The 72089-nt window shown below is 37.0% G+C and overlaps 2 protein-coding genes and 1 pseudogene across 2 annotated transcripts; all 3 read right to left on the bottom strand.

Moving 5' to 3' along the window:
- Positions 1-5452: 5452 nt before the first annotated feature.
- LOC143850406 (uncharacterized) lies at positions 5453-8055 on the bottom strand. Its single transcript, XM_077359664.1, has 3 exons — positions 7368-8055; positions 5575-6110; positions 5453-5461 (listed from the first exon to the last, which is right to left on the bottom strand). Exons 1-3 carry the CDS (start codon positions 8053-8055, stop codon positions 5453-5455), a joined length of 1233 nt encoding a protein of 410 aa, XP_077215779.1.
- A 36369-nt stretch (positions 8056-44424) lies between these two features.
- Positions 44425-47752, bottom strand: LOC143851373 (uncharacterized). Its single transcript, XM_077360775.1, has 2 exons — positions 45332-47752; positions 44425-44693 (listed from the first exon to the last, which is right to left on the bottom strand). Exon 1 carries the CDS (start codon positions 47740-47742, stop codon positions 45349-45351), a length of 2394 nt encoding a protein of 797 aa, XP_077216890.1. The 5' UTR covers positions 47743-47752; the 3' UTR covers positions 44425-44693; positions 45332-45348.
- Positions 47753-47896: 144 nt separating this feature from the next.
- LOC143850405 (putative disease resistance protein RGA4 pseudogene) lies at positions 47897-49233 on the bottom strand (annotated as a pseudogene).
- Positions 49234-72089: the final 22856 nt, after the last annotated feature.

The raw sequence follows: 72089 nt of genomic DNA, 5'->3' as shown, positions 1-72089 counted from the left end.
TAATTCCTCCGACCTTTAGATCAAGTCCTCTTCACTAACCATCCTCTAATTCACCTCCCAATCCTCTAATTCACGCCATCCTTTTAGATCACAAACTTTTGGATCCGGGCAGGCATAAAGCACGATACCACTAGAAGGAAAAAGTGAATATTTGTGGCTCGAAGAGAAGTGTCTCTTGAGCAAAGCTAAGTCAGAACCACTCTTTTGAGTAGGTTTGTCTGAGCGAATCAAGAGCTCTTTCCCTTCAGGGGGAAGTTCAAGCTTTTCAAGGGCAAAAGTAAGAGAGAGATTGAAATCACCAAGAGTGGTGTTGCTACTGTTTGTGCAGCATCTTAGTGCAGACTGCAGGAAAAGCTCATTCACAAATTTCAACACTGTAAAAAATTGTTTAGTTTACAACACAAAACCCATTCTAATACTCAAGTAACCCTTGAACCTATTCTAATACTAATACTCAAGTAACCCGTGAACCTATTCTAATATAACTGTACAATCCTTCCTTCTTCTTTTTTTGAATGAGAACCCTACAATCCTTCTTAAGTGACTAACATAATGTAAACTACTTAAAATGATGGTCGCCACCACATATAACTTAAAAGATCACTTCAGTTATAAGGGGTTAACTTAAGTGGATGGTCCCTACAATCTTAAGTCATTACAAACGAAAAGTCAGCAACATGATGAAAATCCCAAAACCAACATGATGAAAAATCCAAAACCCATAGAACTAAAAGAAACACCTCCACCCCCATCCCCTTAAGAACAAAAAGGAAAAGAGAGAGATGTCAATGCTTCTTCTTCAAGGGGCTAACGATTGCATCAACACACAAAGATGCAACCAAAGGTTAGAGAACCAAAAGCAAGACTAATAGATTAACCTCAATGATTTGCTTAAAACTAACAAAGTGATGTCTTGGTAACTTCCGTAATTACAGACGCATTGAAGGGATTGCATGTTAACCAATCAAATATTAGGAACTGAGAATTTACAGAGCAAAAGATTCCAAAAGATAATAAGAAGTTTGGCCAATTCCAAAAATACTTATAATACCTTTTTCAGCAATAATAGGACTTTAGCGGACAGCCAGCATACGAAAAGCGAGAATGCACAAATAAATACGACAAATAGACAATGTACCTGATAAGTGGAAGGACCACAAAATGCATATCAAATAAGCTAATGCACCATATTTCGCCACTTGTCCTTCAAATCAATCTGTGCAATGTGAGCGCTCATTATCAAACTCACCTCCATCAAGAATACAAAAACAGCATAAGAGATTTTATTTTATTTTTTGAAATAGAACATCATAAGAGATTTTAAATGAGCATATGACATCATAATTACCGGTGTTCTCCCTTCGAAGTTTTCAGTATAGCGATTCAAAATGAATGCCCATCTCCCCGTGCCATGCCTTCATAGGAAAAAAGAAAACATGAGCGCGTACAAAGGTTAACCCTCATCAATCTATTCAAGAAAATGAGAAGACAAAGCAATAGATAGAGAACTCAAGATAATTGAACATATAGACACAATCAAATTTTTTTCTTTTTTTGGCAGGTAAGCTGGGATTGAACCACCGGCCTCAAAGTCAAAGAACAAAGCCTTACCCAATGAGCTAGAGGCCCAACCCGTCTTTTTGTATATTGTATTCTAATAATAGACACAATCATGTCAAGGTACGGATGGTAAACTTACAACATGACTTTATAATGGACACAAAAACTACAATTAACAATAATTATTAAAGAATAATCGAAAATAAACAGGAATTTTCGGATGCTATTTTTCCTAGCCCAAACAACTACCTACTTTTGGACAGCATCTCTTAAAGCCTCTTCTTCCTGTAAACTCCACCTCTTATTTTTTCTCCTATATCTCGTCCCACCTCGCTTATTCAAAGGCGATATTGCGTTGTTCTTTGGGCTAGGCAAACAAATTTCCCTCGAACGATTTAGTGAATTTTTTTACGAGGACTCAATCGAATCTTCATCCCACTGCATGGAGAAAAAACTACCAACTCAATTAACAAAAAATGTGTAACATAAGTCCATAACTTGAGATTTCAAATGTGCAAAAGTTGGAGTAGAACAAATGTGTTAAACATCAACCAGTGTTATTTTATCCTGATGATGAATAGGAATTACGAAAAATAAAAGAAGAGAAATCAAGAACATTATACAATGGCTTTTAATATAATGATATCTCATTGACACATCAATTTCAACAAGTATTATGTAATCTTTCTCACGTGGTTCTTCTCAACCTATTTACTAAGGTGTGGCTCTAAGCCACGTCATAGAAAAAAAAAAAAAAAAATACACTGGCACCCTATTGTTTTTCCCTCACTCTCCAACTTCCAATTTGTCATCTTAGGGGCCGTTTGGATACGCGGGTTTTAGAATCCAAGTTTTTAGTTTGAAAACAGTGTAAAAGAGGGTTCATGATCAAGCTGATGTATGCTCTCCCGACAGCGTTTCTTGGATTTTAAATGAGAAATTCGGGTTTTAAAAATCTCTCCTGCATCCTGAGATTTCTAAAACCTGGAAATATGGGAGGATCTACTACTCTCTTGCTGACAGAAAGAAGGGAGAGAGGTAAAAAACGACGGCCGGTCCACTTCTTCTCGTCTCTTAGCTACAATTTTGAAGTACTCCTGGATTCTAAAATCCGCGTATCCAAACGGCCCCTTAGTGTTTGTGTATGGGGAACGCTAGCATCATGGAAAAAAGGTTATCTTCCAATGGGAGAATAACATTGAGCAAAGCTCGGCTAATTCACAAATTTACTATATATTTTGAAGTCATTAAAGATACACGGAGTGGTATCATCAAGAATGAAAAGTTTACAACCGACTTTTAATGGGAAGGAGAGTGCAAACAGAAGCAGCAAGGAAGGCTTGGCATCAAAACAACATATTCTGAAACAAAATATAGGAGAGATAAAGGGGGAGAAAGTAGGTTGTGAAAAAGAAGAAATCGACATTTCTGAAAATGACAGCCTTGTCAGATATTTTTTATGAGTCCGATTATGATGAATATCCAAATGAAGAGATGCACCAACCAAAATTCTACAAGGATTTGATGTCTACGAGAATTATGGGGAGTATCTAGGTTTCTTTATAAGCTACAAGAAAAAGGAGGAACACCGTCGTAACTAAATAGTAATCATAAAACAAAGCCTATGGCTGGACATGTGTACATCAATTGTTTGATAAAATGCAAAACAGAGGCTTGGTTATTAGTGTGATATTGCTAATGCTCACATGAATCTTGATCCAGTTGAAAAGGCAGTACAACTGTTTGAGGAAACTCCTAAGCAAAAAAGTATTCATCTTAGATATAAAAGTCATAAAAATCAAGACGGCGTCTACTTCAAGTTTTTTTTTTTTTTTTGAACAAGTGAAATATATTAATAAAGCAAAACAATAATAGCAACACCAAGAAGGCCAACGGAAACTCATATGGGCCTCGGCTACGAAACCGACATAATTAACAAGGGAATCTGCACATCATTCCCTTTGAGTATTTGACTTTATGGAAGAATTTATTCAGTACATCTCTCCGAGCTCAAAGTCGAATTCTCTCTAATAGGGAGGGATTGATGCAGAGCAAATTCTACGCCAAGACTGGATCAAAGGACGATGGATGAAAAGGAAAGGTAAGTCCACGGTAGCGATCTGTTGAGGAAGTGGCCACTACCTTGGAGTGTTGTTAAGCATAAGTTCCAAGCTTAATTGATCTTATGGAGTACACCTAAGGTTTTTTTGTGGATTGAATCAGCTACAGAGACGTGATTTGGTCCGATATTGAGGTTTTGAGAGAGTGCTTGAAGTTCGGGGCAAGAAAGATGACTGAAAAAAAGAAAGAAATAAAGAACAAGGTAACGACAAAATATCCAAAGAGAACGATTAAAAACTAGGATTGAGGAGAATGGAGCAGGCGGCTGGTTCTGTTCAAGATGCACGTTCACAAACTATTTCTCAAGAAACAAATGTAAAAATCTGCTTAAAAATTGAGTACAGAAAGGGCAGAGAAATGATATTACAAATTAGGGCATCAGATTCACAAGGCAAAATCAAAGAGAACGTGAAGATTAGTGAGTAGGTACAGATAAGGAATTGATCAATATGGAACCCTTGTCTTAGTAAAAGAGGCGGGCCTTCCAACTTTTTTGAAATCTGTCATAGATGGGTTGTAAGCCATTTCTTCAAAAGCTTCTCTATTCCTTTAATGCTGACCCATACTCATTACTGTGGTTCAAAACAGTGTTTCAAAACGCAGATGTCGGTCAAAACCGGTCCGAAGAAAATTCTAGTCAACTCGGAACAACACAGTCGAGTATTCGGTTGATGCGGTCAAAAATCGGGGAGAGTCAAAGGAGTTTTTATTGACATACATGTGACATGCATGGGGCCTAGAGCCACCTTTCCTTTTTTTTCTTTATTATGTGCATGCATTTAAATCACATCATAGTATTGTTTATGAGTGCAAGGTATTTATTGTTAATATATAAATTTACAGTTATAAGGCTTAAATAACATATTATATATCTAATACGTAAAGATCAAAATAGCCTAAGGGCTTGGTTAGAAACTTACCGACTTCTTCAAAAGCTTAAGCTGTTGCAGAAGGGCAGTATTTAATCTTTTATACTGTAACACTCCCCGTCACATGTGGCTCAATTGGCAAACACGTGGCACATGTGGTCCCACCTTGGGCCGACCATTGCATGTGGATTTTTTTTTTTACATCGGGGAGGTTTGAACTCGAGACCTTGGCTCTGATACCATGTCTCCAAAAGCTTAACACTCCCCCTCACATGTGCCCCACTTGGCAAACACGTGGCACAAGTAGTCCCACCTTAGGCCGACCATTGCATGTAGATTTTTTTATTTTTTTTTACATCGGGGAGGTTTGAAATCGAGACCTTTGGCTCTAATACCATGTTAGAAACTTACTGAATTCTCCAAAAGCTTAAGCTGTTGGAGAAGGGCACTATTTAATCTTTTATACTTTAACAGGCTTAATAGAGAGAGATTTACATTTATATGGTTTTGAATCTTTTGAATAGCTAAGAACCTAACAGAGATAGACTCACATTTATAGAATTTTAAATAGCCTAGATGATTAATAGAGAGAGATTTGCATATCTAGGGTTTTAAATAACCTAGGGGCTTGATAGAGAGATACAAAACAGCCTAAATTTTCATTTATTTTATTTGCATTTGGTATTAGAGATAGGGATTGTTCATGGCAACCCAAACATTCTAGTCATAATTGGTATAGGGATGGATATAGATAGATAAATGGCTTCAAAAGTTTCTAAATGGCGCGGGGAGATGGGCATGGAAACCCATGTTTTCCTCTTATGTATACTGTCTAATATAGATGAAGGCCTGAGAAGGCCATATTCCAACAAAAAAAATTATGATCAGCAGGAATATGAATTTCAAGTCCCCTGCATATTTAAATGACATTTACAAAGCAGCAATATCTAATCGATAAGCTTAAAAACAGTGCAAACAGAAAAGAAATGACGAATAACAAATCAAAGGACAATGCAATCATTACCTCATAAGTATAGGCAGTCCTATTCCGAACCATAAATCCAGGCCACGATGTTCCATCCTGTCTGTCAATCTGGTTTGCTGTATTAGTTTCCCCGACATGAGTAGCTTCAACACCCTTATCAACAGAAGAATTGCACACATCTACATCTACCAGATTATGATTTTCTTCAGGACCTTCCTGATTTATTTGTTCAGTTGGCATATTTACTAATATTCTTTCAGCCATTTTCAAAGAATCCGGAAGAGGATCTTCCACAACTGTTTGCAGATTTATACAGCTGGATTTAAGGTCCTTTCGTACCTTATTTACATCGGGTGTAGACAGGCCATCATATTTATTCCCCATTACACAGCTATCCAGATTCACAACGGGAGAAATGCCCACTTCTTTTGACATTGCAATCTCTCTTTCCTCAGTAGAATTTATGTCTTGAATGGGTAAATCTTTCTCTCTAGGCTTCTCTCTTTCCTCAGTAGAAGTTATTTCTTCAATGGGTACATCTTTCTCTCTAGGCTGTGAACTCCCTTTACATTTATCTAGAAAATGTACGTCAAAAGAAAACTTTCTCAGATTGATTGTGGAATTCAGAAAGATAAAATAACAAACAAGCATAGTGTATTAGCACCAAAACAATGAAACAAAACATGAAGAATATAAAATTACCTTAGTCACACTCATAAGTTACAATCATGCAATTGCTTAATTTTTTATTTCAAAATGAAGATTGATAAGAAAACTTGCCAGGACAAAAAAATAACAAAAACAGATAACTGTTGTGTGCCTAGACGGTCCCACTTAGAGTAGAATAAATTAATTTATATTTTTAATAGCTTGTGGAAATCTCTGCCTAGTTGTTTGGTATGGATAAGAGTCTTAGAGATAAGGGTTATCTAGATTTTCTTGGAAAGAAGTCATAGAGGAAGTGGTCAAGTAGGCTCTCTATTTATCAATAACATGCAAGCAGTATTTTCCGAATTAATGAATAATTCCAAACTCAAAACTGTGTTTCTACGCATAGAACCTTGACTCGAAGTGGGTCCAGAGGTTGATCTTCCCACTAAGAAGATCAATCATGTTGCGAACTGATTCAAGTTTGTAACCGATAAATGTTAGAGTATATGCTTCAGTTACAAAGTAGTTATCAGATAGTTATTTATGTCAAGGTCGTGGGTGTTAGTTTTGATTATGTGTCATGGTAGTGGGTAAATGAGTTGATGATTTGGCACTCTTTTTGTGATAGTATTTTAAGTTCTTGTATTTCAATGAAAATGTAGAGAATTTGCAACCAAAGCTGCAGCTTATGTTTCAGGAGAGTTATGGTTCCTCTCCAAAATTGAACCCGTTAGGAGATCCAGTTGCCAGGAGAGTTATGGTTCCTCTCGAATTGAACCGTTAGGAGGTCCGGTTGTCTCGAATCAACCTATCTACCCCCTCTCTTTTTTTTGTCTTTTCCTTTGTTTATTTGTGTTATGGCCTTATGGCCAATTAAGCACGTAACAGTCAGAATATCCAACCAGCACAAAATGACAATTAAACAGGATGATTTAGAAAAAGCAATTTTAAGTTAGAAAACATTAATTGTTTTTATAATTGCACTAATTCATATTGAATTTTAGTGTTTAAACAGATGTAAAAGGTTATTATAGTTCCCAAAAAGCTCTTGGAAGCCAATTAAAGAAGAGAAGACAAGCTGAGTTTGTGCAATTATTAAAACATGGTAGTGCCAGTATCAGTATCCTTGAGAAAAAGCAATTCCAGTTTAGAAAACTAAAATTAAACATCAGACAACCAACCTATCGGTGCTGGTTCAAGCACAGTTTCCTTCTCCATCTCAACAGGGGGATCCAATTCCATGCCACAGACACCATCCCCTAACTCAATTACGCTAACATTTCCATCCAAAATCCAAGCATTTTCCTCCTTAGTACAAACCATTTCCGCCGCAAATTCCAAAAAAGAAGGACCCAATTCTCCCACTGCTTCCTCCAAAAAAACCCAAACACATTCCAAAGCATCCTTTCGCGTATCCTTCATCAAAAAATTATCACGAACACTCTCATTCCCAATCGCCTCTATTATCTCATCCCTCGATTCCCTCAACCATTCCGAACCCAAACCAAAACTCTCCATGTCAAAAACCCTAATTTTCCAAATTCTCTCAACAGAATTAACACAATTCTCCCGGAAAAACTTCGCTGCGCATTCCACTGCCACTGCGCAATATGCAGCCTTCATCGATTCCGAAACCCTAATTCCGATTCCACGGTCGATCCATTCGATTGATTCCAAGGAATCGAGAACTTTCTCTGTGATTGAACATTTCAAAAGTAATGTACAGATTCTTCTCAAGAGTATTGTTTTCTTTAGACGGAGATCTTGTCTGCAAGTGGGGAGAATTGAGATGAGTCTGTTGAGTACCCAGTCTTCGATTGGTTGGCGAAGGAGGAATTCGAGAATCCATGAGCCTTTGTGGATGTCCATTAGGGTTTGTAGAGATGAAACCCTAACATGTAGTATTGAGGATTTTTAGGGTTTTGACGTTGGAACAGAGAGGGGGGGTTTAAGAAGCGCGAAGAGGGGTGAAAATCTCCCGCCTGTTTGTTTCGATGGAGCCTCAAATTGCACGTGTGAGAAAAGGCACAAGGGCAAGTGATCCAAACCGTTCATCTTACGGCGTATTGGAAGATCATCCCTGGTCCCGTACCAAGAAAAACATTTTTAAATTTTTTCATGGGAAATTTTTTCTTTCAATGATTTAGAAGGAAATTAGATGATTATGGTTAATTTAGAGGGATATTAAGGTCCCTCTAACTGAAAATTGAATAGGGTTGGTTTATTTTATCTTTTTTACACGTGTACAAAAGTAGGAAATTTTAGAAATATTTTTCCTTTCCAAACTTCTTCCAAAAAATTCTTGCAATCCAATGAGGACCTTGTTTTGATTGCAGGAATCAAGGTTGGAATTGGCACCCCATTCCTATTCTACCCGGCATTTGATTTAAAAACCTGAACAAAAAACCAAGGGGCAAAAATGACATTAAGGGGGAATTAAATGGGGGAATGCTTTGAATCTGTTTCCTGTCCCAAGAGATTATATTCTCAATCCGGCCCAATTGGATTGAAATTTGTATTTAAATTTTTTATTCTATTTTTTCATTTCATTTTCGGGTGAATTTGGATAGGAATCAAAATATGATGCTAATTTTGATTCCTCATTCCAGTCATCCAAACACTCCCTAAGGACGTGTTCGACAAGGCAATAAAAAAATCTTGTGAATCTCATTCCGTCCACAGAGTTGATTTCCTTTTTTTCTCTTTTTTTTTCTGTCGACAAAATAATGAAATTTTTTAGAGCTAGTCAGAACCACTTCGAAGATTCTCATTAATCTATTTCCACCTGATTTTTCGGGAGAGAATGGGAAGTGTTACCGAACACGCCCGAGGAACCCCTCATGGTAAAATTATCCAAGCGCAAATGACTCTTACAAGGGGATTCCCTCTCTTCTTTACATCTTATGTGACGAAGCGTTATCTTCTCAATTATCTAAGCTAGCAGAGTTGGAGAAGGTAAAACCAGTTTAATTCTCAAGAGGTAGCCCAAAAATCCCACTTCTCAGGTTCGCATACGATAATGGCAAGTCTCCTTAAAAACATGTGTGGAATTGAAATAAATTCTCACTTGAATATAATCTCCAGGTCAATCAAGATGACTGATGAGGGTGGGATTCGATCATCCAAGATCGCAACACGTGGCACAAGATCGAGAAATATCCGAAGGTGGCAAGAAAATATGTACTCCACCAGTTCATAGGAGATTTCGCAAGAGACAAATCTCAATATTGTCACCACCTGAGGGACTCCACCATATCCTAACAAACAAAAGCTCTGTCGTATCCCAGAAATCTTGCTATAAATGTACACGGTTGTTAGAGTCAGTGCCTGAAAAGCCAGTACGTTGTCATTTAAGTATTTATAAAGGTTTCATTCCATGACATATATTGGCTATTATCTAATCGAATATGTGTGATGTGCGTATTATTTGACACATATTAATCCCTAGGTAGCAATGTAGGAATACCATGCTCAAGGATTCATATATCCTAAGGAGCAAGGAGACATGGTATCCCGATTCCTTGTAGACCTTAAAAGTTCATGGTTATAGTCGAGACTATTCTTCCGTTAGGGAGAGTGCCCCAAGACATTGTCAGTGACATAGACTTAACATTTTTAGTCACTGTTCGTGAACTTTAGTTACACATATATAATACATGTTTTGAGAGGGAAAGACATTGAACTCTCCCATCTCTTTCCTCCCCATCTCTTCTCTCTTCTCTTTCTTTCACTCACAGATGTTAGGATATCACTAATAATATTTCTGTTGGATATATTTTTTGAATGATGCATCTTTGTTGGATATTGTTTTTGAAATCGTGAATAATGTTGAGATCTTACATTCTAGGAGATTGGTTCTTATGATGGGGATTCTAATTGAACATAGAAAATTAAGAACAGCTAATTTTATAAAATCGACTGAGCTGTAGCCCGAAGAGGGTTTCCTCGTGATGAAAATAATGAAAAGTAAACCTCTTAGTGCTTCAAATGTATTACTAAACTACTGATAAAAAAATGTATTACTAAACTGCTATCATGGGAACTGTTAAGTTCTTACGTGATGATGAGGTAGAGAAAAAAAGAAGATATGGAGAATGGCGTGAGACAGAGTTAGAGTTTTCTTCCACACAATTTCATATTTATATGATGCATATATTACAAAGACAAAAATATCCTTTAATAGAAACCATATATTCTTTTTTTGTATCATCTAGTCAACTATTGAATCAGTATCAATGCAAAGAAAAGGCACATGAACTGATTATGGCGATGAAATTAGAACTAAATCTCCGAAGAAATGGTTGTTTAATTCTCTGTGAGAAATAAAGAGAGAGACGACCGTTCAACTTGCAACAAAAGAGATGAAGGAAAGAGGAAAGAGGTTTGTTAGTTTAGGATCATCTACAATGAAAATAAGGGTGCATTCTTTAACATTTCTTGGGAATGAATGCTCGCATCTTTTGTTCCCTGGGAATAAAAATCGGAAAGAATGTCGTTCTGTAACTACATTAATATCCAATTAAAAAAAATCGTCCTTATTTTTTGGCATTATTTTTGGGAGCGATTTTTTCTCGCTTCAACGGATGTGGAGTGATTCCTCGGCACATTCATTCTCTCCTCTCACAACTCTCTTCACGTTTCTACGCCCATCATCGCCCAGACCGAATCTTTAGCTATTCCTCTCAATCTTCTCCCGTCTCAACAAATATCATTGTTCATAGGGCTTCATCTAAGAAAACCAGTGGTAGTGACTAACGGAGAGGAGCCGTGAGAGTGCTTAGAACGATTCCGTGACCAATCCAAAATTTATGTTCTTCATCTAAAACATTTTTTCTCCGCTGTGAATCTTTTCTTTAACATGTTTTTTGTTTATTACCTCAAGATGATGACCATCCGACCTAGGTCTCTTTGTTCCCTGTATTTTTTTTTTACATTTTTTTTTCTTCAAGAAGACAACCAGACTGTCTTCCATCTTCTCCCCACTATATTATTTGCACACCAAATGTTTGAGAATGTTACTGTTGTGTTTTTTACATTGTATTGGTTGATGTTTTTCTCTGAAAGTGTAACACTTGTAAATTGTTAATTTTTCCAGTGGTCTAACATTGCTAGATATCAAAGCAAATTCTAGATTTGTTCCTCTGTGTTATTCGTAGCCTGGTTGGAACTTGAACTGTTTGTTGGTTTATGACTTGAATTCATAATATAATGTTCCAATTTGTGTGTTTTTCCACTTGGTTTTGTTTTTTGGTTTCTTTGATCTTTTTGGTTTTCTTGTTCCTTGATGCTCTCTGCTGACCATTGCTTTGATTTATAATCTCTTTCCTGGGAAGTTAAGAAAAATCCAGAATTGTTTTATTATTTTAGTAAATTTTTTGGAGTTCTCTGTTGTGAAAAATCTGTCATAGGCATTTCGGTCACAAAATGGTGGCATGACCTGATCTGCAAATTTCTTTCAATTGTTTTCCAATTACGAGAATGTAATTTTATTCTAAAAATATTGAAAAAAAAATTCTCTGAAATGAGTTCAGAAACGTGATTCTGATTCAAGAAGCACTCCAAAGAATAAGGATTGATTCTGGCTTCCAGAATGAGAATAAGGAGAATCGTTAAAGAACACACCCTAAGTAAACAACGAGAAAAGAAAATTAAGTTTAAGAACATGGAAAATCTATTCTTTCTCTAACAAAAACTAATGATCTGTTTAAATTTCAGTATGATTATTAATTTAAGATGGTTTCTCTCCAAAGTAAACACAAATAGGTGTCATTATGTAAAAAATGATAGTTGAGGAGTTTTTCTAAGAAAAGATCTAAGTACATGTGAGAACCTAGGATTTTAATTGTCGTTTAGCATGCATTATTAATTATATATTTTCATACTTTTAGTTATATTACCATAACTATATTGTGTCACTTTTAATTAAAGTATAAATTATACTAATGAATTATAACTTTATGATGAAGTGACCTCCTTGTATAGCATACCGTATATCTATAAGATATAAAATATTATTGTGTATAAATTTTGTAACACTACATTGGATAGAGGATGATTAAGATTAAAAATGTTAGAACATCCTAGGACTCTTAATTAGACTCCATTTGGAATTATGTTAGACTTGGCTTTGATGGAGGTCAACAAGGCTAAAGACCCAACCTATTAACCTAGGATTAGAGGATGATTTAACCTTTAAATATAGTTAGGGATGTATTATTAAAGAGTTGTAAATTTTATTTGAAGAAAGGATAGAATAGACTTTTCATTTGAGGTGGCAAATTTGTAAAATTGTACGGAAAATGGAGGGCAAAAGTCTACTTAGAGGTTTTCTTGCCATATGTCCACATAACATGAAGGTAATCCTTTAATAGATAGGTGTCTTTGCCAAGATAGTCCCATCACACATTAGTGAAGTCAATCCCCAACACCTCACCATTATTAGTACTAATAATTAACAAGTTTATTACAACTAACTACTTCTAAAGCTAATGAAAATTGTAGAAACAATGAGAAGAGACTAGAAGGGAGTAGAACATGATAGAAACAGAAAGAAATTTCGTTCTAGAGCTTAGCTAAAGAGAAAACAAGAGACTAAAGGAAAAGAAAGAAAAGAAAGTGAGGAGAGAGAGAGAGAGAGAGAGAGAGAGAGAGAGAGAGAGAAGAGAAGAGAAAGGGAGAGGAATTTTCTTGAAATAAGCTAGGTTCCTAACTTCCTCTTAGCTTGGAGTGTATTTTTTATTTAAAGTGAAAACGTGGTATGATTTTGTTCTTAAAGTCCTATGGTTTTCCTTACTAGAAATCTAGTTTACAAAGATTCCTATTTTTACCCGTTTTTATTAAATACTGGAAAAATAGTTTTCGTTTGAATTTTACTTTGAAAATTTTAACAGAGAATCATATGTGATATTTAGAAATGTGGTAAAAATTTCAGAGTATTTGGATCACAGGATTTGTCTGTAGAATTTTTGTTGTAATCATCAGAATTCATTGAAATCTAATGCATGTAGTAATTCTATTATAGTTAATTCTATGGTTATCAAATTGAAATCATGTCTCTACAAGATTTTAGTACATGAAAATATCTTTGAAAGGTACAAATTTTATAAATTTTGGACACCATTTACTATAGTTTTGACTCAACTCAAGTTTAAGGACAGAATCTTAAATTTGGTCCGTATTGATTGAATTTCTGTTATTTTTGTGCAATTTGAATCCCAATTTTTTATCTGTTGATTAAAAATATGTAATCTACATGTTAAAATTTGAGTGCATTTGGACGTCTATATTTTTCTGAAAATTTTCTAATGTAGCGAATGGTCAGAAAATCCCTGTGTTGAGCTTGAATTTGACCTTTGTATAGTCTGCCCTTATTGCTACTTATGTAGTTACTATTTGAGAATGATGTCTTCATATATTTTAATGTACACTCAATTATCTTTCATATGGACCTGGTTTCATAATTTTTGAATGTCATTTGCTATATATTTGTTTAGGATCAAACTTAGTGATAAAAATCTTTTTTGTTATTCTCTCTTGAAATTGGAATGTATCAAATTAAAGTGACTTGGGTTGAAATGTTGAAATTTTGTTGTATAAATATTGATGTGTTTATTGGTGTGTTAGTTATATATATTGAAGTGTTGTACTCTTCTCAATCCTGGGGTTCTTTAGAACTTGATAGTGTGGTCGTAGATTGTAGAAATCTTGATTGCATGGAGTGTTGGCTGGCGGGTGCGTAGGAGCATATCAATATTGAAGTGTTTATTGGAGTGTTGGCTGGCGGGTGAGTAGGAGGATAGAAATATTGAAGTGCTTATTCTGAAGTGTTACAGGTTTATGTATGGAAAAAGGGGCTTTGCCTAATTGCTTGGAGTGTTGGCTAGCGGGTGTGTAGGAGGATAAAATATTGAAGTATTGTCAGGATAAATATGCAAGTGTTTAAACCCTTGAATTGTACTCGAAGTGTATTGTCTTATGACTCAAAAGTGAATCAATGACTATGATTGCTAAAGGAATTGCTTAACATGGTTCCACTCCTTGTCATTAATATCATATCGTACTTACCGACTAGTATCTTATCATTGAACTTTTGGATTGCTATATCATAGAATTCATACTTTTGATCGTGTAATATTGATTTTTTACTCAACCTCAAAGGTGTACTTCACTTTTTGAGTAAGTTGAGCATCTATTAAGCTGTGTCGCCCATCCCATGTCTTATGACTATTTTACAGGTCAGTGATACCGAGGAGCATCGAACGTGAGAGCTGGTTTTGGGAATTACAAGGACGCGTCAGGTTGTTTGTGTTTTCTTAGGATTTGTAGTTTTTTTGTAAAATCCTTATGTTGAAGGACTATTGCATAAAGTAAAAGAATGAAACTTTTGTGGGATGTAAAAGCTTGACTTGTATAATTCTTACTTGGACATGTTTTTGTATAAAAATGTGAAAAGTTTTAAGTTAGCTCCTTTTTGCTATCGTAAAGTGTATTTGATCTTTTAATTATCAAATTTTGTTAATGTACTTGTAATGACATTGGGGATGTCACAGTACAGGTGCCAATATGCAAAAATCCCTATTACAAATGTTTGTAGCCCATAAAGGATGATAATAGAATAAACCTACCGCTCCTTGTCTGAATCTAGCTTGTGGTTCTAATGTCACCAATGAATGGGAAAAGGTCATGGACAAATTCATTTATTTTCAAGAAATTTAACAACTGATATATGGAACACATAGAGAGGCATTGGTAACATTGCAATGTATTCAAGTTAAATTCTAAGTTCCACCTCCCAAGCACAAGTTTGAGATTTGGAGGATATGATACACTGTTGAACAGCATGTTTTCACTTTTCACAAACTACAGGTAATTCCAGCTGCCATAAGATTTCTAGAAGAACCAAAATAATATTAATGTCTTATTATCAGGTAAGGAAAAATCAACAATCCATATATTTAACTCATATTTGTCTATTGAGAGAGTAAAACAAAAGGTGGTGGTAGCTGCATTTGTTATTCTAGTGGCAAATTCACATTAAAACCTATTTAAATGCTTTGATTAAAGAAGAGATCTTCATAAGGGAAAAAATGGAAGTAATATCAATGTGAAACTCATAGATGAACACAATATCCATATGCTTATTTTATCATTCAAAATAAAATAAAACTCATATGCCTATTTCTCTAAACTTTTTAGTGAAACAAAATTCTTGGCCAAGAGGATGTCTTAATGATTTTTTTATTGATGCATAAGAAATGAAGCACTTCTTCCCTATCTTCAACTTACACAATTAGCAGCCTATCAAGAAAAAAAACTTACACAATTAGCAAACAACATTAAATATTTCCACTATTATAACCTTGGTTCTAGTTCCTTATAGGAACTAGAACCAAAGAGGCTTAATGGTTCTGCTAGATTGAAGAAAATTTTTATGCTAAATCTAGAGCTTTGCCAAAGAAGCTGTTCACTCTAAGAAGTCTTTACAAATACAAGGGTTTAATGGTGCTAGTTCTTCCATACTATTATGTTATGGGAGGATATGGTAGTAAAGTTTTTGAATACTTGTTGAATTAAGGCATGAAGTGGTTCCTAGACATAAAATATCAAGAGGAAGACTTACCATAAAGTTTTCGATACCGGGCTGCAAGAATTACCCATGAATATATTCAAGAAGTTGGTTAGTTAAGACATGAGGCTCCTAGCCTGAAAATATAGTGAAGACTAAGCCAGTACAGTCACCAATCACAAACATGATAGCACTTCAATGAGGTATATTAATCTATAACAATGGGATGTAGAGACTTAGTACATTAATCTATAACAATGAGATGTAGAGACTTAGTACATTACATAAATAAATAATCAAGTAATACTCAAATGCAAATTAAACAATCGAAGATTCAGCAAGTTCAAGAAATACAAAACATTTATATGACAAGATGTATGATAGTGATATACAAATGTAAAGCTCAACAGTCCCAAGGAATTGTTTAAACTTCCATACAAATTATGAAGAAAGGTGTGGTAGGAAACATGGATCCAGAAGCGACCCTTACTGATGAAACATTATGTTGTCATGTTGATGTCAGTAATAACTCCCAACCTCATCAAACAACTAAAACTTTCCATTCCTCATCATTCCTATCTACTTTGATGTATGCTAAATTTTCAAAACATTTTAAAACCAATTTTGATTATTTTTTTAAAAATGCTCAAATTAGTAAGTTTATGAACTGGCAATCATAAGCTTTTCCAGTTTGAAAGATTCCAAAAAGAAACTTTGGAGATAATAAATGCAATTGGGTTGAGTAGGGCTTCATGTTGATCTCCTTTTGAGTTAGAGGGATTTATAGTAGTTTCTAAACCAGTTCTTCAAGCCCTAAAGTTGCTAATAGTGTATGAACTACTTGCACAAAATCTCTATTCTTTCTAAATTGGGATTTTTACTTAATTGGGAAGTACTGTATGTATGATGAGATTCATAACTTGCAATAGGAGAAACAATCGTTGTTTGTTTTTCGGAAGTAGGAAGTCTAAGTTTAATCGTTTCAAGAGTTTAGAAATTGCTTTTCTCTTTTGAGTATTTTAGGCCAAAACAACTCTTAGTTACTAAACTTTAGAAATTTAGAGTACAAAGGAAGTGTGTTTTGGGTTTATTTAGAAAGCACTATTCGTCTAGGATTAGACAATTATAGCTTACACTTTAGAAGAAGCTTCTTGTGCCAAGATTTCACATATTTCACCGGTAGGGTTGAATGGAACAGTTCTTGATTACCTATTTTATTGAACATGTTTTCTTGCAGCTAAAAAATGCAGTTGATGATTCTGGGAATTTTTATTTTAAATTCCTGCATGAATTTCTATGATTTTGGGAATCAAATAAAGCAAACTTTCAAGTATCTACACAAGGGCTGAGATCAGTGAACAAATGTGGAAAGTGGGACGATCAGTCCCTTCCAATGTAGCTTGATTTTTATCTGTTGTCATGGAAGATAAATTCTGTTTTTGAATATGAAGTGATCATGTTATAATCTTCCTTCCAAAAGGAAAATTAGATAATTAGAACCCAAGGTTCTGATTCCAACAATACAAAAATAACAAACTGCCACAATGATATCCCTGTTGGGTAAGCTAGAAAGTCATATCCGTGAACAAAAATTTTGGGAATTTAAAGGTTAACGAAGGAAAACTTCTCTTATTAAAATTGTGTGGTCTCTGCTTCAAGAAACATTTTCTAGGCTGAATATGGAAGAACCATGATAAAAAGAAAAAAGAAAAATTCCCTCAGCTTCTACAAGATGATCAGTTTGGTTATTATCGGATGGGGTGGCAAATAGTTTAGGCTCAAGCAAAATTCAAAACAACTTGGCACATGATTTCACAAGCATATTAGTCATTGGACTGAATTCCCAAGATAGAACCATATTATGGATCCCAATATGAAATGCAGCGATTCCAACCAAGAGGCTTGAAAACATATTCAATATGTTGAAACTATCTAAAATGACTTAGAGTTTATATGAAACTACACAACATGTTGATCCTAACATAATATAATTTCTTAAATAGGCTTCTAGCTGTAAATGCTTTCAGAGAATAGATAAAAGGTTAACTTCTTGTTGTCTCTCATGTCGTATTGATTCTGATTCGGATTCTGTAAATTTTTTCTTACATGATGTTGAAAAGGCTTTTCCTAATTTTATCATATTTAGTCCAAAGTAGCAAGAATTTTGAATAATCTCAATGAATGGATAAAGGTATTCAAAAGGGATGGAGAAGTGGAAACATACGTAAAACGTAGGAATCATTCATTATTTGGTAGAGCTAAACTAAAGAGTATATGAGACTTTGTAATAAAATAGAGAAATTTGAGTTCAGTAAAAAATTGCAACTAAGAAAGAATCAAAGAAGCATTTTAAGTCAAAATGTGTGCATGTTAAGTTCTTATTTAGAAAGAAAAGAAGTCAATATCTGTGTGTGCCTGTGTTTTTAACTCTTGATTAATTAGCCAAAAAAGGCAATGTTTGTGTGAGAATGAGAGAAGTCATTTTAAGTCAACATGTGTGTGCGCTTTTAATTCTTACTTATTTAGAAAGAAAAGAAGTCAATATGCATGTGTGCACCTCTGTTTTTACTTGCTTATTTAGTAAAAAAGGGCAATGTGTGTGTGAGAAAGGGAGAGAGCCAGAGAGGTGCATGCAAGATGGAAAATTACCAATGCTAAGTTCTAGCAGAAGTTTGTGTAATAAATGCAGCAGAGAAACCTCTCATAGCATTTCATCTTATTATGACTTATGAGTATAGAGAATGTAACCAGTTGCAAACGAAATCATCAGTCAAATACCATTTAAAGCAAACCAACACTAAGAAAGGAGGAAGAATTGAGGAGTTGAATGTCTGAAATTTCAGCTACATGATCAAATATATGAAATATACCAAGAAATGATGACAAGGAACAGCCAGTGATTAATAAGGTCAATAAAAATCATGGTGGCTGGTTTAATTTTGTTAAAATTAATTGTGCATAGACCTTACTTTCATACATTGATCAAATTGTCAAGTAATTTATACAAAAATTTTTCTTCTTTTTTCAGGATAAGCTAGAAATCATTGAAAAAGGATAACAACAAAAATAAAACAAAAACTCTACCAACGGAAAAAGCTCGTAATGGTAAGAAACAAAAAAAGAAATCTCATAAGAAGTAACCATAGAATCCAAAACGGAGCATAAATTCAACGAAGTATACAAGGTAAATTCGTCCAAATTAGGGTTCCTTTTTTCCTCAAATGAGTAATAATCAATGGTAGATTAGGCAAGATTAAGATAATTTTTTTTTTTGAGATTTAATGAGAAAATTTGGTAATTTTTGGGTGGAGAAGAAATTGGTGCAATTTTCGCTTGGTCTCATATTTTACATTTTTCATGGACAAGTATCCTTTCTTTATGCACCTGAAATTCAATTAAAATTAATTATTTCCTTTGTTTTGTAAGAACAAGAAAGTGAAAAAATGAGGAAGTGAAAGTAGATACAGAGACTGTGTAAGTTTACTTTTCTTTAAAAATAAATAATGGAGTGAAAACCATTCATAAAATTATTAAAGGCCAAGAGGAGAGATAGAAATGTACCTTCAGCGGAATAGCCTTTAAATCAGCTTGTGATTTATCCATATTTGGGTGCTGTGTGAGATGTTAAGAGGTAAGGTTCCTTAGCATCCCCTTGGGAAGGGATTTGAGATTATGACATGAGCGGATAGCGAGTTTTATAAGCATGGTAGGAAGCAGTTCTCCTGGTAAGGACACAAGTTGCAGACAGTCATGAATTTTCAAATATTGGATGGAGGTGAGGTTGTTGGGCAAGATCTCGATATTATCAACTACAAGGTGTGTAAGCTTGTTGAGCATCCCCTCTGGCAATGACTTTATTTGAGGACACTTTTTAATTTCCAATCGGTGAAGTTTTGCGATGCCTCATCAAGGGATTTGAGATTATCGCAACTGAAGATATCGAGAGATGTAAGCGTAGCAGGTAGCCTCTCCAATGACTCCAGTTGTGGATACTCAGCAATATGCAATTGATTGAACGATGTGAGGTTGAGCAAATCATTGGACAGGGACATGAGATTACCACAACTGATGGTCATGGTTTGTAAAGCAATATAAAAAATGTGTGCAATCTCTTCGATTCATGAAAGGTCTCAAAAATTTGTGAGAAGTCGTCGTGAGGCCACATCACTAAGGAATGCAATATTTGCACGGGTATTGCAAGAGTTAATGTCCTCCATTCTAACATATTCATTGCCAGAAATGGATTGTGCAAGGTCATGAATCAAGTCATGCATCTTGTAACATGATCCGTACTTTTCAGCATAATATTGAAAGGACCTCCACGTCAATTCATCAAAATACTTGGAACCTATATCTTACAATCACTTCCTTCCTTCAGGTTGGATAAATCCTTTTGCAATCCATAGCTGGATTAGAGTGTCCTTCTCAAACTTATAATCCTTTGGATATAAAGAACAGCACACAAAGCATTGTTTCAGACATGCAGGTAAGTTATCATATCTAACTTTTAGAATTGGAATAATATTCTTTTCCATCTCTGATATTTCCCACATGTCACTTTTAAGTATATTCTTCCACCTGTTCTCATTAGTGTTTGTGCGTAAGAGACCTCCCAGAGCTTCCATTGCCAAAGGCAAGCCTTTGCGCTTTTTTGCAATGTCTTTACCAATTGCTATTAAGGTTGGAGTTACATCTGAGCTTCCCACTGTGAATGCTCATTGTGTAAATAAGGACCAGCTATCGTCCTCTGCTAAGCCATCCAAATTATAGACATGCATTGTGCCTATGATACCTGAAACTTCCGGACAAATCCGTAGGAAAAAGTACCAAAATCCGTATGCAATGGTTTTTCCCTACGGATTTTAGCTTGCACAACTTCCGTAGGCTAGGTGAGGGTAGCGAAAGCCTTTTCCTTGCGGAAGTTAATAAATACTGTAGGTAAATTGTACTTTTCCATACGGCTTTTTCCGTAGGCATAGATCATATTTCCCAACGGAATTTCAAAAACATTCGTAGGGAAAATTGTGCTTTTCCTCACAAAATTTCCAAAAAAAATCCGTAGGGACAGCCTTGTCTCTACGGAATTTCAAAATAATCAGTAGGGAAATGTTCTTTTCCCCACAGAATTTCAAAAAAAAAAAAAAAAAGCCGTAGGGAAAATGTGCTTTTCCCTACTGAATTTCAACAATAAACCCGTAGGGAAAATGTGCTTTTCCCTACTGAATTTCAACAATAAATCCGTAGGGATAGCCTTTCCTATTTTTTTAATCCATTAAATATCAATTCTTTGTGACCTAGTGGATGTGTACATTCACACACATTATATATAACATCAAAATTTCCACAGTTATAACATCCATTTTCCCCCAAAATATACAAATATATAAAAACTTAACTATTTTAATTGAATATTTTTAAAATTACAAAAATTCATTAATAACAAAAGTCTCGATATTGTTCCCTCAACTGAACTTGACAAAATACAGCATTTTTAAACATTCATCATCTAATGATTTATATAACACCATCTTCATAATGTCCTCATCATCTCCTCGATCCTCATCATCAATTACTCCAGAACTCCATGTGATTTTCAGTTGAATGTTGAACTCTTTGAGATGGATGGCTGTGCAGGCACTGAACCTCTTTAGGAGCAACGGTATGTGACATCTCCTGCCAAACAAAAAGTTAAAAAGAATGAAGTTCTTAGCCGATTCTCCGCAAAAATTATATATACAAGAATACACAGCATACATTACGCTTTCAGAATGAATGATCTTCAAAATGAATGATACGGAAACAACTACAACATATAGTAGAAAAAATGCATGCATTGCACATTTATACGACCACAAGAAACACAAGTAATATTAAAAACATCAATGGCCATATTTACAAAAGATACACATTGGGTAGATTATATTTTTTGTTTTATGTAATGCAAGAGTCAAGAAATACGCTCATTCAATTCATCTCCCTTATATATCACATCAAAATATACATTGAAACTAAGCTATGTCCAAGTATCCCATATTGATGATGATACATTGACTTGCCAGCTAAGAAGGGAAGCTATGTGCTGGTCCGCTAAGTCCAATAATCGCATCAGTCATTGCAGAAGAGACTAAAACTTGACCTTGCTGACCATATGCATGCCTATAAATGAATATTGCAAACTAATACATGAATTAACTTTCATTTAATGACCATGGAGGAGCTATTATCTGAATATTCCATCGCATAGTCGCCTTGACAAGAGACAACATCCATGATTCTGTTCTCTTTGAAATTTGAGGCTCAAAGAATCCCTCGCGGTCACTATTTTCCCTTTGGTATGCCTTTAAAGAGGATGCGGTCCCTACATAAATTGTCTCCATTAGAGTATGAGTGATGTTTTTTTCTTTTTTCTGAAACCAATTATCGCAAGAAGACCATGTCTACATTTTACCTGTCAACTCAGACAAGCGAGAGACGAAGTAAACAATACTTGTACAAGCCTAACAAAACAAGCAAGACAGACCATGCATATCCAGAGTGTACACAGGGACCTATAAAAGAGGATAAGGCTGATAAATTGGTTCAAATGTGGCCATCATTCTTCTCACTATCAAAGATTATCATGCTTGCAACAAAGCAATCGTGGAATTAAATCTTAGAGAGTGTGATATCACCTATTAAGTGCTAGTTCATCATTGACACAATTAGACACCATGGTGTCCAGATGGACAAAAAAAATAATGTTTACGAGTTTGACCACTTGAACTTTAATTAAATGAAGAAATTGGAATTTGATAAGAATCTTGAACTGCCAATTGGAGAGTGCTGGAATTTGATAAGAATCTTGAACTGCCAATTGGAGAGTACCTTGGCACAGCTAGTGCATGGAGCGTCATGCTATATCCACGTTAAATCACTCCCATGACCCATGTCGATATGATAAGGCTTCGGGGGATTCCCAACAACAATGGAGACACAATACAGTCTGTATAGCGTCTAAGACAATAACAATTCAGTTAGAAATAGGAAATGACAGCAAGCATGTTACATAGCTTTCAAAAAGTGTAATTGCAAGCACAAAATCATCTATAGTGCAGTAGAATAACTACATATAACTAAATAATATTAGAAGACACTATATCATAAACTATAAATGGAGGAATGTGAAGTACCAGAGTGAATAGATTCAGTTATAGAAACAGATGTCTGTCAGATGAGCTCTTAGCTTAAACAATATATCCGAGCATTATAATAGTAACATAATTCATATCACCTTCTAGTATGAGGATTACTCAAGAAACAAATATGTAATGAAACAAGGAAACCTTTTATTTTTTTCTCAAAAGGCTGACATTTCGGTGCCACTTTTACTAACCACAAACCTAAACCTCATGAACTTGACATATTCTGGTAGAAAGAACTATGAGGGTCAAGAAAAATGAAAGAGAAGAATAATTGTGAAAACATTATTCGGCTCACACGGATCATTCATATGCCACAAACCAGCGGGCGACATTGCATTGCGAATGTTCTAAACAACATTAAGAGGCATTGTGAACTATATCAAACAGAGATGCAGAATTGATGTCCTTAACAATGTAAAAAATACCAGTTAACTGAAAATTAATAAGAGCTATATGCTACGGCTGTATAGTTCTCATTATTGGCTAATAGCATGAAGAATGTCAAATAAACCATGATAAAACCTGATGCAGTTCCAAAGGCTTTCACGTTTTACTTGTTGAGAAAGAATAAGGAGGGCCTGAACCCTCTTGAAACCATCTGCCAGACTCTTGCTAGGAAATAGGTCTTCCAAAGAACAAAATCATTGAAAACCTGCAAAAGGACACATACATATAATAAGATAAAAAGATTTAAGTTGTAAATAAAACCTCATCAGTGACCAAAAGGATAAGTGGATCAAAATTAAATACCTTGTCTGAAACGGAAAATTAATTTCAGAAAACTAAAATTTCAAAATCAAGTTTGAAGTTATTATGAGCAAAATATCTAAAAGATGGATAAAGTTTTTAGACTCATAAAGTTCCCAGGGAAGTCATGCATTAAAAATGCTAATCATCTCCCTAACAATCTAACAAATGAGGGGCTAACCTCAAGTTGAAGTTCATCATTACTAGGGAAAACAGAATTATAAGGGTATCACCTGTATGTTTTATGACAGTCTACTTGGATGGTTAGGATCATCCATGTATGGTCTGTCCTGCTAGCTAGAATCTGAATCAACCGAATGTAGCACTCATTATGTTACGTTGGTTGTGCCTTACCTTTTATACTTGATCCCATGTGCCCATCAAGTTCCAAATTGGAGTATTAGTCGGACCTACCATATGTCCACATATTCCAGCAAGAGGGACCCACCATGGTCAGATAGGTGCTTAAAAGATCAAAAGCCTTAGACAGGTCTTATTTCCCAGCTTTGATAGCTTATTAAGATCAAGACAGAAAGAATTTTAGCTACATTAGTAGCTACCGCTCCTAATTAATTTTGATCATTTAGTTATCACTCTAAAGTGATCCACATACAGGGATTTGTATTGTCACCTAGACAAAAAGGAATTTATCATATATGTGAATTAGCTCCCCCTACACACCCCAATTAGCTCCCTGCTATGGAGTACATACATGCTCTATGTTATCTAAAGTTCCATGTGACCAACTTACTATTGCTCATCATTAGCTGCAAGCCGGCATACTGAGAAAGACAGTTAATTCCATATTTTAGATGAGTGTTATGCACAATCATTTACATACACATCAACCAAACTCGGAACCAGAATAACAATTCTGAAGTCATAAGAATCAAAGATGATCTTTCCTGATCGGATGCATAGGCCACACATGAAAAGAGAGAGGAATACCATAACAGATTTTAGCAGTATATAGTGGGGCTAATCCCTAAGTAAGACATGGGTGTTCCATGAAAAGGGAAGCAAAACTAAGATACAATTCTAACATTTTAATGCAAAACTCCATTGTTATGATACAATTGTCTGAAATGAGATCACAGAGTGAATAAAACCTGTCATATTCAAAATGGTCCGTATCAAGGGCAAGAAATGCATGTGGATAATGACTGTTTTTTGGTCACCAAAGGATATCTCCTCAGCTCAAAGTTAGTTACCATTGAAAACAACAAAAAATGACAAAAAGAGTAGCAAAAAGAGAGTTCAATGGGTTTTACAAAAAGCCTCTTTGTATTTGCCATCAAGCGCTGACCATAGCAATGAAAATAGAAATTTCAGAAAGAAAGACAAAGCATGAAAGAAAATCATAAGCATTGATTACAGCAATACAAACAAAAGAGAAAGTACAGAAATAATCAATGACACACCTGAAACCATAAAACTTTAAAGATGAGGAAAATAAAATCCAAGTAAAAACCCTAGGGTTCTAAGTCCAAAATCCTTCTTATGCAACCCCAAGTCGCTTTCTTACGGGGAGAGTTTTTGATAATCTGATCTGATTTCCATACTAACATCTCTTGCAGCAAAAGTCAATCTCGGTGTATAACAAGGGTTCGGATTTTCAACCCCAAATTTGTGTTTTTCTGCCTAAATTCCTTCCAACCTCTCATCTATCTACCTTTTCTTCTTTAGAAAAACCATAAGAAAAGAAAAGGCAGAAACTAGGATTGAATAACAGTCCTAGCATCCAAATTAAAATATAAAATCGATTCAACAAACCATTAGCAAATGAGCATGTGGGTTCTGGGCACCAAAAGAATATTAAAAAAGGTTAATAAAAAGAACAAAAAAAGAACAAAAACGCCATTATCATTCACCTGGGCCTTAAATTTAGGGCCTACACGTCAGTAGTAGAGCGGCAAAAGAAACCCTAGAAACCCATTTTGCTGTTCAGGAAACAAAATCGCAACGAAAAGGAAACAAATACGTAATTAATCTACACTATTTCGTTAAGACAACAACGTTTCTTTGTCATTGATTCAAAAATTGCTTTTGTTATTCTACAAATATCAAAATCTTCAGAGACACAAACCCATCCTCGAACTTGAAAATGATCTTCCACCCTTTTATCATTGTAAATAAGCTGGGAAAGAGTCGTCTTTCCAAGGGCCCCAATTCCGACTATCGGAATAACACATATATCCTTTGACGATGATGATGCAGATTCGTTCGAAACCAACATCAATTTTATTAACTCCTCTTTATCGCTACCCCAACCAAAAACATTTGATTCGTCTATTAAGGAACTAATTTGTGATTGCCTTTTTATTCCACGCTACCTCCCCTCATCTCCTTGTTTGAGATGGGGGGGAGGCATAACTTGCAACATTCTTTGAACCTTCTCGTATCCCTCTTCTTCCATGACTCCAAAAGGATGAGAAGCAGCAAATCCTTCCATAATATAACTTTGCATCCAAAGAAGGAATACATGTTACCAAGCCATCAGATTGTATCTTGAGGAATCCAACCAAAGTGGAAAGATAGAAAAAATTGAACAGAAATCCTTCAAAATGAAATTGAGCAGCTAAAAGTATATGCCTTGAAGATTCAATATTTCCAGCTATGGATCCTACAATTCCTTATAAAGCTCCCTGACAACCCCTTCATCCATCTTGACCCTGGCTAATAGCCTAGATTGGGCCCGGGGACTGATCTTCCCGTTGGCTTTGCTACAACAGTACTCATAGTGTAAGGTCAGCGGGTGGCATAGCTAAATTCCTCATTGAGATGACTGGACAAACTCTCGACCAAATTGTTCCAGCGCAACGATTAATAGCATCCTTGGAACTAATTTCATTGAAGTAGTTAGGGCTCTAATTGAGTGAGCCGTGGATCATAAATGAGAGCGTAGCTTAATTTACCTAATCTCACAACTCAAGAATTTGGATAGAGTTAAGAGAAATGCCTAACTTATAAGAGGAGGTAGAGACCAAGTATTGTCATTTCAAATCATAAATCAAGCAATTTTCAGGGTACAACAAAATATTGTCATTTCTCTTATATTATTCTCTAATAGTCCACTTCAAATAGTAAATCAAGCAATTTTCATGGTAAAACAACCCAATAGGGTCCTCTTCAAGTCCAAACTTATGCTCTAACAGAACACACCAGCTGAGAGGTGCCTAAAGCAGCAATGCTTAAGCTATTGGGTACTGAAAGTACTATCATTAGGAGACATACATTTAATAAGTTATGCAAACATTTACTTTGCAACTCTCCGGATTGTTGATTACATGTTTGGCATCTAGATTTCTTTAGTTTAGATTTTCTAATTGTCAGTAGGAGGTATGGGCCAATATGTAGAGGCTTTTATTAGCAAATTTATAACCTTTTGAACTTCCAATGCAACCTAATAATATAAGTAATCATGGACAGAATTTAATATATTGCTCTGCTCTCATATACAAGAATACGGGATTGTCAATATATTTCAGTGTTACATTGCAGGCTACATAATCAGATTGTGTCACTACTTACGCTGTTATTTAGTGGTAGGTTAACAATAATATGAATGTCAGTAAATTATTTTTGTATTTGCTAAAATTTGCAGTCTCTCACTATTATGCGTTTTTTTAATATATTCATACAGATTCTCTGTTAGTACAATAATGTTTCCTTAAATATAAAGCCAATATCGAAGAATTATTAGAAGTTACAAAGTGAATGCTAGCTCCACGCACTCATAGTGCCACACACCCATATGCCCGAGTATTGGAACAATTGGGATTCATATTGACTGATAGGGTTGTGAAGAGTGGTCCCAACACCTTCGCCAGTTGCTCCGGACCGTGTCTTTGTTAGAGGCTTGGATAACATGGAGTTATCAGCCCCCAAGTTTCCAAAACTGAAAATAAAAAATAATTTATTGAGAATCTGAATTTATTGTCCTATTTTACTACAAGTAAAATAAGTTTCATCCAATATTTTAGAATGTCGTGCAACCATTTTATTCAGTAGGGTGACTAGCCATGTCAACTCAACTCAAGGTCATGACTAAAACCCGGTAATCTTTTTTAATACAACCAGATGCCTAGGCTACATTATTATTTTAAAGATAAAAATATATCATTTGAAAATAAAACCCTGTGGTACAGCAAAATGGAACGAGATGTCTCAACAAAGAAGATACCAAGCAGGTGACTAAAAAGTACTAATAACTCTATAACCCAACCACTATGCCTAAGAAAAACTAAATCTTACAGAACCTGCCATCAGGAAAATAATGCCTGAAACAAAACAGCAGCACAAAATGATGAAACTTTTGCTGCTTGGATAGATGTAGCAGGATGCGGACAGGAACAACAACCCTCTGATGTGTACCACGAACTACTGCAAGGGGAGGGTGTTCTCAATGCTCCGCGAAGAGCGCTCCACGCTCTCTCCTTTGGTTCCTATTTGCAGTATCTTTAACAGATGTCGAAATGTAGTTGAAGAATGTTGGACTAAATTTGTATAGATAGAATTCTGACAGCCATTTTGCTAATCTCCAAGGTCCATAGGACATTCTTCTACTACATCAATTGGCGTGGATCACCTTTGACTATAAGATTTAGGAATAGTTCTTCCTTGAAGATACAAAGAGCCACCAAGAGTTCCACTTCATTAATCTGTTGTAATCTTTGTTTATCTGTTTTTCATATATTTAAATATTGTCGTCTCTCTCATGGATGTAGGCACCATTTTCAAACGGCATAAAAAACTGTTATCATTATATTAGTTTTTTTGGTTCCTTTTGTACGTGAGATTGAATTAGGCCTGTCAAATTTCTACAACCCCTATTCATCTAGGGTGATTGCGCGCATCTGTAGGGAATAGACCTGCCCTAAAAATTAGGGTGGGGATACCCTATGTCTTTAAAAAAATAAAAAATAAATAAAAAAAGATTTCTACAACTCCTATTCATCTAGGGAGCAAAGCTTCCAATGAAATGATGCAAACTATAAATTCATACCATCCAATACGCACAATTGAAGATAAATTGGTGGTAGGATCAACAGCTGAAGAACCCAAAAGGGCTCAACTAGTAAGATTTCTAGGGCCGGACAAAACATGGTTTTGGTGTTGAAAAGCATACTACAGTTTCTCTGTTGCATCTGAAGCATTAGTCTTTCAATGTAACGACCCGATTTCCAGAACCAGGCCGCTACACCTATTGTGACAAAATCGCCTAAATTTTTTTTTTTAAGGAACAACTTAAATGAGCGGAAGCATTCACAATAATAAAATCCATCCATAATTTAAAACTCCCTCTGTTCCAAATTAAAGACCTAGCATTCCAAATAAAATTTATTAGAGCCCGAAATTAAATAACTTAAATTGAGTTTAATAAAACGACAGGTGACCCATCTGTCACCCCACCCTCTCTATTTATTTCCCCATTCCCGCTTTATTTATATGTCTTCGTTTGCGAAGGCTCCCTCTTCTACTAATCCTGTGGAGGGGAATGTAGCAACGTAAGAGCAAGGAAAAAGGGCTAATGACATAAAAGCAACACGGTACAATAACCATAAAAATTCTCAATGATCAATATTAGAATCCAATTTAAACTATACAGTTTTTCTCAAATCCTACATAAATGAGACATAACTACATTGGCATTTTATTTATTCAAATTACAAGAAGAAATATAGGTGGAAATAAATCAAGCAATATGTACTCTCATCCCCAATAGTCATACGGCAATTCCCAATAAAATCATGTTCGGTGGCCTTCCAGCCTGGCCGCCAACTATTGACCATCAAGGAGTCCTCCGTCCCCTAATGAGACGTGCTCCTTTCTAGGGTTCTCTTTGGGTCACCATATGGTTCCACCCGAAAATGCATTGTCAGCCAGGTGTCGTACGCTCTCAGCCTGGGTAACTTTTGGCTTTTGCCCAAGGACGAATCTAAGGGTCTGCCTTAGTCCTCCCTCCCTCATTTCCAAATCCTAGAATGGCATACAGAAATCTACAATTTTTCTTTATGAACATGCTGGGTCTATTTTAATTTACAACTTTATCTAACATAAATCATAGCAAATTTGCTTTCTAAAATGAAAGCCTAAAGAAATATGGTATTGAAACATATGCAATGCCTTTACATTCTAACACAGTCACATATCAAATAATCATAGGAATTACACTGAGTTACCGTTATGAAGAGAGTCCATATTCACTTGCCTTGTTGTCACGTGAGAAGGAATGAGATAATGCTGACAAGAAGTTCACTGAAACAACTTGATAAGTACCCTGAACAATTATGTAACATTTGTATTAAAATTCCCCTTCAATCAACATTTCATCCTTCTAAACTTTTATTTCTTATTGCAGGTTGCATAAAAGTGGAAGTGAACAAGGCACAGGTTTAGGCAACTAAGATGGATCGATTTTCTGGTGGCAATGCTGGTGGCAATGACCAAGGCTTAAAGGATAGGGTGGTGGTATCAACACTGGAATTTTGCTACATGACCTTCGAAGGGTTCCTGATTTGGTGGACAATGAAATGGGTTGTTATTATCAATCGGTTGTAGGGATAACAATTTCTTTTAGAAGACAAGGTGTTGTTGGTATAAGAGTATGGCTGTGTAGTTTATTAAAATATGGCTATGCCATTTTTAATTCCCTCCCCTAATACATTCATGTTCCTACTTGCTAATTATAATACTATATTAAATAATCCTATGTTAACAGATCTACTACAACAGGTTAGATTTTTTATATGGTGAGAACCTTATAGTTCAGTACATGGTCAAGAAAGTGTGCCCACTTACATGATGATCCCACCGTCCAATTGATGGGCTCAACCTGACCAATGTATAAGCACATTTTCTTTCACATAAATTCCATCTTTTTAGACATATGATCACACCCTTTCTTCCCTGGACCTCCCTCTTGTAATAAAATATAAGATGCTAACGAGGGTGGCCCAAGGTAGAAAGAGAGTGGGTTTTATTCATTGAAATGGCCACTCCCTTGCATTCTAGCCAGTCTGCGACTCCATCTGTGATGGCTCGTGTAGAGTGCAAATCACCTAAATGGGGTACATTCTGCCCTCACTCCCTTTCTTTCTTGAGACACCCCCTCCCCTTTAATAGTGTATACACGAAATATAAAGGGGCTGCCATGGGAGAAAAGAGAATGAATTTATCACTCTACTCATTCTCTTATACCCTGTTTCTCTTTCCCTTCTTCCCAAATGAATTTCTTATTAAAATTTGACAATGATAAAGAGGGTTTGGTTTTATAAAATCAAAAGAAAGGGAATGTTAACATCCTCCATGGCAAAACCCTTCAATCGATCTAGCAAGCAAGAAGGGTAAAAAAAAATTTTGATTAAAAGGATAGGGTTTCAATTCTTCAATCGATCAAGCAAATCAGAAGGGTAAAATTTTTGATTTTTGAGTACCTATTTGAGGCCAGCAGATCTTTGGCCAGAAATCCGAACCGGTGAGTCCCTTCTCTTCTTCTTCTTCTTTGGATTCTACTCTCTCTCAAACTCTCATTTACAGTAGGAGGGAGATGAGAAAAAAAATGGGTTTCTAAAACCCACGATTGGGTTTTATAGGCTCAAGTTCCTTGCTTTCTAATTACCCTAACAATTCGTATCTTTTGCATGCCTAAATTTCATAGATTTTCTAATTTACCATACGAGAGAATCCTAATGGGGTGTAATTGCCACCCCTCATTACCCTAATTTAGGAAATTAGGATTTTGTAAGGAAGCAAGCCTCTCTCTAAATATCCTATTTCCAATTAAATTTGTGTCTGTCATCTTTTCTTATCCTCTTTCCTTCTTTTTTTTTTTTTGCATCATATGGGAAAGAGATCCCACGATTTTGGGTTTCTATAAAACCCCTAAATCGTGAGATGTATTTTGGGTGTCTTTATCAATGTGACTTAGTGTTTTTAGTAGGGTGTTAATACCAATAAAGTACATGGTTAATTTGAGGGCGTTACATTCTACCCCCCTTAATGAGAATTTCGTCCCCGAAATTCACTATTCTAGAAGAACAAGGAAATGGTGTGTCGCATAGGCTATCAAATACCGTACCTCATAACTTGAGCTGAATATGGGATCAAGGAAACTGAACAAATAAAAAGAATCATACCTCAGAAATAGTGGGAAAATTTTCACCCACAACTTCTCCAGGCAAAACCTCAAACTTTGCCTTTTTCTTTAAGGCACTAGTGACTTCCATCCCCGAGTATGGCGGGGTCTCACTCACGCCCAGTATAATATGTGCTCTCTTGAAACAAGTTTCTTCCACAAGTCGGTGCCTAGACCCACTGGGATTATTTCTTGCAATGATGGTCGTGTCGTTCCTTGACGAGGCATCAGGGACGTCCTTGGTCTCTGAGGGTTCACCTTCGGAGACACTATCTTCTATTATAATGACCTCAGGTTCCCGCCTTTTTACCCTGAGTGACTCCTGATCTTTTTGATGTTGCTTAGCTGAACTTTTTCTAGCGGTTACAAGTAGTCTAGCCATCCTGAATCCCACATATCATATTAAAATAGTGTTAGCCCATGTTATATAAAAAGAAAAAAAAAACAACAATATAGTCATCAAGAAATCAAATCTTCAGACTCCATAAGGTTTTTCCAACAAATGATCAAAATTTATAATCCCTAATAAAATCATCACAGGGTTCCAGTGCTACTGAGTGTTGTAAACAAATCATTATCATTATCCATTCAGAACATACAATATGATAGTAATTATATCTGATTCCATGATTCCTTGCTCCAATTACAGTTCCATCCTAAGTTTCTGAGATCCGACTTAATCTTCTTAGAATCCTTTCAAATTTGGCGTTGCCAAAGACATCCTTCGAGTCACAACCACAAATTTTTTTCCCTGAGAATTTCTCAATGAGGATGTCCCATGCAAAGATTTTCCTAAATTTTCAATTATTGCCTTCTATCACTTAACTAGCTTCTCCCCCTTACAAATCCTACCATCTCATATCTAAATTTTCGCAGGCTTAATTTCAGTCATGAAAACTCTATGAATTTTCACCCTAGGTCAACAAGCCAAGTCTTATGATTCCCCATTCCAGAATGGAGGTCGACTATTTCAACACGCAGCATAGCTTGAGATTTATAAGAATAATAAAATTGTAAGGGAAATAGTAATTAAAATCCTGACCTTCAGTTATCGCATTAGATGCCTCAGCACTGTCGTTAACGAGTGCAAAGAAACGATTCACTGACCCTCCTTGCGCCTTCTCATCTTGATTCAGAGGGCGATATTGGTTCCTCTTCTCTTGATTTTGCGGCTGGTTCTGATTACCCCTCCACTGATTCCGCTGAGGGGCAGACTGTCTCAGAGTCTGAGGCTGATGTTGGGTTGGGGTCCCACTTTGCTGTCTGCCCAGCCTAGGGCAGTTGTACTGTTTGTGGTTAGGGTCCCCACAGGAATAGCATACATCCATGCCCCTCCAACATTTTACCGCGTGTCTCTTTCCACAAGTTGGACATACCGGGATAGTATGACTCACATCCTCTGACTTCTGCTTCTTTAGAGGTGGTGGTTGATTTCGGTTCGCAGAGGATTGCGCCCTTGCAGCCGAAACAATCCTTTCGCTTCTCTCTGCGACTTCCGCCTTCGCACAGGCCTCTGCTAAGGTCTGAGGATTAAGGATAATAATGCTGGCCATAAGGGTGGGGCGGAGCCCGTCCACAAACTTCCTTACCCTATCCTCCTCAGTGGCGGCATAACCCGGGGCATAGCGGAATAGAGTCCTGAATCTTGCCCCATACTGGGCCACCGACAACCTTTCTTGCTTCAGTGCTGCGAATTCTTCAGCCAGTGAGTCCTTTACATGTACAGGAAAGAACTGGACATTAAATCTCGCCTTGAATTGGCTCCAAGTCTCGGTGGTCGCCGTCGGGTAATTCTGTACAGTGGTTCTCCACCAGACTCTTGCCTCCCTAGTGAAAAGAAATGAGGCCAACCTAATCTTCTGTTCATCATTGCATGCCATGACAGCAAAGATACGTTCCACGCTCAAGATCCAGCTGTCGGCCACCATAGGATCTCCCACCCCAGTGAATTCAGGAGGGTGATAATCCCTGAACTGACGATGGAGTTTGGTAGGATCTTCCCTTGGCTGGCGCACGGCCAAATTTGCCGCAATACTTCGGAGAGCCTCCTGATTCGCTGCTTGGGACTACGCTTGACCCCTAAGTATCTCCGTAAGCATGCGCAGAGGGTCTTGCTCCTCTTCCTGTCCATCTCTCCCAGCTCCTCTTCTCTGGTAAGTATTCATCTTCTGCCAACACAAGCCTACAATTAATTCCAGGAAAATATCCTTCTTACACAGCAAATTTACATTTTCAGGGTGTGTTGAAAGATTTTAAACCCATTCGTCCTAGCGATCTATGTTGGTGTGTGTTTTCCTTTAAGTTTGTTCAGAGGTAATAGGAAGGTGCCATAACTTTTAATTATTTAGGTCTTCGCATCCCCTCTTAAGACGTACCCAAGACTCGTTCACCAGGTTCCTCACAGCCTAAACCTGGTGGCTCTGATACCACAACTGTAACGACCCGATTTCCAGAACCAGGCCGCTACACCTATTGTGACAAAATCGCCTAAATTTTTTTTTTTTAAGGAACAACTTAAATGAGCGGAAGCATTCACAGTAATAAAATCCATCCATAATTTTAAAACTCCCTCTGTTCCAAATTAAAGACCTAGCATTCCAAATAAAATTTATTACAGCCCGAAATTAAATAACTTAAACTGAGTTTAATAAAACGACAGGTGACCCATCTGTCACCCCACCCTCTCTATTTATTTCCCCATTCCCGCTTTATTTATATGTCTTCGTTTGCGAAGGCTCCCTCTTCTACTAATCCTGTGGAGGGGAATGTAGCAACGTAAGAGCAAGGAAAAAGGGCTAATGACATAAAAGCAACACGGTACAATAACCATAAAAATTCTCAATGATCAATATTAGAATCCAATTTAAACTATACAGTTTTTCTCAAATCCTACATAAATGAGACATAACTACATTGGCATTTTATTTATTCAAATTACAAGAAGAAATATAGGTGGAAATAAATCAAGCAATATGTACTCTCATCCCCAATAGTCATACGGCAATTCCCAATAAAATCATGTTCGGTGGCCTTCCAGCCTGGCCGCCAACTATTGACCATCAAGGAGTCCTCCGTCCCCTAATGAGACGTGCTCCTTTCTAGGGTTCTCTTTGGGTCACCATATGGTTCCACCCGAAAATGCATTGTCAGCCAGGTGTCGTACGCTCTCAGCCTGGGTAACTTTTGGCTTTTGCCCAAGGACGAATCTAAGGGTCTGCCTTAGTCCTCCCTCCCTCATTTCCAAATCCTAGAATGGCATACAGAAATCTACAATTTTTCTTTATGAACATGCTGGGTCTATTTTAATTTACAACTTTATCTAACATAAATCATAGCAAATTTGCTTTCTAAAATGAAAGCCTAAAGAAATATGGTATTGAAACATATGCGATGCCTTTACCTTCTAACACAGTCACATATCAAATAATCATAGGAATTACACTGAGTTACCGTTATGAAGCGAGTCCATATTCACTTGCCTTGTTGTCACGTGGGAAGGAATGAGATAATGCTGACGAGAAGTTCACTGAAACAACTTGATAAGTACCCTGAACAATTATGTAACATTTGTATTAAAATTCCCCTTCAATCAACATTTCATCCTTCTAAACTTTTATTTCTTATTGCAGGTTGCATAAAAGTGGAAGTGAACAAGGCACAGGTTTAGGCAACTAAGATGGATCGATTTTCTGGTGGCAATGCTGGTGGCAATGACCAAGGCTTAAAGGATAGGGTGGTGGTATCAACACTGGAATTTTGCTACATGACCTTCGAAGGGTTCCTGATTTGGTGGACAATGAAATGGGTTGTTATTATCAATCGGTTGTAGGGATAACAATTTCTTTTAGAAGACAAGGTGTTGTTGGTATAAGAGTATGGCTGTGTAGTTTATTAAAATATGGCTATGCCATTTTTAATTCCCTCCCCTAATACATTCATGTTCCTACTTGCTAATTATAATACTATATTAAATAATCCTATGTTAACAGATCTACTACAACAGGTTAGATTTTTAATATGGTGAGAACCTTATAGTTCAGTACATGGTCAAGAAAGTGTGCCCACTTACATGATGATCCCACCGTCCAATTGATGGGCTCAACCTAACCAATGTATAAGCACATTTTCTTTCACATAAATTCCATCTTTTTAGACATATGATCACACCCTTTCTTCCCTGGACCTCCCTCTTGTAATAAAATATAAGATGCTAACGAGGGTGGCCCAAGGTAGAAAGAGAGTGGGTTTTATTCATTGAAATGGCCACTCCCTTGCATTCTAGCCAGTCTGCGACTCCATCTGTGATGGCTCGTGTAGAGTGCGAATCACCTAAATGGGGTACATTCTGCCCTCACTCTCTTTCTTTCCTGAGATACCCCCCTCCCCTTTAATAGTGTATACACGAAATATAAAGGGGCTGCCATGGGAGAAAAGAGAATGAATTTATCACTCTACTCATTCTCTTATACCCTGTTTCTCTTTCCCTTCTTCCCAAATGAATTTCTTATTAAAATTTGACAATGATAAAGAGGGTTTGGTTTTATAAAATAAAAAAAAAGGGAATGTTAACATCCTCCATGGCAAAACCCTTCGATCGATCTAGCAAGCAAGAAGGGTAAAAAAAAATTTTGATTAAAAGGATAGGGTTTCAATTCTTCAATCAATCAAGCAAATCAGAAGGGTAAAATTTTTGATTTTTGAGTACCTATTTGAGGCGAGCAGATCTTCGGCCAGAAATCCGAACCGGTGAGTCCCTTCTCTTCTTCTTCTTCTTTGGATTCTACTCTCTCTCAAACTCTCATTTACAGTAGGACCACGATTGGGTTTTATAGGCTCAAGTTCCTTGCTTTCTAATTACCCTAACAATTCGTATCTTTTGCATGCCTAAATTTCATAGATTTTCTAATTTACCATATGAGAGAATCCTAATGGGGTGTAATTGCCACCCCTCATTACCCTAATTTAGGAAATTAGGATTTTGTAAGGAAGCAAGCCTCTCTCTAAGTATCCTATTTCCAATTAAATTTGTGTCTGTCATCTTTTCTTATCCTCTTTCCTTCTTTTTTTTTTTTTTTTTGCATCATATGGGAAAGAGATCCCACGATTTTGGGTTTCTATAAAACCCCTAAATCGTGAGATGTATTTTGGGTGTCTTTATCAATGTGACTTAGTGTTTTTAGTAGGGTGTTAATACCAATAAAGTACATGGTTAATTTGAGGGCGTTACATTCAATGATTGTACAAGACTTAGGGATTGTGCCAGTGGCTTTGCATTGCAATCCCTGCCCACGTACGCTTTAGTAGAAAGTTACACACAATACACACTAGCAAAGCAAATAAAAATTGTTAACAAAGACGGAGCTTCAAGAAACAATTTTGGCTATGCATCTAGAGGCATTTTACATACAATTGGTAATGGAGATTTCATTATTGGCTATTTGAATTTGTGGTAGCTATTAAGAATATTGCAATTCAACTCTCTGAACTTGTTTCTTCTTCCTTTTTTTTTGTTTCTATTCTAAAAAAGAACCACATATTTAGTCAAAAGACAGTTCACGAGGCTCCTTTTGGAAGTCCTGAAGCATCAGACCAATATAACAATACAAAAAGAAAGGACAACATGCTGATGGAAGATGCTGTGTTCTTCACTTATTAAATAGACAGAGAAAATAGTTTGTCAGCATCAAAATGTATGCAGATTTATCTTTGTGGTTTGTAAGAAGGAAATCATGAATTGCATAGCAACCAAGCATAACTTTGTTTGTATGGAGGTACCTATTGGTTATTAAATTCTATACTTACATGATGTTCAAGATCCATTCCAGACTGTATATTTAGATAATATGCCATTTGTATTGTTCCATAAGAGAATAGTGCTCGCTGAATTCTCTTAACCTGAATGAAAAGATTAGCATGTAAGTTGACATATATATTACATGAACTTCACGTCAATTTGGCACGTCTTTGATTTATTGCTTAGATGGAATGCAAAAACATAACAATTTTGAGATAAATAAAGTCATGGAATTTAAAGTTGTAGAAATCTACAGGAAGAAATTCTTTTCGCTGCATGTTCAACTAAAGCAACATCTAAACAAGTAAATAATTCAAATGATAATGGGTATTCAGAAAAACGTAACTGAATAAAAAAGAATTGAATGACCTTGTACTCATAGAACATGGAAGAGTCTACAGTAAGGCAATAACAAAATTTTGGTAAATTTTTTGAAAAAGGACAGTATGATCTGTGTGGAATTTCCATTTTTGGAGAGAGATGGATTAGGGTTTTGAAAAGAAGATGGAATTGAGAACTATATAGAAGAGGAAAAAAGATCTATGGCTTCGAAGGGTGTAAGAAGGAAAACTATGTATCTAATACGAGGTTAAACTCAATCCCTTGTTAAGGGAACTTGATCCCTATGCTATGGAATGGTGTAATATCATCTATAGTCATATAAGAGAGAGAGATAGAGGAGAGAAATCCTCCATAGGGGAGAATAATCTATTTTTCTTTGTTCTATTAATGAGCTTGACAATGTATTTTGCATAAAAGAAATTACCAAAAAACTAAAATACCATAATGAACAGAAATGCTCGCTAGTGCAGAATGTTCAACAAAATCAAACTAAGAAGTAGCTAGATCAAATCCGAATCAACTCGGGTAATGAATGGAAAGACCACATTCAAGGCAAAACATAGTCTCATTGGATGGCTTCTGATGCAAGCTACTTTTGTTTTTTATGAACTTGAAATTCCAATAAAATCTGACCGTGCATGTGCGTGCGTGTGTGTGTGTGTGTGTGTGTAAGATGAAAAATAACAGAGTTTTGATGCTCAGCTCTACCAGAAGTTAAGCATAAAGAATGTAATCAATTGCAAATGAAATCATCAATCAAATAACATGTAAACCAAACCAACACTAAATAAAACGGAAGAAGATTTGAATAGTTGAATGCCTAAAATTTCAGGTACAAGATGAACTAATATGAATGATAAATAATGACAAGGAACAACTAATGAGTAGTAAGGACAATAAAAATCCATGGTGGCTGGTTTGACTTTGTTAAAAGTTAATTATGCATAGATATTACATTCATACATTGATGAAATTCTGAAGTAATGTATACAAAGATAACTTTTTCTTTTTTCAAGGATTAGTTGAAACTTTTTGAAAAATGAAAACAAAGAAAAGTACAACAAACACTCCACCAAGGAACAAAAATCTAAGGGCCCAAAACAGAGCATAAATTCAATGAAGCATATAAGGTAAATTCATCCTAGTTAGGGTTTCTTTTGTCTCAAACAAGTCATAATCTACTTTATATCAGGCAAAGACCAAGACAAAATTTTTTGAGATATAATGAAAAAATTAAAGAAATAATTGGATTGGGGAGAAGAAAGTGGTGTAATTTTCACCTTGCCTTTTCTTTTATTTTTTCATGGATGAGTGTCCTTTCTTAATGAACCTGAAATTCCAGTAAAATTAATTATTTCGTTTTGTTTTGTAAGAAAGTGAAACAAAGAAAATGAGGAAATGAAAAGACATAGAGAGAAATTGAGGTTTACTATTCTTTAGTCCCAACTGATACTTTTGACTAACCTCGGTGAATGGATAAAGGCATCCAAAAATCATGGAGAAGAGGAAACATACGGAAACAGGCAGGGATCATTCTTTTTTTTTTTTAAAGGTAAGCTAGGATATAACCTCCAACTTCTTTATCATTCTTTATTTGGTAGGCCTAAACTAAAAGAGTAGGTGAGAGAAAGAGGTACATGCAAGTTGAAAAATTAATTAAATGTTGATGCTAAGTTCTAATAGAAGTTGGTGTAACAAATGCACAAGAGAAACCTTTAGACACCACTCCATCTTCTTATAAGCATATGGAATGTATCTATTTGCAAACTAAATCACCAATAAAAAAGATACAAAGAAATGATGACAAGTAACGACCAATGAATAGAAAGCTCAATAAAAATCCATGGTGGGTTGTTTGACATTGTTAAAGTTAACTGTGCATAGATCTTAGTTACACACATTGATCAAATTCTTAATACAGACAGTTCTTTTCTTCTTGAGAAACTGAAACTAATTGAAAAAGAGAACATAGAAAAATAAAACAAATACTGCACCAAGGGAAAAAGCCACTAAAGGAAAAGAAAAGGAAATCCCATAAGAACCAAAGCAGCCAGAACAGTGCTTAAATTCAGCGATGGGTACTCCGTAAATTCATTCCAGTTGAATTCTTTTTGTTACAAAAAAGGTAACAATTTATTGTAGACTACTAGGTAAGTAAAATTGAAAATAAATGGCGAAGAATGTACGAACCACTCTTTTAGCATCATCAACTAACGTCAGATTTGATTTTAGAGAAGAAAAATTCAACCCAAACATACAACAAAGAAAAACATTTAACCTACTTCGAACCATGTAAGATAGAATTTTGTAAGGGCATCTAAAATTCCTTTGAGTAGATTTTTTTTCCAGCATCATGTTGTTCCATCCTTATCCATAGAACTAGAACAAAGAGCATTCTTTAGCATCAAATCAACTAATTTCGAATTTGATTTTAGATTAAAATATCTCAACCTAGGCATACCGCATTTAAACCTCCTTTGAACTATGTAAAACATAATTTTGTTTTGGAATTGCAATTTTTTTGAGTTTAGTGTTTGCCAGCATCATGGTGTTCCATACTAGGCTAAAAAACTAGAATAGAGAGTTTTGAATTTGGGTTTCTGTTTACTGACCGTAAGTAATAGAAGTATGCATCTTTATCAATGCATTCATTTTTTAATCTCTTTTGAGGTTCTTAAGCATTACTAATTTGAATGTTAGGCATGTATGTGTTCCTTGTCTTGTCTCTTGAGATTTTACGTGCACTAATGGGGTTCCCACATTTTATTGATCAAGAATTTCAAAAGTTTCTACTGCATGAACGCTTTGGGTTGGAGAAGAAAGTCATTGGATATTTGCTTTGTCTTATTGTTTTCATTTTTCATTGATAGGTGCACTTTCTTTATGAACTTGAAATTCCAATAAAATGTGTGTGTGTGTGTGTGTGTGTGTGTGTGAGGGGTAGATTCAAGATGAAAAATTAACATAGTTTTGATGCTCAGTTCTAACAGAAGTTTAGGGAATGTAATCAATTGCAAATGAAATCATCAATCAAATAACATTTAAAGCAAACCAATGTTAAATAAAAAGAAAGAAGATTTGAAGAGTTGCTACGGGATCAATTAATATGAATGATACCATAGAGTTCAAAACAGAGCATAAATTCAATGAAGCATGTAAGGTAAATTCATCCTAGTTAGGGTTCCTTTTGTCTTAAACAAGTCATAATCTACTGTATGGGAAGACTAAGACAAGAAATTATGAGATTTAATGAAAAATTAAAGAACCTGAAAAAAAATCTCTTTAAGAGCCTGGAATTCCAGTAAAATTAACTGTTTCCTTTGTTTTGTTTTGAAAGAGAGAAAATGAGGAAATGAAAAGAGATAGAGAGAAATTGAGGTTTACTATTCTTTAAAATAAATAATGGATTGAAATCTATTCATATGATTAATAAAACCCAAGAGCCCTAATTTGGGATTGAACCTCTAGCTCAATGGTTAAGGCTTTTTCATCACAACCTGGAGGTCGGAGGTTCAATCCCATCTTACATACCAAAAAAAATATAAAACAAAAGCCAAGAGGAGAGACAGTCGTGTACCTTCTCCAGAGTAGTCTTCAAACCCACGAGTTATTTATCAATATGATGGGGATGTGTGAGATATTGGGCCAATATTGGCCTCCGTCGTTTTGACACTGTTTCTCTACTTCCGGACAGCCACGAATTTGTAATCTCTGAAGCGTGGTGGGCAGCCCTTCCTCCGGCAAGGAAAGGAGTTGAGGACAAAAACGAATGGTCAATTTTTTGAGGGAGGTGAGGTTCTTCAACATCCCCTTGGGCAGGGATTTCAGATTATCACACGAAAAGTATGGCTCTTAACTGTGAGAGACTTCCCTTTTTTATGATTTTCATTCTTATGTTCTTACAACTGTTTCAAGTTCATCGGTACACATACATGAATGATAACTTGTTCTTACACTGAGTTTGATTATTGAGAGTTCTCCCCCTTTTGCTTCATATTCCTTTGTCATCCTTGAATTTAAAGAACCTGTGTGCTACCTGGTTAACATATGCCCCACTTTTGGGTTGTGGAGCTCATCCAATTTAGGGGTGCAACTCGGGTCGATTTTTCGGAATTCGAGTCAAGCTTTTACCTTAAAATCGGGTAAGGTTGATTCCAATTCATATTTTAGCAAAAGCTCAACCGACCTGACCCAAGCCCATATCATCCATTCTGCAAAGGAGAAACTGACACTAATTTTTGGTTGTTCTTGTACATCACAGGCACCCATATCTGTAAGTTACAATGGACAATTTAACTTTGGGACTATAAGCACATGTTACTTGGTCGTGGTACTTTCAAAGAACATTTGCTTCATGATTTGGTTTTTCCCCCCTCCTTTAACTTATGTATTTCCAAATATCTTTCTAGTATATCAGCGGTAGAAACTTTTAAATTCTTGATAATCCTCTAATTGTTTCCCCTTCTTCACATGTTGTAATTTGTGAATTATGTATTTATTTATAGTTGTTTTACCCTCATTTTTTGGTCCTTAACGTTTGGGAGGTCGACCGAACAACACCACCAACTTAGCTTTTGTCCGGTAGTCATCAACACCGGCATCATTAGAACTGTCGGCTAATGTTTTCCCTGAGGATTACCAGCGCACAACAAAAAAAGAAAAGAAAAGAAAAAAAAACAATTAGGCGGCGTTCGACGTTCCTGAACGCAGACGATGGTCATGCCGCCTATATTTTACACTGCCAAGGTCTTGAATGGCGGCCAAAGTAAATGAAAATTATAAAAAAAAAATTAGGGGCGGTCTGGCAATTCGGTTTTTGGAAAAAAAAATACAATTAGAAGATAGGTAAATACAAAATTGGGATACAATGAATTACCTGTAAGCAATCCACAAACAGCAAATCCATTGGTTGTGCAACCAATAATAACAACAATTACTAGCTGGGTCAAGCGATGAAGAATTCCTTACAGAAAAGAGTGGAGTTATCCACAAACAGCAAATCCATTGGTTGTGGACCATTAAGTATATTTTACAGAAATGATGGTGCATTCACTATCAATAACATAAAATCTTGTGATTCTCACACTTGAAGAAATGAGATGCAGAACAGCATGGACTATGTTAGCTTCAAGAAATGAACTGCCATATCATCTCACTTAATTTGTGATATATAACTGAAATAGCACACAAAGAAAGCACTCAAAATTGGGGATGAAAAATCATGATGCTATATATAGGTAAATGAAAATGCATAGGATAGAGAGCACACAAAATTGAGATTGTAAAACAATGATGCTACACAGGCATAGTGCAGAAAACTTATGTGGCGATATAGCAAGAAGATGAGGTAGAGATTCCAGCCCAACCACTCCCCAAATTAATTTCAGTATAATGGTTTCCAGAATTGAGACTTGACCTTCCTATTTTGTGGCCTCTAGGAAACATTGTTCCCAAAACAAATATTCACTAATGACATCTAGTCATTTGCTCACATGGTTATTTGAAGTCCTAGAAATGAAGTGGCATAAGTCCTACAAAACTTGCAACTCATTTGGCAAATGGAGGAATTTTTTCCTTTTTTGACCTCAACGGAGAGGCATTCACCTCCATCCAATTGAGCTATAGGTTGATGCGAGAATTAACATGCTCCGATCGTGAGGTTGGTGTAGCACGTATATCAAATTCAATAGAACATACAAAAATCATTAGAACATGAACACAATCGCTACTATTAAGCATAACTCAGTGGCATGTTAAAGGTAAGATTTGACCTTATAATTGAAGCATCTATTTGCATACCCTGAGAGAATAGTTTAGTGTGTTGGTGATAAAGTGTGTAGTTTACCAGAATCACATGTCTTGAGGCATCAGCATACAAGAAAAAATAAGCATTCAAACACTCGGCATGGCAAATAAGATGAGCAAAACATGAAATTTGAGCTACCCAGATGCAGCTACTCGAGAAATTATAATTGAAGAAAGATGAGATCTTTCTCATTTACTGAGTATTCTCACAAAAGAAATCCAACAATGTTAGGGGAGATTGAGGAGGTTTTTTGTTTTAGGAGGGCTCCATAGATCTAATCCAGTAAGAAGATTTCTATGTTTTAGGAGAGTGAAGAGGGTTTTTGTTATTTCTACACAATGATGAAACACTCATCCATGATTCTGAGGCTTTAGAAGCATTTTGTTCCTGTTTTAGGCCATCTGGGAGGTACTTTGTATGCCTTGTAATGTCTTACCTAACCAGCAAATATAACAATTGAAGGTACTATTGTGACTTGGGATCTATCCAAGAAGGCATGCTTCTCATTTTCTGCTAAAATGCAACAGAAAGTTGCAAGAAACCTGAGAAACACGGCAACCACATGTGAAAAGTTTAAACAAATAAATTCTTGTAATCTTTTTAGCCAACAAATATTTGGGGCAATGAAATCTAAGTGTTAGTTGGTTGATTAATTCCGAACCCAAGATTGTTCATAATTCCAACACAAAACTAGCCACACTTCAACAAATGGAATGGAAAATCTGGTAAATTAGATTCAATGATTAAAGAAGACAAGCCATCTTGCACACAAAACAAGCTAATGTACAACACTTACATGTAAGATAATCTTCATACTTTTGGCTTCTGCATAGTCTCATTCCAGCAACATAGAAAGAAACTTCACGGCAAAGTGTTGCACCAGTCCCACAAAAGAAACCTGTGAAGCCATCTTGGGGAACAGTACCTCTATGAACCTGAAATTCCAGTAAAATTAATTATTTCCTTTTTTTGTAAGAAAGTGAAAGGGAGAAAATGCGGAAATGAAAAGAGATAGACAGAAATTGAGGTTTACTATTCTTTAAAATAAATAATGGATTGAAATCTATTCGTATGATTAATAAAATCCAAGAGCCCTAATTTAGGATTGAACCATAGAGTTCAAAACAGAGCATAAATTCAATGAAGCATGTAAGGTAAATTCATCCTAGTTAGGGTTCCTTTTGTCTTAAACAAGTCATAATCTACTGTATGGCAAGACTAAGACAAGAAATTTTAAGATATAATGAAAAATTAAAGAACCTGAAAAAAAAAATCTCTTCATGAGCCTGGAATTCCAGTAAAATTAACTGTTTCCTTTGTTTTGTTTTGAAAGAGAGAAAATGAGGAAATGAAAAGAGATAGAGAGAAATTGAGGTTTACTATTCTTTAAAATAAATAATGGATTGAAATCTATTCATATGATTAATAAAATCCAAGAGCCCTAATTTGGGATTGAACCTCTAGCTCAATGGTTAAGGCTTTTTCATCACAACCTGGAGGTCGGAGGTTCAATCCCATCTTACATACCAAAAAAAATATAAAACAAAAGCCAAGAGGAGAGACAGTCGTGTACCTTCTCCAGAGTAGTCTTCAAACCCTCGAGTAATTTATCCGTATTTTGGGGATGTGTGAGATATTGGGCCAATATTGGCCTCCGTCCTTTTGACACTGTTTCTCTACTTCCGGACAGCCAGCAATATCTAATTCCTGAAGCGTGGTGGGCAGCCCTTCCTCCGGCAAGGAAAGGAGTTGACGACACTGCTCAATCTTCAATGTTTCGAGGGAGGTGAGGTTCTTCAACATCCCCTTGGGCAGGGATTTCAGATTATGACAAGAATAGATACAGAGGGTTTTAAGCGTGGGGGGCAGTAGCCTGCTTGGAGAGAATTCGAGTTGTGAACATTCAAAAATTTCCAAGGTTTGGAGGGATGTAAGGTTTTTAGAAAAGATCTCAACATTATCAACTGAGAGATATGAAAGCATGTCGAGCATTCCCTCTGGAAACTGCTGCATTAGAGGGCACTTTCTAATTGTCATCGTACGGAGGCCGATGATGTTTGGCAATGTCTCTAGTTGTGGACACTTATTAATATATAATTGTTCGAGGGAGGTGAGGTTATTGCCCATCCCCTTGGATAGGGATTTGAGATTAGGACAATCGGAGATCGAGAGAGATGTAAGCGCGGTGGGTAACTCCTCCTCCCCTGCCAATGACTCCAATTGTGGACAATTTCTAATTTTCAAAATTTTGAGGGACGTAAGGTTGTTGAAAATCCCCTTGGCCATGTATTTGAGATTAGAACATGAGAATATCTCAAGGGATTGAAGAGTGATGGGCAGTTCCTCCAATGACTCCAATTGCGGACAACTTCTAATCTTTAATTTTTTGAGGGACGTAAGGTTGCTGAAAATCCCCTCTGGCATGAATGGGCATTGAGTAACCAAGTCCAGATGTTGGAGGGAACTCAGTTTTCCTAGCCCCCTTGTAGGCGTACACTTGAGGCTATCACAACCGTTGGATATATCGAGAGATCTAAGCGTGATGGGAAGGCCCTCCTCGTCGTCTCCCAATGACTCGAGTTTAGGACACTGGGAAATTCTTAAATATTGGAGAGAAGGAAGGTCATGCAAGCCAAATATTGGCCAAGACACCAACTCATTACAGAAAGTGACCTCCAATTTCTCAAGTGCGGTTAAGGGTTGAAGAAATCCAGGGGGTAAGGATATCATGCCTTTAATAGAGCGAATTTGTAATGACTTTAGAGTAGTGAGGCAAGGAACCGAGGCCAATACCATCTCATTGCAGCATCCTAAGTCCAAATTATTAATGGATGGGAGGTGGGGAAATCTCTGCAGCTTAGGACAATTTGATATTTTTAGTGTACCAAGGCATGGCATGTCCCCTTCCCTTGCTCCACACCATTCCTCCAAATTCCGCATGTTTACCAGCTCTAACTCCTCCAATGATGGAAAACCCTTAATAACCTTATTGGACCCACCAATAAACTCACCTTCAATATGTTTCAATCCATCCATTCCATTAATCTTGAGCTTCTTGAGGAAAGGTAGCTGCCCAAGGGGTGGAAGTTGTTGGCAATTCAAACATCCAACGAGACTAACAGTGTTCAGATTCGTCAAATTACCGCTCATCATCCACCTGGGGAAACTAACACCACCATATGATAAAATCTGTAGGGTTTTGAGGTTGGTGTGAGGTTCGAGGCCTTCAAGTACCTCCTCATCAACTGCAACATCTCGTGGATTATTATTGCGCCATCCCAACGTTAACTCATCAAGGTGCTGTTTCTTCTTAAAATTGGCTTCCTTGCATTCCTTCCCATCTATCACATTCTCTAAATTTGAAATGTGAATAGTTCCCCTCAACTCTGTCAGGTTCTTTAACTCCCTTATTCCACATCCACTTTCTTTGCCCACAACAAATATAGTCAGTGTTTGAAGACTTATTAATTTCCCAAGTTCCAGCGGCGTAGAAATCTTACAACCCTCCAAAGCGAGATGCCGTAAGTTAATTAGGTTACTGGTGGACTTTGGTAGCTCAGCAAGTTGCTTGCAATAGCAAAGTTTCAGTGTTTGCAGATTATAGAGCCTACCTATTGATTCAGGCAAGGTTGCAATAGTCGTAGAAGAGAGATCAAGGTACCTCAAATATTTTAATTCGCCAATAGAATCTGGCAAATCTCTTACACAAGCATCACTCAAATCTAACACCCGTAAGCATCTCAATTTTAGGAAGAAATCATGAGCAACTTGCTTAGTGAGTGTTTCGTACCTTGGCGGTAGCAGAAATGTGCGCAGCCTCTCAGATTCATGAAAGGACTCGAAAATTCGTGAGTGTTCATTGCATTGCCATATTGATGCACGACGAACCTTTGCAGCGATATTCGAAGAGTCGATGCTATTTTTTATTCTGAAGTATTCATCACCAGAAACGGATTGCGCAAGGTCATGATTTAAGTCATGCATCTTGAAGCATGATCCGGAGAGCCCTGTAGAATATTTAAAGAATGACCTCCATGTCAAGTCATCAAAATAGTCAGAGCCTATGTCTTCCAATCGCTTCTCAGATTGGATAAATCCTTCTGCAATCCAAAGTTGGATTAGAGTGTCCTTATCAAATTCATAATCCTTTGGAAACAGGGAGCAGTACACAAAACATTGTTTCATATATGCAGGTAAATGATCGTAGCTAAATTTTAATATTGGAATAATATCATTACTCATCTTTGATATTTCCCACATTTCACTTTCAAGGATATTCTTCCACTTGTTCTCATCGGTATTTGAACGTAAGAGACCTCCAAGAGCTTCTATTGCCAAAGGCAACCCATTGCACTTTTTCACGATCTCTTTTCCAATTGCTACTAAGTTTGGAGATACATCTGAGCTTTCCACTATGAATGCCCGTCCTCTAAACAAGGACCAGCTGTCATCCTCGTCTAAACAACCCAAATTATAGTCGGGAATTGTGCCCATGATTCTAGCAACGGTTGAACTCCGTGTAGTAACTATAATTCTGCTCCCTTTTGCCCCGAAACTGAATGGGGACTGCAGCCTCTGCAAGTCATTAGGATTGTCATGCCATACATCATCTAGGACGAGTAAAAATCTCTTGCCACTCAATTCTTCCTTGAGCCTAACTTGAAGTGGATCGATTTCGTTAAGATCACAAGAATTTTTTGTAACTGATGCCATAATTGCTTTTGTTATTCTACACAAATCAAAATCTTCAGAGACACAAACCCATCCTCGAACTGGAAAATGATCTCCCACCCGTTTATCATTGTAAATAAACTGGGCGAGAGTTGTCTTTCCGAGGCCCCCAATGCCGACAATCGGAATAACAGAGATATCCTTGGATGACGACGATGACGATGATGATGATGCAAATTCATCCAACAGCAATTTTACTATCTCCTCTTTATCGTTAACCCGGCCGCAGATTTTTGATCCATCTACTAACGAGCTCATCTGTGGTTGCCTATTTATTTCACGCTGCCTCCCTGCATCTCCTTGTTTCAGATGAAAGTGATGCCTATCCTGTCCAATCTTATCCAATCTCTCCCGAATTTCTTTTATCTTATGTCCTATCTCATGTCGAAACTTAACTGGGTTGGAAGTAAAACAAGAGAAGCATAAGCTGCGCACCTGCTTCATGTTACTGGTTTGCATATTTCCTTCCAATTTTGATCGGAGCACTTCTGTTGTAAACTCGTCCACTACATCATCTGCATCGTAAGCAACACCCTTAAGCTTCCGAAGCCAATCTTTCACTGCATAACTGCTTACTTGCTGTTCTTCAGCGTCTTGAAGCACAGCTTGAACTGCAGATAATGTGCTGGATAGGTTTTCGACCTCTTCATCAACACCCCATAGTAATGTAATCTCTTGTATGACTGAATCCATCAATTTGCCAACGATTGTATCAACAAGAGGAGACAGTAATAGATCTGCCATACCTTCTTCCTGTATTGGAGATAAAAACCAAAGACAGCAGCAACGAGCTAACAAATCGTGATTCAAAAAGAAAAAGCAACTTTAGAGCACTATGAACTCAAAACGCCTCTGTTTTTTTTAGCACAGAGAGCCTCTTGCGGTGGGGAAAAACAAATTTTACACAGGAAGAAAAGTAAGTTTGATTGTGAGTGCCACACCAAAAAGAAAAAGATGCAATAATTCATCTTTGATCTAAACCGTTGGCCCTTGCTTTGGATCTCCATGCCACAAAATTATTGCAAATCGTCGATTCTTAACATCACGTGGACTGGTATGAAATGGATGGGTCCCATAAGTAAAAGATGGGACCCATAATGCTCTAGGGATCTCATAGTCAATTGATCTGAACCGTTCACTTGATCGACCTTGCTTTGGATCTGCTCTACATGCCCCAAAATTCATACAAATCTTTCCATCTTGACCTCACATAGACTGTCAAAAATAGCCAGACTCATCAAATTCATGCTAGTCGTCCATCTCAAATCGATAGTATAGCACCAGTGGGGAGATTTTTACTAATCAAGAAAAGCTAAGTCGTTGATTTTTAGGCCTTAATCTTACTGTATGGCATGAGACCATGACCATAGGGCCTATAGCCTCGTGGCCCTTCAGATAATAGAATCAAGTCCTCATATGTGACCTGATTTTGATTATAATATGTATCCAAAGTCTACAAGGGCAGTCGGGACATACGGAAAAGCTTTTAAATATAAAAAAAACAAAAAAAATTCAATGCTTACCTAACATGTCCTAAATTTCCATGCCTGCCAAACATGTCCTAAATTTTCAACAAGAGCAAAGAAAATTTTAAATTTTACAAAACAAAATCATGGAAAATGAGTATCCAAAGTCTACAAGGGGCAGTTGGGACATATGGAAAAGCTTTTAAATATCAGAAAAAACAAAAAAAAATTCAATGCTTACCAAACACGTCCTAAATTTCCATTCCTCCCAAACATGTCCTAAATTTTCAACAAAAGCAAAGAAGATTTCAAATTTTACAAAACAAAATCATGGAAAATGAGTATCCAAAGTCTACAAGGGCAGTTGGGACATACGGAAAAGCTTTTAATGTAATCTCTTGTATGATTGAATTCATCAATTTGGCAACGATTGTATCAACAAGAGAAGACAGTAATAGATCTGCCATACCTTCTTCCTGTATTGGAGAGAAAAACCAAAGAAAGCAGCAATGAACTAACAAATTGTGCTTCCAAAAAAGCAAGATTAGATCACTATGAACTAAAAACACCTCTGTTTTTTAGCACAGAGAGCCTCTTGCAGTGGGGAAAAACAAGTAATGGATCATTCTTTTGACGTAAAATGGGTGTAAAACAAATTTTACACTGGAAGAAAAGTAAGTTTGATTGTGAGTGCCAGACCAAAAAGAAAAAGATGCAATAACTCATCTTTTAGATTTATGAGGCCTTGCTTTGGATCTCCATCCTCTGATGGGATCATAGTAGTCGTCCATCTCAAATCGATAGTATACCACCAGTGGGGAGATTTTTACTAATCAAATGGGACCCATTTAAGCACTAGTTAATGTCATTGTTCCATGTGGCCGACAAGGAGCATCAAACAATACCAACCCACATTAAAAACACAAAGTTTGATTGTGCCAACACTCCATTAAAAGTCAACACCCCATTCACGTGCTCAAGCCAGCTAGCACCACACATTAGAAAAAACCTAAGGTGGAGGGCTCACTTGAAGAGAGATTAAAAAAAAATCTTAGTACAAGTTTCATCCTTTGCCAACATTAAATAACTAGGCAAAACTTGGATCAATACTGGAATCAAATGGAGAAAATCCAAGAACGAGTTTAGAACTCTAAGAAAATAGCTCCTCTACAACATGATAGAAAATAGCTCCTCTACAACATGATAATGGTTGCACTCGTTGTTTTTTTTCAAATCAATCATGTTTAGGGCTTTGCAAGAAAAGCTAAGTCGTTGATTTTTTACGCCTTAATCTTACTGTTTGGCCATGAGACCATGACCATGGGACGATAGCCTTGTGGCCCTTCAGATAATAGAAGCAAATCCCCATATGTGACCTGATTTTGGTTGTAATATTAATCTTGATAGTTTATGTATCCAAAGTCTACAAGGGCAGTAGGGACATATGGAAAAGCTCATAAATTTCAACAAAAACAAAAAACCAATCCAAGGAACAATTTTCCATGCTTACCAAACATGTCCTAAATTTTCATCAAAAGCAAAGAAAATTTCAAATATTACAAAACAAAATCATGGAAAATGAGTCAGTCAATTATTAGAGAACTTATTTTCGAGAGTCCAATTGGGAGAGTCGCAGTCAATTCTCTTGTTGTATGGGATCATCTTTGTTTATGGATTGTGGCACATCATGCCGGAAAGTGGGCCCATTACGACTCGTCAACTACGCCCAATTAATTTAGCTTAGTTTGTCCAGGCTATTAGGTGGATCCGGTGTCCTGTTTCAATACGGAAACAATCAAACGCTATTTTTGCACGAATCGCGTTTATTTGTGTCTTAAGGGATTTTTGCTGATTAGTCCCTACATGGCAAAATAATTGCTTATTAGTCCCTAAGAAAAGCATACTATCTTAGTAGTCCTACTTTTAGAAAATATTTGCTAAAAGGTCCCTAAAACTCACCTACGTCAATTTTCTCCCTTAAAAATTATAATATGGCAAATTTACCCCCCAACCCATTTAATCAGTTTTAGCGTTTTTTGATTTCCTTCCATTATTTTCGGAAAAAAACTAGGAAATAAGCAAAATATTATCTCTTCCAATATTGTCTTCGAAAATCTTGTAAAATCTTTCAAAGTTGTTAACGTTTTAGCCCATTTTGACTTTCCTTTGATATTCTCCCTTCTTCTTCTCCTAAGAATAGAAGCTAAACCCTAGTTCTTATTCCCAAAAAAAACTAAAACCCTATTGTATTGAAACCGGTGCCGTGATCGATTGGTTTGTAAGAGATTTTTGGGAACTGTAGCAGCTCTTTAAATACAAGATGGATTAGTGCTTCTCTTACAAAATGCCTTCCACTTAGGCCCTGTGGACCCCGATCCGAGATAGGCGGCGAGGGAACGGGTCCCTAACACCATCTGGATCATCCACGTGAATGGAGAGCTCTGCCAAAGAACTCTCGAAACGGATGCCACCCTCATAGCATAGCACGAGTGGCGATATAAAAAGAAAGAGATATGTCTCGATCCGGAGCCAAGGCTCGAAACCAAGACATACCTGAAATAAACTCAGAGTCGCCATCCATGGATATGCCATGGAACCCTAAAATCAAATCCTCTGTGCAATGGATAACCAGAAATATATATGGGTTCGTGCCTGGTTACGAATGGAGAAGGTCTGAGAGCACCCCCAATTCGTCCAAGTGCAAGCACTTGGTCTCTTATACCATTTTTATTAACTTCAAAGAAGTTTGGGTAAAAATCATGTGAAATGGAAACAATCCTCAGGAGTCGTCTACCTAAGCATGCATTTCCTGAAGATAAAAATAATAAACACACATAAAATAAAATGAAAGATGTGTCACCTAAGCATAGCTAGGTTATGAGTGACATGCCTAAAAGGTGTCTAAGTTCTGATGTGCAAACACATGCAAGCTATAGCTAAAGGTATAGGATCAGTACAAAAAGTAAGAGAACACATCAGAACATACGATGACTACACAACAAATCCTAAGACTCTAAATTATTAGCCCGAGTCTTCAGATGGTCTGGTATTCATCCAAAGAAGCCTACGTATCCCCGCCTCCACGAGAATCAAGGCAACGTAGTTCTTCGCGCCTATTCTAAGCTATGATGCCTAAGACACCTAGCCCTCTATCCTAAACTCGATCTAAAAGACCAGACCAATTATTAAAGTTTATTGTACGATTATTTAAATTCCAGTGAATTGTGAATTTTAGGACACCCTATATGCCCTAACTAAATGCAGATTAGCCCTAGGCTAATGCAGGTAGTTCCTACAACCTTTGTGTAACTAGGCTGTATTTCCTAAAGAAAACTAAAGGTAGACTAGCGTATCCTACTCTAGTCATCACTCGGCGATGTGTATCGCCGACTGACCGGACGGAGGCGCTCCTATAACTCTAGGATAGACCCCTAACTCTAAAGCAATCACAAACAAGCACACAACAAAACAAAGATCAAATCCTAACTCTAAACTCTCTATCTAGGACAAAGTCCTAACTATGAAGGAAGAGCTTTTCGAAATCAAATGTTGTTTATTCAAAAAGGTTTAAAACGCTATTTACAAAAGTTTGGCTGGACTTGGGATATAAATCCCGAGCTGCGCTACGTACCTCGTTGAAGAGGATCAAGCCAACGTAGTTCGAAACGAACTCTCCTAATACTATCTAACAATCCAAAAGATTTAAGGTTTTTAATGTTTTTCAAATGTTTTTGACATTTTTAAAGTTTTTTCAAATTTTTTGGATTTTAAAACTAACTTTTTCTAATGTTTTTGAAGTTTAAAGAGTTTTTACCCTCTTGGTCAAAGACCTAAGGAAATATACAAAGCAAAACCCTAGGGCTAAACCCTAGAGCCAACAGGGGAAACCCCTAAACCAAGTAAACTAACGCCAAAGGCGAAGGAATGATCTAAGATCACAAGCGAGCACAGCTCTCCGAAGAAGACAAATGAGTCAAAGACTCCCTAACAAGAACAAATGAGTCAAAGACTCCTTAACAAGAACAAACGAGTCAAAGACTCTCTAATAACACCAACTAAGAGATGAAAGCGTCAAAGACGACTGAGTCAAAGACTCACTAAAAGAGAATGAAACACGAGTCAAAGACTCCACTAATACCAACTAAAGGATATACGAGTCAAAGACTCTCTAAAAGATGGAAACACGAGTCAAAGACTCCAAAAACACCGATTAAAGGATAAATGAGTCAAAGACTCTCTAAAAGAGAAAGAATGAGTCAGAACTCTTTAATAACAACACCTGAAAGACAAATGAGTCCAAGACTCTCCTACAACACTACTGAAAAGACAAATGAGTCAAAGACTCTCAATAACGCCACCTAAAAGGCGAATGAGTCAAAGACTCTCTAATAACACTATCTAAAGGATGAATGAGTCAAAGACTCTCTAATCAAGGCTGACTCCTATGCGAATGGACTATCGACTAAGGAGAAGCTTACAAGCAAAAGGAATAAGAGACCTTGTGCATATTTGGCAAAGGTAAAAACACCCAACCGGGCCGGACAGCTACCTAGCCCTAGGGTGCAACAAATGTGCAACCCAATACCCATAAGGGTAAGAGTATGAAGCCAAGCCGAGTAGGGTGTTCTTCCAAAACCAAACGGCGCACAAAGAGGAGGTTTAACAAGAGAATGAGACCGGGCGGGTCTAAAAAGGAATAAGAGACCTTGTGCATATTTGGCAAAGGTAAAACACCCAACCGGGCCGGACAGCTACCTAGCCCTAGGGTGCAACAAATGTGCAACCCAATACCCATAAGGGTAAGGGTATGAAGCCAAGCCGAGTAGGGTGTTCTCCCAAAATCAAAAAGCACACAAAGATGACTAACGAGAGAATGAGACCGGGTGGGTCTCCCAAACACACACAAAGATGGGCTCCAAGTAACCTTATCATTGCCCTCAAGGGGTAAGCAAGGCTAAGACAACTAATTGACCAAATTGGTCTCTAATTAACAAAGGAACAAACTGAGGTGCAATCTCAGAGAGGATTCTACAAATGAGGCTTGCCTCCAAAGGAGGATTGCTTAACGAGACAGAGTATGTCTCCTAGTACAGGTTCTAGTATCTAAAGAAGTCTAAAAGACTGCGCTAGTCTACCAAGAGAGCAGAAAAGAGCTATTAGGCAATCTCAAATTTCCATTCAATTCTTATACAAACAAATCAAGTACTAAGCAAAGAAAGACTTATAACTAAAGAGTACACAATCTGTAATAATACCAATCATAGAATGATAAACAATATTAATTAGTCCAAACCAGCCGCTGGATAGCCTAATAAAGCAAAAAAACAACATTAAACACTTCTATGCCCAACCACAAGTACCACTGCCCCAATATGGGGGTGAAATTAGATGATGCTAAAGTAATCATCTGATATCACAAATACACAGGATAATATTTCTAAGCCCGCCTTGAGATCAGACAGTACTCATGTCGATAATATCGAATAGAGTAGTCATCTGATCTCCTTCTTTCCTAAAACAATTTATTTAAATAAAAGACAAGTTTATGAACCTCAAGAGAGTCTCACCTGAACACCATTTATTACTGTCTTCAAACCCTAACTCAAAGCTTAGTACAAGAGAAAAAATATTAAAAATTTTTAACAGATTATACAAATGCATGCAATGATATTTCTGATTTTTATAAATTTTGATGCATAATAGGGGGCATATCTGAAAGGTTGAGTAGGCCTACTAAACAAAAGAGGGGAGCGCTACTTAGATTGAGCGAGTCCCCTAAAGATGGGCTTGGGTTGAGATAATCAAAAGGAAAAAGCATGATCTCGGGACATCATCCAAAATCATGACCATAAAGCGCAGAAAACTATAGGACAGCAGATACACAATTATGGATAGCAACTAAGCAATTATGGACAGCACAGTGTGTGTGTGTGTACTGCTATTAAGACCCTGAGAGCAACGTCAAACCCTCCATAGATTTTTAAAACCAAACACTATATCAGCTGTTAGATTTGCTTCACCAGAAAATTTCAAGAGCCAGATCCTTCAGATCTCCATATGGTATTAGCCAAAGACAACAAATGATATAAAATACCTCTGGCCCTTGTTAAATTTGCTTTTGACTAAACCATGTTAATAACCTACAATATGAACTCCTTGAAATCTCTGGGATGAAATGAAAGTAGTTGGACCATAGGAAAACTACCTGCTACTCTCAGCCTGACTTTCTTTTTTTTTTTTTTTTTAATCCGGGCTGAGCTCTAAGCAAATGTACAGATGTACAGTGTTCAGACAACTGCAAATAAAGGTTAGCACTGCGAGGTTAATTCAGGGTCTAGGCCACACAATTCCAACTGGACTCTTTTCTAAAAGATTTGGGAGCATTTCTTGTTTGGCTTTAGCAATTTTTGAACATAGTAATGCCTGTCTTATTAGCTAAAGCAATGACATTGGACAAACCTATTAAACATTTAAGCAACAGTTGCTATGTATGAAATGCACTTAACCATAATAAATTTAAACCAATTCTTTTTACCAGTTAACAGCGACCCACAGATGACCAAATGAATATTCTTATTTAAGTAATATTGGTCTGGATACAGGGGAAGCAATATAATCAAGTGAATATAAATGCCAATGCCCCGAAGTGAAGTAAAAATAATAATAAAATAAATACAAAAATATCTATACTAACAGGTTCCAGAGTCTTATTCAGTATAAAAAAAAAATAATAAAAAGCAAACAATTAATAAAAAGATTTTACTTCAAAATCTAATGATCTGAACTTAAACGAACAATTGATGATCTAAATTTGAAAAGGATTTTAAAACTATTTGAAGCTAGGACCGATCCATGTGATAGATTAACCAAATTGGAGATCCACACCTTTTTTACATGAATTCGAGAAGTTTAGACCTCCCTCTTCACAGATCTGATTTCTTTTTCAGATCTCCTTCTGCTTATCTCCAGATCTAGCTTTCACTCTCTCTGAGAATTGAGCTATGATGGCCGGAATCCGGATCTACCAGAGAATCGATCGGAATTCCCTCGGAGAAGAAAAAATTAGGTAGGATCTCAGATTTAGGTTTAGATCTAGGATTTGAGGTGGAAAATGATCTAAAGCTAATATTTCAAAAGATCAGATCTATGGCTTCAAGATTAGTAATAACAGAGAGAGGAAAACAAAAGTGATGATGAATAAAAGAAAATGAAAGAAGAAAGAAAATGGAAGAATCCACCGGTTGGAGCCTGAGCCGGAGAAATGATCGGAAAATAGAGGTGATCGGAGCAGAAAAAGTTGCCGGAAAAGGATCAAAGAAGGTGGATCAATGATCGGAGAGCTTGCCGGAGAAGGATCCTTGCCGGAGAAGAATCGGAGAGATTGCCGGAATCTTGACCGAAGAAAAAGGAATCCAATCGGAGGTTGGCGGCTCGATTAATCGGCGAGAAGAAGATGAAGGAGATCGGAGTTTTGCCGGAGATGTTGAAGATTACCGGAGCAATGGATGCGGCCGGAAGAAGAAGGATTGGCCGGAATCTTACGGATCTGGCCGGAGAAGAAGGATTGGATGGTGGAGCCGGTGGATCTGCAGAGGAGGAGGATCGGTGGATTTGCAGAGGAGGAGGATCGGTGGTGGAGCCGGTGGATCTGCAGAGGAGGAGGATCGGTGGTGGAGATGCCGGAGAAGGCGAATTTGGACGGATTCCGACAAGAGATCTGCCGGTGAAGGAGGTAGACCGGAGGCGATGGGAAAGGAGAAGTGATGACAGGATTCCGGCAAGAGATATGCCGGAGAAGATAAAACCCAGTAGAAAACCCTCTCTCTTTCTCTTTCTCTCTCTGCGATTTTTCCCCTCTGCTACAGTAACCCCGAATTTTTTTATATATATTAAAAAGCTGTGTTGATAATGGCACTCCAAATACGGATAAAGCGCGCGGTTCGCTAAGCGTACTCCCGCCGCTTTGTCCTATTATCGGGAAAACAAAAATCGAAATTTTGCACCTCAAAGGAGCACCCCCTCTGCAGATAATTCACCCCCCTTACAAATTTGCACTACGCTCACTACTTCGATCCGTTCACTGATCAAACGTGCTCGGATCTCGATGAAATTTTACGGAGACCTGAGGGGGACTCTAACCTGGCTTAGGGTGCAATTTGGGACCCTAACTCACTGGTTTGATGAGATTGCGCACAACTAATTGCGAACCTGGGTCCGGTCAAAATGGGGTGTCTACAGATGCCCCTCTTTGGCAGAGCGTATGTAACACGCGAATGACAAAGCTGAACAGACGACACATTTTGACTGACCCGAAAGCAAAGCAAATTTTTGGGTTTTCAGTTTTAAAACGATATTCACAAAGGTAAGACTCAACTAACAATAGGGAGATAACCTCTCACTGACTCTTAACTCGGCAATTATGACATCTCAAAGAGATAGCTTCTCCCTAATACTCACGACTCAACTATCTAAACTAATTAGCAAAGAACGAACGAACGATTACAAAAACACAAACACTTCTTCCTTTTTTTATCGGGCTAAGCCAAAGTAAACATAACAATTGCTCAAAGAGCACAAACCAAACAAACAAACCAATCACTTCAATTACTCAAAAAGCTTTTATTTTTTCAATTTTTAGAAACCAACGTTGCGATTTGTCTAAGACAAATATAACTCCAAACACTCAAAGAGTTTCCATCTTTTTTTTTATCAGGCTAAGCCAAAGTAAACATAACAATTGCTCAAAGAGCACCAACCAAACAAACAAATGAATTATTTCAATCACTCAAAGAGTTTTCATTTTTTTTTTAATTTTTTAGAAACTACGATGCAACTTGTCTAAGACAAGCATAAATCCAAACACTCAAAGAGTTTTTCCTTTTTAGAAACCTGCCAAAAATAGGCCAAAGACCACTGTAATGAAATTCGTTCAAAATAAATTCAAAACCAAACACTCAAAGAGTTTTTTTTTTATTCATGCGGATCAGTCTAAAACTTGATCAATTATTAGGGTATTCGAATATTTGAGCTAAACTCAAACATCTAATACCGAGGCGAAACTAAGTCTCAAGCCCGGCGGTAGATATACAGATCATTGCTGAAAATAAATCTGTTTAACTACCCGAGTAACTCTGACTCCTCTCTTTCAAGGTAGCGAATCACTCCGGATCACGCGGTTCTGCTAAACAGTTCCACGTAAACCCAAATTCATATGTCCTGCTAAACAGTCCCATACAAACCTCTTCGCAGATACACATGACTCCTAACACGTTAGGAAGCTGCACATTGCGGAACGATGATCAGGCAAGTCACTACGTGACATTGCAATACTAATCATCGGGGTACTAAATACCCGGGAGAAGGAAGAAAAGATCAATCCGTGTAACACAGGATCGGAAATATTTCCCTATTAAAATTTTTCAAAAAGACCAAACCGTGTAATACAGGTTCGGTAACTTCCAACTCTATTAAAATCTTTCAAAAAGACCAAACCGTGTAACACGGGTTCGGTAATTTCCATCTCTATTAAAATCTTTCAAAAAGACCAAACCGTGTAACACAGGTTCGGTAATTTCCATCTCTATTAAAATCTTTTAAAAAGACCAAACCGTGTAACACAGGTCCGGTAATTTACAATTCTGTTAAAATCTTTCAAAAAGACCAAACCGCGTAACGCAAGTTCGGTAATTTCAAACTCTGTTAAAATCTTTCAAAAAGACCAAACTGCGTAACGCAAGTTCGGTAATTTCAAACTCTGTTAAAATCTTTCAAAAAAGGCCAAACCGCGTAACGCAAGTTCGGTAATTTCAAACTCTGTTAAAATCTTTCAAAAAGACCAAACCGCGTAACGCAAGTTCGGTAATTTCAAACTCTGTTAAAATCTTTCAAAAAAAGACCAAACCGCGTAACGCAAGTTCGGTAATTTCCAATTCTGTTAAAATCTTTCAAAAAGACCAAACCGCGTAACGCAAGTTCGGTAATTTCAAACTCCATTAAAAACCCTTCAAAAAGACCAAACCGTGTAACACAGGTTCGGTAATTTATCTCGTCGATCAGTCTAAAACTTACTCGACCACTTATTAGGGTACTCGAATATTTGAGCTAAACTCAAACTTCTAATACCCGAGGCGAGACTAAGTCTCAAGCCCAGCGATAGTTATACAGATTATTGCTGAAAATAAATCTGTTTAACTATCCGATTAATTCTGACTCCTCTCTTTCAAGGTAGCGAATCACTCCGGGTCATGCGGTTTTGTTAAACAGTTCCACATAAACCCAAATTCGTATGTCCTGTTAAACAGTCCCATACAAACTTCTTCGCAGATACGCATGACTCCTAACTCGTTAGGAAGCTGCACATTGCGGAACGATGATTAGGTAAGTCACTACTTGACATTACAATACTAATCATCTGGGTACCAAATACCCGGGAGAAAGAAGAAAAGACCAATCCGTGTAACACAGGATCGGCGATTTTTCCCCAATAAAACCTTTCAAAAAAGATTGAAGAGAAGACCAAACCGTGTAACACAGGTTCGGTGATTTCTTCCTTTAAAAACACTCAAAGAGTTTGTCATTGAATTAAAATTTTGCCACAGCAAACAAAAACCAAACACTCAAAGAGTACAAATCAGATAAGTACACACTAATCACTCAAAGAGCTTTTTTTTTTTAAAAAATTTTTGTCAAAACATGTGCAAACCAAAGGTTTTTTTTTTTTTATAATGGAAGAAAATATCAAACCGTGTAACACAGAATATAGTAATTTCTTCCTTTATTGAAAACTTTCTAAAACCATGGAAGAAAAACCAAACCGTGGAACACGGAACCATCAATTTCTATCCTTATTAAAAACCTTCAAAAGGAATGAAGAATTTACCATCTTTGATTGATTTCAATAATGGGCCAGTCATCTCTTACCGAGAATAACTACGAGCGCATGATCTTTGCTGAAAGCAAAACTCAAGTAGATTGATGAGATTTTCAGGTGCTGACTCTCTTTAACAGGTGAGAAGCATTCTGATGAGGTTTCAAGGACGCAGGAGTAGATTATATACCCCGCTGGGAATTGAAGTTTCTGAAACTTTGACTCTAAAAGAGACAATTTGATCAAGGAATTTAACTCAAAGAGTATGTTCAAGCTTCTCTGGTTTCTATTTGCTAAGAATAGATATCCCAATTATCATCATGTAATATCTTTTATGACGCAAGTCATAAAAGATGCCCCTAGTATGATGTGCTTCCATGACAAGGTCTTAAGAAGGCAGAACCAAGGTAAGTAGGAAAAATGTGAGTTTGCATGGGTTCTTTCTTTGGTATAGTGGTAAAACCATCTCCACAAAGGTTGAACATAAGAGTTCTTCATTTTGCTCAGTGTTTGAGGCTTTGATGTTTCAGACAGGTCTGAATAACAAATTTCTTGCCCTTCTTTGATTTCTTAAACCAGGATCTACTTTAGATTTTTCTTTACATGTCGGAAGGTGTACACCCATTATTTCCAGTGCCAAACACTTTGGATTCTAAAAGAAAACAATGAGAAACAAGGAACAGACTCCTGAGGACTCTTTCAAAGAAGACTCACAATATTCAAGGGACTTGACTAAATTTTGATTCACTCTTAAATCAAATGTATCATTTTTTAAATGGTAAGGTCAGCCACTCTCAGAGTAGTCTCAAAAACTATGTCAAGATGACCTAATTTCCTCCATCGGGATCTCCGTCATGGTTATATCCCCTTCGGATTGCTCGGTTTTAATGCCCCTAGTTTAAAAAGATATTAAAGTAAGTCTCGCTGACACTACTCGGATTCCAGGATCCTGCCCTGTGTAGAGGTTGCTCCTCGGTCTCCTTGATTTCTCTTTTCGGAAGAAGTCAAAATGAATGTCTTCAAAGTTTTCAGTCTAAAAGACCACTTATCTCAACTTTTGCTTTCCAAGCTTTCAGTCTAAAAGACTACTTATCTCAACTTTTCTTTATGAGCTTTCAGTCTAAAAGACTACTTGTCTCAACTTTTGCTTTACATGTTTTCAGTCTAAAAGACTACTTGTCTCAACTTTTGCTTGCACTCAAACTTGGGAATTCTGCGTAATTGAGGAACTCCTTCTGCTTCTATTCAACTCAACATTTCAAGGAAAGTATTTGCCTCTGACTAGATTGTCTCTTCAAGTTTTCAATCCAGCAGACCGCTACCCCTACTTTACATAAGCCAATCTCTTTGGTTATTGACTTAGCAAGAAAATGACTTTATCTAGGCCGCCCTTTCGGGTTTTCAACCTAGCGGGTCTTCAGACTCTCATTCTTTTTTCTGTTTTTGCTTTCATTTGCCTTGAACCTTTGCTTGTTTCACCAGAAGGACTTTCTAGGTGGGCTCGGATTCAAAAGGGTTGAATACCTAAGGTTCTAAGGATTTGGACCGAATCTAGTCTAGCCAGACTACCTACGTACCCCAAAAATGGAGGATCAGGTCCGCGTAGTTCGCTTAAGGATTTTTCAAAAAATGGTTTAGCATTTAGCTTCAAAATTTTGAAAAGGGATTTTATCCCAAGGTTTGACCGAACTTGAATTAATCAAGTTGCCTACGTACCCCTGAAGAAATGGGGATCAGGTCCGACGTAGTTCGGGTGCATAAATGCCCCGGGTTTATAATGTGTTTGAAAAGGAACATTGGCTTTAAATTGTTGACCCAAAGGGTTTACAAATGGATTTTAAAACATTGGGATTTTGGCTATAAAAGCTCAAACGTCCAAGGATGGCCTCCTGATGTATTTAATGTACAAGCTCTTTTGCTTAAGGTTCAAAGACTTTGATTTTTTTTTTCGAAGAGTCTGACGGCATGTTAGGCAAAACTTCAACCACTGTGCTCCACTCCCATCTCGAAGATCTTAAATTTATGTTCAAGATTCCACAACTCCCTGTCTGAAAATCTTCCCTCAGTATTTCATCAGCTCCACAAGATGTATGATGCTTATCTCTTTAAAATTTTACTCTTCAACTGGATGTCTAAAGCAGATGAAGTCTTGCTTTGCTCAACGACAGGGCATTCCCCTGGTTTATCCTTATAGGATCAAGCAAGACTACCTCAAACCCCTATAAACAGGTTTATCAATTCTTTGCGCTGCTCGGGAGATAAAGTTTTGCCACTCCATCTTTCCCGAGTTTCGGATTTCGATACCACTATCAATGGCTTTGATTTCTTCTTTAAGTGGCTATGCTAGACGCTCTTCCTCTCGTTTGACCATCTTTCAGATCTCGAGGGAAATTTCGTCTGCATTCTCATCCAAGAAGGGGGTCTTGTAGTTGTTTTAAACATTTAATCCAAGAGTGAATCAAAAAAATTTGAAGATACAGAACCAAATGCTATATTGAATTGAGAAGTTTGAGGTACATAGATGATTCACAGACATACCTCTACGGGCTCTTCATCGGTTCTGATAGAAAACAAAACACTGACTCTATATAAGAAAGACTGACAAACATGACAATTCTTTTTTTTTTTTGACATTGATACTACAAGGCTCAACAACTTTCAACCTAGGAGTTGGCATAGATTCAACAAAAAGACACTCTAAAAACTGTACGAATCTTCATGAACAAAAAGGTGGCACTGAAAGTTTATGGGTAACCCGCCTTCCTTCATGATGATAGCTACTGAGTTCGATCCCGTAGTAGGAATCTCGGAAAGGGCAACCTTACAAAGTCCTGGTTAAATGGGGCAACAAAGGCTTATGTTGACAATGTGGGTAAAACAATGGATTGCCTGGATCAAATGAGTTCAGAAATGGTCAGTCTTTTGAAAGAATGGTCTTTCGCTAAACACAGACTGTTGACTTGGAAGCACACACACTAGATCAATAATCATGGGATAAAGATTCTGAACAAATAGAGATAGAGTAATCTTGAGCACATCAATGGGCATGTTAATCTGGAAAGAATCCTCAATCTACTCCTTAAGGTGTTCTTTGGGTATAACTGTTCTTCTTTTGGGAATGAAAGAGTCAGGAACGATAAACATCCCTAATCAAAATAAGTTTCGATTTCAGCAATGATCACGCACTCAAAGAATACCGGTAAGATCAAACTTTTTCATCAATGATTTCGATATGATCCAAGGGTAAAAGATATATAATAGGTAAACATGGATCAATGAAAAATCAATGGCTCAGATAATAAACCATGGCCATAAGAATGACAAAAGTAGGGTCAAGGACCAGATCTAAAATCTGAATGATGGATATCAACAACTGTATGATCAATATGATCAGAAATGATAGACCATGGTCATAAGGACAGCAAACGAGCTATCGGCCAGATCTCAAGATAACACAGGTAAGGATCTAATCCTACTGAGCCATGTATATATGGGAATCAAGACAAAGTAGACTGACTCCAAAGAATAGCAATCATGCTCAACATGTGTTGCGAAAAAATTCGGCAGCACAACGGCTATACAAAGAAGTCAAGGTAAGGCAAACTCATGGTTTTCCTAATTCTAAGAAATAGCGGTTATGCTCAAAATGTTCTGGACCAAATCCGGCAACATAACGACGCTAAACAAGGAAGTAAGGTAGGGTAAACTCATGGCTTTCCTAACTCTAAGAGATAGCGGTCATGCTCAAAATATTCTGGATAAAATCCGGCAGCATAACGGCTAGACAAAGGATTCCCACAGCTCAACTAAAGGTATATGAACAACGGTGGTAGGATAAACTCGGAATATGGTTACCAGAGAAAGGTGACCAAATGAAGGACCGACCAAAGGTGAGAGCATATATGACAACGGGTCAAATCCTATAATCAACAGATCAAAGGACAAAACCAGGTCAAGGATATGGCAAGCAAAAGCCATTGACTAGATCTAAATCCGAATAACGAATGGATATAACCAATTGAAATGAATAAGGAACTCTAACTAAGAGGAGAACCCTAATATACATAATCAGTATATATAGGTATATATACATACACACAAATCCTAACCAGGGGCACCAGCCCTAATTCTAATCTAGCGGAGTCAAGGAAGTCTTGACTCAAGACAGACTGATGAGTGAACTAGGACCGTGTTGTAGCCATGTAAAATGAGCTACCCTAGTCTACAAATGGGACAAAGCTCTTAACTCTAGGCTCCACATGTGTGAGCAACACATGTTCGACCCTATATGAATGCAATATACTTATATAAACACGGGTACTTCCTAGTTAGGTTTCACTAAGTCAGTAAGTATATACATAATATATAAAACAAAGTAGGGCTCCAGACTCAATCTACTGGGTACTATGCGTATGAAACATACTTAATATGTATAACTCAAGTGCACCGAGTGTTATACATAGTATGCTTCATTGCTCATCGGCTGCTGTAAACACAAGTGCACCGAGTGTTTACGGCTGCAGTGCTGGCGCATAGCTTGGAAATAGATTCAACAGTACCATCAGGGTGTAATAACATCCCAGTCGGGCACGCATTGAATCTATCCCGTGGAGCCAATAATGAAAAATAATGAAAAACAATGAAAGAATATAGAAAATAGGACAATGCATACTGTGCAGTGTGTGAATCCCTTGTTTTAATTACGCACCTATCTGGTGCCCCTGGATTCTAAGCGAAAAGGTTCCCATTTAAAATGATTTTAACCCAAATTCCTCCAAAGTTAGTAAAAATGGCATTTTAACAGAGTTAGGCAATGTTTCAAGTACTCCCCAGCAGAGTCGCCAGCCTGTGGACCCCGATCCGAGATAGGCGGCGAGGGAACGGGTCCCTAACACCATCTGGATCATCCACGTGAATGGAGAGCTCTGCCAAAGAACTCTCGAAACGGATGCCACCCTCATAGCATAGCACGAGTGGCGATATAAAAAGAAAGAGATATGTCTCGATCCGGAGCCAAGGCTCGAAACCAAGACATACCTGAAATAAACTCAGAGTCGCCATCCATGGATATGCCATGGAACCCTAAAATCAAATCCTCTGTGCAATGGATAACCAGAAATATATATGGGTTCGTGCCTGGTTACGAATGGAGAAGGTCTGAGAGCACCCCCAATTCGTCCGAGTGCAAGCACTTGGTCTCTTATACCATTTTTATTAACTTCAAAGAAGTTTGGGTAAAAATCATGTGAAATGGGAACAATCCTCAGGAGTCGTCTACCTAAGCATGCATTTCCTGAAGATAAAAATAATAAACACACATAAAATAAAATGAAAGATGTGTCACCTAAGCATAGCTAGGTTATGAGTGACATGCCTAAAAGGTGTCTAAGTTCTGATGTGCAAACACATGCAAGCTATAGCTAAAGGTATAGGATCAGTACAAAAAGTAAAAGAACACATCAGAACATACGATGACTACACAACAAATCCTAAGACTCTAAATTATTAGCCCGAGTCTTCAGATGGTCTGGTATTCATCCAAAGAAGCCTACGTATCCCCGCCTCCACGAGAATCAAGGCAACGTAGTTCTTCGCGCCTATTCTAAGCTATGATGCCTAAGACACCTAGCCCTCTATCCTAAACTCGATCTAAAAGACCAGACCAATTATTAAAGTTTATTGTACGATTATTTAAATTCGAGTGAATTGTGAATTTTAGGACACCCTATATGCCCTAACTAAATGCAGATTAGCCCTAGGCTAATGCAGGTAGTTCCTACAACCTTTGTGTAACTAGGCTGTATTTTCTAAAGAAAACTAAAGGTAAACTAGCGTATCCTACTCTAGTCATCACTCGGCGATGTGTATCGCCGACTGACCGGACGGAGGCGCTCCTATAACTCTAGGATAGACCCCTAACTCTAAAGCAATCACAAACAAGCACACAACAAAACAAAGATCAAATCCTAACTCTAAACTCTCTATCTAGGACAAAGTCCTAACTCTGAAGGAAGAGCTTTTCGAAATCAAATGTTGTTTATTCAAAAAGGTTTAAAACGCTATTTACAAAAGTTTGGCTGGACTTGGGATATAAATCCCGAGCTGCGCTACGTACCTCGTTGAAGAGGATCAAGCCAACGTAGTTCGAAACGAACTCTCCTAATACTATCTAACAATCCAAAAGATTTAAGGTTTTTAATGTTTTTCAAATGTTTTTGACATTTTTAAAGTTTTTTCAAATTTTTTGGATTTTAAAACTAACTTTTTCCAATGTTTTTGAAGTTTAAAGAGTTTTTACCCTCTTGGTCAAAGACCTAAGGAAATATACAAAGCAAAACCCTAGGGCTAAACCCTAGAGCCAACAGGGGAAACCCCTAAACCAAGTAAACTAACGCCAAAGGCGAAGGAATGATCTAAGATCACAAGCGAGCACAGCTCTCCGAAGAAGACAAATGAGTCAAAGACTCCCTAACAAGAACAAATGAGTCAAAGACTCCTTAACAAGAACAAACGAGTCAAAGACTCTCTAATAACACCAACTAAGAGATGAAAGCATCAAAGACGACTGAGTCAAAGACTCACTAAAAGAGAATGAAACACGAGTCAAAGACTCCACTAATACCAACTAAAGGATATACGAGTCAAAGACTTTCTAAAAGATGGAAACACGAGTCAAAGACTCAAAAAACACCGATTAAAGGATAAATGAGTGTAGACACCCCATTTTGACTAAGCCCTAAACCTTCCCGGCTCATGCCAAATCCATCCGAATCTCAGCATTGGGGTCCCAAGCTTCGCCCTAGGCTGGATTAGGGTCTCTTTTAACCCCCTGCAAAATTTCATCGAGATCTGAGCGCGTTTGCTCAGCAAACGGGCTGAATTGGTGTGTGTAGTGTAATGGGGGGTGGCTCACTAGGTTTTCATTTTGCCCTAAAAAAAACCTTGTATTTTAGGGAAAATTCAAGTTATTCAAAGACCCTAAGTACCCTTGAATACATTTTTAGAAGCCTTAAGACCCCAGAAAAATCCCTGCAAATTTCCAGAAAGATTCGGCGAAAAAATTCGAAAAAGACAAGTTGAGTTAGTGCAGTTATCAAGCGTGGGAAGGGTGCATTAGCCAGCTGGGGTCGCGCATGTGTGCGCTTATCAAATGGGAGTGCCGATATCAACCACCTAAATTTATATAAATATCGGTTTAAGCTCTTATTTTCGGAGGAAAGGTTTTTTTTTCTAATTTTTTTAGACAGAGAAAATCTGAGGAAAGAGAGTGAGATTTGTGCAAGAAACCCTAGTTTTCCCATCTTCGTCTTCTCCGATCTCCATTCTCCGGTGAGTTTGAGTCTGGCTAACCATTCTTCATTTCTCCATCTGCTATTTCACTATCTACTATACTCCGATCGGAAGCTCTAAACTCGATCCTCCATTTTTTCCGATCGGGTCATCTTCTCCGGCAAGATCTTGCAAAAATCGGGTCATCTTACCGGAGATTTGATCTCCACCGAATAAATCTAGTCATCCCTCTCACTTCTTTAGCTTCCATAGCCATCATCACTGTGAAACCCTAGATCCATCATATTTTTCTACTCGAAACCCTAACTGAGAAATCAGATCGGAGAGAGAGGAAGATTGAGAAATAGAGAAAATTTGCAGAGAGAGAGAATAAGGGAAAAATCCCGAATCCCTAAATCTGTCTCTTTCTCTTCTCTGTTCATTTTTCCGTTTGATTTTCCGATCAATTTTCTTTTCCCCGATCTCCATTCTCCGATCATTTTCCGCCGATCCACCGGAGTCCGATCATTTTCCGCCGGTAGCCGCATATCTTCTCCGGCAAGACTCCTGCCGGATTCCGGAAACAACTTGCTCCGGCAAGGATCACCTTCTCCGGCGAGCTCATTTTCTTCGACTTTCGCAGAGAGTCACAAGGAGCAGCAGAGAGATCGGGAGAGAGAACTCGAGCTTTTTAAATCATAGATCTTGCTAATCTTTTCTGATCAAGTTCTTCTTCTTCTCCGCAAGCTCCGCGAAGCTCTGGCCATTCTCTAAGACCTCAGATCTAGCGTCAAAACCTTCAAGAGCTGGAACATTAGATATCGATTCTCGAAATTCCTCAGGCTTTGATCATTTTTCAGTTAATTCAAAAATTCTGCAACAGCTCAGGTACATGATTTTGTTAGGCGTTTGATTTTTTATTTGTAATTTTTGAATTGTTGATTTAAATGTGAAGGTTTGTGTAAAAATTGCATGATCTATATGTTTTAATGCTCTGAAATGTGAAATTTATGGGATCTCTGTTTTGTTTAGCCTGAGACTTGTAAGATCTCTGTGATGTTTGTATCTTGAATCTAAAATTCATAAAACGTCTGTAACATGTTAATTTTTAAGTTGGAGATTTGTGAACTCTTCTATTGCTAGCATTTTGAGCCTATGATCTATGAAAATTAGATGTTTTAACAAGTGACCAGTGAGTGTTTGTGTGCATGAGTGTACTCTCATGTGTTTATATATATATGTATGTTTGAGTGTATGTATGTGTGTGAATGTATACATATATGTGTATGTATGTGTCCATAGCAGCCCTCTCCATAATAGCTCTGCAATTTTGGTAGAAATCCGGACGGCTATTTATTAACTGGTGTGAGTATATATTAATTTGATTGCATCTTATTAGAATGGGAAATAAGTTTTATAGATATCAACACTTTAACCTATTTGATTGGAGTGCACGAGGTCTTTGATATTCTAGTGAGGGATGTACTGAATTTCCACTGTTCACAAGTTTCATTAGATAATTTCTTACAGGTAAATGCAATAGAGATTAGAGAATAGTATGATGATTGTCTTTATGAGCAATGTTTCATGTCTGTATGTATAATCGAAGCCCTCACGCCCCATCTCATTTGATATGTATAGCCCACTCATCCTCTTTGATATTTGCAACCATTTTTTTTTTATATATATAACCCCACTTATGTTTGTCCCTATATGTTTGAAAGTATTTTTTTTTTTAGGTCCTAATTGAATGAGAATGTCACTGACATAGGGATATAGTGCTGAAATATTAGCAACCCTAGCCTATCTTTCTTGCATTCGACTTAGATCCCGAGCTAAAGTTTTTTTTTTAGAAGTTGTCATAGTCTTGTTGATAGGTTTCTTGGAGATTTGCACACATTACCGTCATAATTCATTTTTTTTAACACATAACTGCTGTCCATTATTGTCCACTGTTTGCTATATATTTTTGCACATAACTGCTATCCACCATTGTTCACTACTTGCTATTTATTCTTACATATAATTGCTGTCCATTTTGTGTATAACTGCTGCCCATAGATTCAGTTCACAAGCACATAGATATTGTCCATTTTTTGCTCACTGCTTGCTGTCCATTTTGTGTATAACTGCTACCCATAGATTTGGTTCACAAGCACAAAGCTGTTGTCCATTTTTATTCACCGCTTGCTGCCCATTATCTTGTATAAATTGCTGCCCATTATTTTATATAAACAAGCTGCCTATTGATTCTTTTCACTAGCACGTAGTTGGTGTTCATTGTGGTTCATTGTTTGATGCCCATTATTACACATAGCTGCAGCCTTTGTAAGTAGCTATATTCTTAGGTAATAATTCATGTTTGTTTAAATTTTCTAAAAAAGACTTGTCATTGATAATATTTTAAGCTGAGATGATGTTATTTCTTTAAGAAAAGTATAGACTGCTGACATCTTATTGTTTTAATATTTATAATATTTCATTTTTGTATTAACAAGATCTTCCTGCAGTTTTATTTTATATCATTATCTCATTTGATCATTTTAAAATATTCTATACAATCTTCTTGGACACCTTAAATTCGGTAATAAATAGATTGGTCAGGTAAGATTATCTCAAAGCTTACTATACTCATCATTTTTTATTCAAATAAATTGTTAATAGGAAGAAGGAGATCAGATGACTACTCTGTTCGATATTATCGACATGAGTACTGTCTGATCTCAAGGCGGGATTAGAAATATTATCATGTGTATATGATATCAGATGATTACTTTAGCATCATCTGATTTCATTGGAGTCCCCGTATTGGGGTTTGTGGTTGGTTTTGAAGTGTTTGATATTGTTTTTACTTTATTAGGCTATCCAGCGGCTGGTCTGGACTAATTAATGTTATTTATCATTTTATGATTGCTATTAGATTGTATATTTTTCTTTGCTTGCAATTGATTTATTTTTAGAATAAAATTTGTGATTATCTGGTAGACTTTCCTTCTCTCTTTTGATAGACTAACACAGTCTTTTAGACTTTTGTTAAATTCTTTAGATATTAGAATACCCTTTTCTTGTAGGGCGATGAAGGCGTTAGCCCAAGCCCATTCTTTTAGAAAGACTTACCTAGCTATGGTAGCACTCTTTTCATTCTCTTTCCTTATATAGAGAGTTTTTGGTCTTTTAGATATCCTTCTTAGTCATTTTCTTTCCTTGCATTTCATTGTAAGGGCGATGAAGGAGCTATCCCAAGCCCATCTTTTAGGGAGACCTACTTGGTCCATGTATTATCCCTTTTCCTTTTGTCTTTTATAAAGATAGCCTCAAGTCATTAGATCCTTCCATTCATCGCCAGGGCGCTAGCCTAAGCCCACCTTAGGAGACTTGCCCAGTCTTGCTAGCATTTTTCTCTATCCTACCTCTGTGTCTAGGAGACTTACCCAGTCTCATTCTCTTGCTAAACCTCCTCTTTGTGCGTCGTTTGGTTTTGGGAGAACACCTTACTCGGCTTGGCAACATACCCCTACCCTTATGGGTATTGGGTTGCACATTTGTTGCACCCTAGGGCTAGGTAGCTGTCCGGCCCGGCTGGGTGTTTTTCCTTTGCCAAATATGCACAGGGTCTCTTTTTTTCCTTATTACTTGTGAGTTTTATCTTAGCTTGATAGTCTCACTAGCACCCTTCTTTATTTCTTTTTCTTTTAGGAGACAGGCTTTGTCTCATTAGCACCTCTTTCTTAGAATCCTATTTTTAGAGTCAGTCCTTAGCCTAGAAGTCTGTCCTTAGCTAGAGAGTCTGTTTTTCTTTCAGGAGTCAGTCCTATCATCATAGGGGTTAGGATTTTATCCAACCTCTCATCGTATCATGTTTTTCTATCCGCTCCTGCAAGGTATAGGATGCTGTCCAACCCTTGCAGAGCTGTGTTTCTGTTCTTTTCCCCCGCAAAGCATAGGATGCTGTCCAACCTTTGCGGGATATCAGGAGTCTGTCCTCCCCTTATGATGAT

Source organism: Tasmannia lanceolata, unplaced genomic scaffold, assembly GCF_043159265.1.
Source record: "Tasmannia lanceolata isolate RefF3 unplaced genomic scaffold, GAP_Taslan_0.1 ptg000018l, whole genome shotgun sequence".
In the NCBI taxonomy this organism is placed as follows: Eukaryota; Viridiplantae; Streptophyta; class Magnoliopsida; order Canellales; family Winteraceae; genus Tasmannia; species Tasmannia lanceolata.
This window is presented reverse-complemented; position numbering and strand designations above follow the sequence as displayed.

Bases quoted from the DNA above. Each gene is read 5' to 3' on its own strand.
- LOC143850406 (XM_077359664.1), bottom strand. From the start codon at position 8,055: ATGGACATCCACAAAGGCTCATGGATTCTCGAATTCCTCCTTCGCCAA. The intron at 6,111-7,367 runs GTTGGTTGTCTG...TACATTTTCTAG, and splicing joins GCTTGAACCAGCACCGATAG to ATAAATGTAAAGGGAGTTCA.
- LOC143851373 (XM_077360775.1), bottom strand. From the start codon at position 47,742: ATGCATGACTTAAATCATGACCTTGCGCAATCCGTTTCTGGTGATGAA.